At 40.3% G+C, this 72089-nt stretch overlaps 2 protein-coding genes across 8 annotated transcripts in view; both read right to left on the bottom strand.

Moving 5' to 3' along the window:
- The window catches only part of CSRNP2 (cysteine and serine rich nuclear protein 2), a 13759-nt gene extending 5286 nt beyond the window's left edge, over positions 1–8473 (bottom strand). Inside the window, exons 1-3 of one of the 3 annotated variants that reach the window (XM_070789097.1) lie at positions 8240–8473; positions 2223–2460; positions 677–936 (exon numbers count right to left, since the gene is read on the bottom strand). In XM_070789097.1, the coding sequence (XP_070645198.1) occupies positions 677–936; positions 2223–2373 (411 nt within the window). In that variant the 5' untranslated portion in view covers positions 2374–2460; positions 8240–8473. Of the gene's footprint in view, positions 1–676; positions 937–2222; positions 2461–2697; positions 2934–7852; positions 8132–8239 lie in introns of those variants that run through there. The other 2 variants (XM_019960564.2, XM_070789098.1) reach the window with 2 other exon arrangements.
- A 7094-nt stretch (positions 8474–15567) lies between these two features.
- Positions 15568–68736, bottom strand: TFCP2 (transcription factor CP2). Of its 5 annotated transcripts, none has more exons than XM_019960554.2 (15): positions 67897–68735; positions 32795–32946; positions 32159–32235; positions 31164–31269; positions 29232–29338; positions 28020–28172; positions 27199–27309; positions 25425–25513; positions 23488–23536; positions 23031–23124; positions 22082–22172; positions 20111–20220; positions 19517–19659; positions 17835–17886; positions 15568–17010 (listed from the first exon to the last, which is right to left on the bottom strand). In XM_019960554.2, the coding sequence occupies exons 1-15, from the start codon at positions 68016–68018 to the stop codon at positions 16973–16975; spliced, it is 1494 nt and encodes a 497-aa protein (XP_019816113.1). In that variant the 5' UTR covers positions 68019–68735; the 3' UTR covers positions 15568–16972. The 5 variants fall into 5 exon arrangements, with proteins under 5 accessions (XP_019816113.1, XP_019816111.1, XP_019816112.1 ...); XM_019960552.2 differs by having other exon boundaries at positions 20099–20220; positions 67897–68734; XM_019960553.2 differs by having other exon boundaries at positions 15568–17007; positions 20099–20220; positions 67897–68734.
- Positions 68737–72089: the final 3353 nt, after the last annotated feature.

Raw genomic sequence — 72089 nt, 5'->3', positions numbered from 1 at the left:
CAGAATTAGGAACTCTAGGGGCAATATTTTGCAGACTGGTAGAAACCACAGCTGTCGCGTGCCAGATGGTGCAGAGAGCAAATGTGGAGCTATTGAAGAGAAATCTGAGGTGGGTCTTCCAGCCCTACTCTCCTCCTAAACTCGAAGAGCAGCATCAGACTGCAGGCCCAGTACTATACAAATCAAAAATAACTATTTGGTAAGGCTATTGTTTATACCTGAAAACCTATCATCTAGAAGCAACGGGAGGTACAGAATTGGCAGCATCCTTTCAAAGGATCCAAAAGATCCAACACCTGTTCTGTGCATCAAGCCAATGGACAATCATTTGATGAGAAATGGAAACACTGTGCTTCCTAAGGGTCCAGGGGTGGCAGACCGGAACGCCTTCAGGTAGGCATTCAAATCTTAAGCACTGATAGATGGGGGAGGGGAGGGAAGTCTAGGGAGTCTCTGCTAGACTCCCCACCACAGACAAGAATAGCGTCTCAGACTGAGATTTGATTCCAAATCTGAGATTCTTCATTAGAAAGATGTGGAATCTCTACATACCAAAGGCAACAGTCCCAAACCAAACCAAACCAAACAAACAAACAAGAAAAACACAATAGACCTAGATGGTTTTCTGCCTTTTCTTGACACAGGGCAAGTATCAGACCCCAGACCCCTTAGGCACCTTCATCTTCTTGGCATGGAGTTTCTCCTCCTTCAAGTGTTCACGAAGAATCTCCCGATGGTTCACCTCCTGCTCCTGAGCAAACTCACAGAGCGTGTAGCTGCGTACAGAGTTATGGCGCTGGGCCATGCCCAGAGAGCTGCCGCCCTGGCTGGGCACGCTGGTAAAACCCTGGCGCCGAGCAAAGTAGTACACAGTCACCTGGTCAAATCGCACATTTTTCCTCCGCAGCTGCTTCTGCCGCTTCAAGATGGATGTGGCTGAGAAGGGAGCACAGAAAGTTTTATTAACCCAGAGAGGGCCTGTTGGAGGACCTCATTCTTTCTCATCCATCTAGGCTCTCAACTCTTCTCCAAAGGTGCTCCTTGTACCTTGAGACCTTCCACATCTTCAAACCTTAAATGCACAGTTGGAAAGGACCTTGACCATCACCAGGTCCATACCACTGTCTCCTGGCTGACTTCTGCCCAACAGATGACCACAAAATCTATTTTTAGAGATCAGTTAGGAAGAGAACTGTAGGTAATCTTTTCAGGATTTAACAATCTACACAACTTCACTGTCCAATACAGCAGCTGCTAGCCACATGTGACAATGTAATTAAAATGAAATAAAAACTTAAAATTCAGGTCCTCAGGTAAACACTAATCACACTTTAAGCACTCAATAGCCACATATGGCTAATGCCTACCATACTGGACAATACAGATACAGAACACTCTGTCATAGCAGAAAATTCTTTTGGACCGCATTGTTTTGTTTTGGCCATACCACACAGGTTATGTAGTATGTTTGGCCTACACGGGTTGTAGGTCAGTTTCCTGACCAGGGATTGAGTCTGGGTCACAGCAATCAAAGTGCCAAATCCTAACCACCAGATCAGCAGGGAATCCTCCCTGGACAGTGCTGATCTATAGCAGTAAATGGCAAACTTCTTCTGTAAAGGTCCAGGTAATAAATATTTTAGGTTTTGTGGGCCACAAGGTCTCTGTTGTAACTACTCAACTCTGCTGTTATAGCATGAAAGCCACTGTAGACACTGGGTATTGTGGCTGTGTTCCAATAAAACTTTATTTACAAAAATGGGCAGTGGGCCAGATTTACCCCACAGATAAGCCCTGATTTACAGAATCAGAAGTTCCTTCCAAGAAACTAACTGAGCTGTAAGAATTAAGAAGCCTTGAGATGCCCCAGTTGCCTTATCAGGCAGTAAGCATTTACTTCTTGCTAGAACTACAATTTTGTGGAACTATATGGGATTCTGGTGGGAAAGGGTAAACTCCTGGACTCTTCCTTCTTCAGTTTAATTCGACCCATTCTGGGGACCCAAAAACCACAGCCCAAGTAAAATCAGCTAGAATAAATCCCACTTAAGTCTATGATATTAGAGCAATGAGGTCCTCCAAAGAGCACGATGGAGCTAAGAGTGGGAGAGATTACAACTAAGGACAAAACCCCAAGCTGGACAGAAGCTGTGGTGAGAGCTGCAAAGGGCTCCAATGCCTGGGGGACTTGGGTGCAGGCTGGGAGGGAGTGGCTCACTCACGTGTGAAGCTGGCAGCTGTAGGAGGATTGAGGCTGTCGCAGCTGTCGGCACTGTCACTGCTGGAGATCTCATCATCGGAGTTGGAAACTGATGAGCCCACATCCACATCATCAAACTTCCTCTTGAGACCCGAGCCCGTGAATGCATCCATTGGTTTCAAAGGGGTTTCCTTGGGGGAGCCCACCACGTCGGCCCCAAAGCCCCTGCTCACCAGCAGGTAGCCAGGTGCATTAGGATTCTGCCCAAGGGAGAAGAGGAATCAGCGCTCCAGTCCTGAGACAGACCACTCCCAAGTCTATGCACACAGCTCTCCAAGTGCAGAAAGCAGGCCCCTGAGTCACTAGCACGGACATCTGCTCTCTTGAGACAAGGTCATATCTTTACTTATTCCAGTCAGCACCCTCCTCCTTCTGTTTCTCCCTAGCCCCTCCAGCCTCAATCACTCTTCGAATAATGAGATGAGTAACGGCAGCACCTTTCCCAGTGGAGTGAAGGCCTTTGGTTCCAAGCCAGCTGGGCTCAAGGCTTCATTAGCCCTGGGTTAACAGTAGTGCTCTTCTGCTCGCCCAGGAGAGCTCTCCACGGGGCCCGCAGGAGGGACTGGGGATCAAAGGCAGAATTAGGCTATGCCTCAACCTATACTAGACCCAATTATTTTTCTGGAAATATAGCCTGGCATTTCCCAAACTGTATCCACTAAATAAACTAGTTCCACAGATATTAATTAACAGAGGCCTGGGGTGTTGGGGGGGTGGGGGGGTGGGCAGGGGGCGTGTGTCAGTGTGCCTCAGTTTCCTCCTACAACAACTGAATTTTTATTGTATCTGAAAATTGGAGACAGGGGTGGGGTGGGGGGCTTCCCTGATGCCCCCAGGTAAAGAATTTCAGATGGTAAAGAATTCGCTTGTAATGTCCAGGTTCAGTTCCTGGGTCAGAAAGATCCTCTGGAGAAGGGAATGGCAACCCACTCCAGTACTCTTGCTGGGAGAATTCCGTGGACATAGAAGCCCCTGGTGGGCTACAGTCCATCACAACTGAGCGACTAACACACACACACACACACACACACACCCCACCCCCCACACGATATTAACATATTAATAGCTTTTACATGGAAATAAGACTGCTGTGTCAAAATACTTAAGAAAACTGCTTTTACGAAGACCTTTTAGAGACTTTTAATATGTTAAAAGAACCTGGTGAAGGGTAAGAGGAAACAGAAGGCAGGGCTTCCGCACATCTGTAATCCTCTGTTTCTAGAGTATCTTACAGGGCAAAGGATTCGGAACACACTTTGGGAAACACTGCTGTAGGCTTTCAATTTCAAAGTACACTGACAGGGAAATGCTTTACTCAGATCTTCACAAATGTAAAGTGTCTCACCAGGCTCCTGAAAAGGACAAATTAGATTCTAAAGAATGGACTGAAGGGGGGGTTGGGTTGGTATGGGGGGAAGGAATGGACTGAAGATTAGAAACCCAGACTCTTTCCCAATTGCCTACTGCTCCATAAACCTGGGCTCGCTTGACCTACCATCATCCTCTCTGCAAGGCTTCCCTTTACAAACCTTGCCCTCTATAAAGAAACTGGCAAGGGCATGACAAATAGCAAAGAAGTGACGATTTACTCTGGTTACATTATTACAGCAGGCAGTGTTTTCAACATGCTGCCACACAACCAAGGAGTCTGGGATAGTCCATTTCCCAAGGACAGATCTTTCTCCTCCATCTTTGGACTTGAGTTCCCGAGGATATGAATCTGCTCAACAGAAACGCTGTCAGAGCCGGGGCCACATATGATGATGCGAAAGCTCCCTGCTCTGCCTCAGTAATGCCAGAATCTCCCCAGACTATGATCTCACTAGTGCTAATTATGCAGCAGGAATAACAACACTGCCCAGAAAGCCAGGGCTGCACGACTGCAGAGCAACTCCCCAGAATACACTGTGGTGGTAAGAGGTGCCTGCTACAGTGCTGATTTTCTAGCCTGTGTTTTGGAAGCAATTTGCCTGCTCTTGGTTCAGCTCCACAGTCAACCAGACCTAATAAGTAGGTATTTCTTAATTTACCTAGCCAGAGCTCATAAAAATTCAAGTCACAAGATGCACCTAAGAAACCTGTCTTCATAGGTCTCAGACCAGCACACTCCTGAAATAAACTGGCCAGAAAGATAAAAAAATCAAGTCCTAGATACAAATTGTAATTAAATTTAAAAATGAGCCCAAAGTATCAATTTTGTTCTTCAGGTTACCCATCTTAGGAGATCACATTCTTAGGACATGATCTTGGGTCACGACATTCCTAGGACGAGGATAAGAATGGAGACAGCCATGACTTTTATTTAAGGTTAAGATTTCAGCTGGGCTTAAAGATGCTTATTAACTAACAAATCTCATTTCATTCTATTATTGGAGGTGAGACCCTTGCTATGGAGTACTTATGGGGGAGAAATAAAAAAAGAAAAACAATGTTGACCACTGAACTCAACATTTCCTCCCCACCAAAAAATCTTATTGACCATATAAAAAAGCTGACTTGAGCTCAAAATCCTTCTTAGAAAGGACTGAAGTCCAGCTTCAGTTTTAACTGAGAACCAGTTAATACTGCCACTAGGGAAGTGCCTTGTTCCTAAGCCTGAAGGTACTCATCAGTTCAGTTCAGTCGCTCAGTCATGTCCAACTCTTTGCAACCCCATGGACTTGCAGCAGGCCAGGCCTCCCTGTCCATCACCAACTCCCAGAGTTTACTCAAACTCATGTCCATTGAGTAATAGATTCGTTTTTAAATCAAGTTTTTAAACAAGTCTTACTTATTTATATTTTTTTGGCGGCATCCTGTGGCATGTGGGATCTTAGTTCCCCAACCAGGGATTGAACCAATGCCCCCTGCGTTGGAAGGCAGTCTTAGCCACCGGACCACCAGGGAAGCAAATGTGCTTCCTTGTCCTTTCTTGTCCTCTGTTCTGGTGTCCCTTTGCTTCCAGTAGTGTGGGTTCCTTCTGAATGTTTCTCCTTAAGCCCTGCATGTGATTGAGTCTGGTCCAAGATGGTGTTTTAATATAATCCTCCACTGTCTTAACCCAGGTGCCCCCAGGCTATCTTTTCTCTTCAGGTCACTTTTTGTGCACTCTGGGCGGCCAGAATTGCTGGCTGCTTTCTCTATTCTTTTTTTTCCTATGTCTTCCTCACTCCCATTTCTGGAAAAGAGGTTTCTGGGCAATGATAGGAGGAGGCTAGTAAGAAAGAAGAAAAAAAGATGCAAAACCTGGGAGAAAAATATTTTCCTTAAAATGTCTGAGAATCATCTGAATAGCTATATATCTAAGTAATGTGCATACTGACTGAGCTCTTTTCACCCTATCCAGGATGTTAGCATCACTTTTTCTGCCATTAACCCATTCTTATCAAAAAATAAATAAAAAGAAAGAAAAAAAACCAAAATTCTGTCCTGAGAACCAGTATAACTTAAAATTTCAACCCAGCTTTCCGGAGTGAACTTGACTTGTGAGATAAAGATGTCCACCGAGCACCAAGAAACCTCCCATCCACTTCCACTGTGACCTGAAGAAATCCTTCTCTGAAACAGCAATAACAACAATGGGTTCCACTTTTCAATTTATCAATTCAACTTCCTTTCCAACCACAGTTAGAAATCAGTCATCCCCACCTCTCTCAACTATTTATTCTTTGGCAGAGGATCAATGCCTAGGTTCAAGAAAAACACTTTTAACTTATACTCCAAGCACTTAACCCATACCGAAATAAGATGAGATTGGAAATGCAGGTCATAACTGACAGTTCACTGTCAAAATGACCAACTCAAAGAATAAATGCTTTTGGAGAAAATAATGCAAACCTCTATAAAAGCTTTTGTGCTATTAAAATGAAAGGTCAGCTGACACTTTCTAGCTGCATGCCTTACTGCCTTTTCTTAAGTATTTCTGCTAGTTGAACATTTCCCAAAGGTATACAAAATAATTCAGATCCATAGTATATAGAAAAGATTAGGCTAGCATCAAATAAAACAGATTTACAGCATGTATGTATTTTAGTACTAAGCTTAAGCCTTTTCAGGCCTATGAGGATTCCTATAACCGCCCTCAAACCCCAAAACCCAGCATATGTGAGACTACCAAGAAAGGAACTGCCCCTCCCCTAATTCTGTGGATGCAGAATGTATTGACAGAGTTTAGGTAATGAAATCTCTCTCCTAAATGAGTCCAAAATAAGACGAGGTACCTCTCACAGTCCACTTCTACTCTACTGGAACCCAACCTTCTGCTAAAGGTCAAGGGCCGAAAATCTCTAGTAAGATGTCAGTGCTACCATGTGTAGCTGGATTAGAGGAAGGAAAGCTTGTTGCTAAGTGTTAAGATCAACCTAAATAAGATGACCAGTCCTGCTTCTCCTTTTACAAAACAATGTGAGCTGCTCCTCAAATACTATGAATTTTGTGGCTCCATGTGTCCTTGTGATAACCAGGATCATGAACTCACAAGGTGCTCAAGTGAAAACATTTTGTTTAAACTAGGAATTTCAAGGAAGCTTTTGCCCGCCAACCCTCCCTCTCTGGTTTCATCCGGTCACTGACACAAGGTTAGGTTCTGGCTTTCCGTGTCTAAACTCCCATCCTATGAAGGGCATGAGATCTTTGTGGGAGACCTGGAACATGGTGCTGCAGGACCCATGAATTCTCAAGGATCTCCAGTCGTTTATAACTCTGGCACACATCAACATCCTCCTGGCTCTGGACATTGGCAAATTGGAAAGTCGGTAAAAGAAAAGGAAAATCTGAATTAACGATGGATTTACCTTGAACTGAAAACTGCAAGACATGGGGGCACTGTGTCTCTCGGGGATAACTTCTAACGTTTCATACTTAAGAACCGTGTATGTGTCACATTGCCACTCTAGCTCCCTTTAAAAGGATGAATCAAGACCGTACTAAAAGGAATGGATGGCAGTCGGCTGCGTGTTTGGGCCTGTGAAAAAAGATCCAACTAACAACTAGGGCAACTGATGCTTTCGTTTTCCCACACAACGCCGCAAAAAAATGGGAGACCTCAGGAACCTGGGTTGAAAGGACGTGTCCAGTCACCAGTTCCCCTTCATAAGACACCCCCGCTGAACCCTTCAGCGCTGGGGTACCTTTTCACTCTGACTCCTGCGAACCTTCCTGCTCACTCCAAGCGTCTGCAGCCCGTACCCAGCTTCCCATCCTTTCCTGCCTGCTTCCCACAAATTCCCAACCACTCCTCCCACATTTTCTTCTATTTCCCCCCTCCCCTTCCTTGACTTCCCTCCATCCTACATCATCTCAACTCCATTCCGAACTCAACCCGCAATCCGAATTCCTGCCGGCTTCTAAGCCGCTGGTCGGTCTCCCTTAAGCTGCCCCCGCAGTCCGGGCCCGCGTCCTCCGTGCCCCTGGCTCCCACGCCTCTCCCGACTCTTTCCCTTCCCGGCGGCGCTCTAGCTCCCCGCCCCCCGACCGCTGCCGTCCGTGCCTCCCTCATTTCTGACCCCTCCATCCGCGCGGCTCTGGGTTGACCACTCCTCCACAGTCGCCCGGGGGCCGATCCCGAGAAAGGACGAGGAGGCACCCTCCGCCCCCCACCCCTAGGCCCATTACCGGCTCCGCCGCAGCTGCCTCCTCCCGTGATGGTCTCGGCCGCCCCCGCTGCCGCCGCCCTAGCCCAAGTGGAAGGAGGGAGGAGAAAGCGAGTCCCGGGGCCGCACAGACGGTCTGGGAGTTCCCAGGGCGGCAGGGCGGGGAGGGACGATGGGTGGGCAGGTCGGCCGGCAGGCGGCAGAGGGCGGGCGGCTCCGACAACTCGGGCGCCCCCCGGCAGCAGCCGCCCAGAACCGCCCCGGCTCCGGCTAACAATAGGCTCCGGCCGCAGCGCTCTGGCTCTTATAGGCGCCGGCACGTCCGGACTGAGCCCCGGGGCAGGCTGGGAAATGGAGTCTACGTGCTAGCCCTACGCCCAGCGGCATGCCGGGAGTTGGAGGCGGCTACCTGCGCAGAGCCGAAACTCTCCGGCAAACAGACTCAGGAGGTGGTGATTCCGCTGCAGCCTGGGAAAGCGAGTTTGACGTCGCTGCAGCCTTTTGAAAAGGATGAGAGGAGACCCTCAGCTCCAGATCTTCGATGACTAAACAGATTCTTGTCTAAAACTCCCTTTTTCCTTTCATCAGGCCCGCACTTCCAGGTCTAAGGAACGTAATCCCCCTTATCCTCGCTCAGGGGATCTAAGTCTTAAGCAGCGCGACGTGCTGCAGCCTGCCCAGAGTATAAAGAAAATAGAAGCAATGCAGAGTAATCTTCAGTGTGTATTGATGGATTATTTTCTTTCCAAATTTTCTTACGTGATTTCTGATCTTCACAATTTTGCAACTCATTTTTAAAACCGAGAACGAAGACTCAGAAATCGAAATGTTGTACGTCATTTGCCAAGGACACCAGTCTTGGTCTTGTCTCACTCAGAATGGAAGAACAGGTCTCTCCTTTGACCTGTAAGGCCCTGTAAGATATAGGTGAGTCCTCTCGCCTCACCAGCCACCATCCTGTATGTCAGCTTGTCTCTTACATTTCCCCTCCCTTTCTCTGTTTTAACTGCCCTGGCCCACTAGATTCTTTGCAACAGGACAATCATGCTCTCATCTCAGGGCCTTTTCCCTTGGAACACTCTTTCACCAGCTAGACCCATACTTACTTCTTCACTTAATATTTGCTCAAACGTCCCCTTATCAGAGACCCTTCCTTAACCATATTTCTAAAATGGGGCTTCCCCTAAGTATCTAGCCCCTTGCCCTATATTTCTTAAGCATTTACCATTTGACATATATTTATCCTTCAGTCTTTTATCAACTGAGTAAATTTCATGAGAGTAAGAAGTTGTTTTGTTTACTGAATCCTCAGCACCAAGTACAAAGCATGGTATTTGGCATTTAGGAGCTTTTTATTTATCAAACGGATGGATGGCAGGATTTAAACTCTGGTTAGGCTGGTTCCACAGCATGGTGCACTTACATTGCCACCAAGAACTATGAGCCAGATCTACTGGGTACCAAGCCATCTCAGTTTTAGAATTGAGAGGTTAAGTGACTTGGAAAAATGCCAAGAATTCCAGTTCTCTCCCCTAGGTGATATAAGAGACTCAGAGAGACCAAGATACAATACTGCAAAATGAAAAAAAGCAGATCACAAAAAAACAATCCGCTGGATCATAAAAAAAGCAACAGAGTTCCAGAAAAACATATATTTCTGCTTTATTGACTATGCCAAAGCCTTTGACTGTGTGGATCACAGTAAACTGTGGAAAATTCTGAAAGAGATGGGAATACCAGACCACCTGATCTGCCTCTTGAGAAATCTGTATGCAGGTCAGGAAGCAACAGTTAGAACTGGACATGGAACAACAGACTGGTTCCAAATAGGAAAAGGAGTTCATCAAGACTGTATATTGTCACCCTGCTTATTTAACTTATATGCAGAGTCATGAGAAACACTGGACTGGAAGAAACACAAGCTGGAATCAAGATTGCCGGGGTAAATATCAATAACCTCAGATATGCAGATGACACCACCCTTATGGCAGAAAGTGAAGAGGAACTCAAAAGCCTCTTGATGAAAGTGAAAGAGGAGAGTGAAAAAGTTGGCTTAAAGCTCAACATTCAGAAAACGAAGATCATGGCATCCGGTCCCACCACTTCATGGGAAATAGATGGAGAAACAGTGGAAACAGTGTCAGACTTTATTTTTATGGGCTCCAAAATCACTGCAGATGGTGACTGCAGCCATGAAATTAAAAGACGCTTACTCCTTGGAAGGAAAGTTATTACCAACCTAGATAGCATATTCAAAAGCAAAGACATTACATTGCCAACAAAGGTTCGTCTAGTCAAGGCCATGGTTTTTCCTGTGGTCATGTATGATGTGAGAGTTGGACTGTGAAGAAGGCTGAGTGCCAAAGAATTGATGCTCTTGAACTGTAGTGTTGGAGAAGACTCTTGAGAGTCCCTTGGACTGCAAGGAGATCCAACCAGTCCATTCTGAAGGAGATCAGCCCTGGAATTTCTTTGGAAGGAATGATGCTAAAGCTGAAACTCCAGTGCTTTGGCCACCTCATGCGAAGAGTTGACTCATTGGAAAACACTCTGATGCTGGGAGGGATTGGGGGCAGGAGGAGAAGGGGATGACAGAGGATGAGATGGCTGGATGGCATCACTGACTCGATGGACGTGAGTCTGGGTGAACTCTGGGAGTTGGTGATGGACAGGGAGGCCTGGCGTGCTGCGATTCATGGGGTTGCAAAGAGTCGGACACGACTGAGCGACTGATCTGATCTGATCTGATGATTCTGTTTTTCCTGGACAGACAGGAATCAAAAAGGAAGAGAAGACCCCAGAATGTTTAGAGTCAGTGGGATGAGTAACAAAAAGTAGCCCGAAGGCCATGTTGGGTAGGCTAAAAGTGTTTCATATACCAACACATCTAGAATCTGAGCAGTCAGTCAGGGAAATTTGTCAGAGTACCATCAGCCTCAATACCCAAGCTTTCTTGGTTAATGACACCAAATTAGAAGACAGTCAAAGCAAAGTTAGCACATCCTTTGAGAAGACAGCAGAATCCAGTTTGCCAGTAAGCTATAGATCAGTCAAAAAGATCATCTGGATTGTTAGAACAAACATCACAACCACTTCTCACAGAGCCACTTATTCACCATATTTCATTGTCTTGATAGAATCACTAGGTAAGTTATTACAATGGTGCCAGTTCACTCATAATAATTGTGATTCTGCTTATAGCCCAAGCAGGACCAGTGGAGGTCAAATGACTAGGAGTGCAGTAGAGTAGAAGTTATAAGGAAAAGTAAAAAAGAAATGCTAATATTAATATGTAAATTATAGCAACGGACATGACATCTAATTCTAAGTGTGACTGTTTTGTTCCAGACCATGCATAATTCATGGCTAGGTGAGTTTTAGGGGCAAAAAACTCAAGTAGGAAGGAAAGACAGATGATCAAGAACAACAAAGACAAAAACCAAAGGTCAAATTTTATATCCTGGTCAGTGTTTACACGTCTGTCTTTCAGTTGTAGAGGTGATCTTGCCTTCAATAGTATCCTAAATTTATTAAGCAAGGGAATAAAACTGCAACAAGACATAACTGTTTTATACTTATTATCCTTTGTAATCTCCTTAACAACCCTATGAATTAAGAATTATCTCCTTTTTAAGATGAGAAAGTTGGGGTTTAAGAGATTGTTTTGTCCAAGGACACATCCAGGAAGCCCAAGATTTGAGATTTAAACAAGGGTTCATCTGACACCAAAGTATACATTTTATCAACCACTCTTTACCAAACAAAAGATAAAAGAGTACACTCTCCTGGGAGGCTGAAAATGAATAGATCAGAGGATACTCTGTGCTGAGATGCTTAGAGAAAGAGTTAAGATAAAAATCCAAGCCACTGTTACTTGTTTTTCAATAGGGAATCTGTAGATTTAGCCCTGAGGCTGTATGTTACTTTACTAATTTACATTTAATTAGAATCCAGATCTAGAGAGACAGGCACCTTTGTGACTAATTCCACACTAACCAAAAGAGATCAGTAGAGCAAATCTGGGAGAAAGACAGGGCCATAGCAATTGAAAAGCACAAACAAGAAGCAGCTGTATGTTTTATCAAGGAAAGTTTCAAAAAAGACACTCACAAATTGATGTACATAAGTGTGTAAGACACACAAAAATCTATTAATAAAGCAAAATAACCATTTTTGAGGAGCTAGAGTGCAAGGATGAATTTAGAGAAGTCAAGCTTAATAAACCTAAAAAAGGTGAATGAAAGGCTCAAGCAAAGTTATACAGATGTCTAAGGAAAGATATTAATTAAACCCTTAAATGAAAAACTAGACATTAGAATTCAGAAAGAGAGAATTCACTGGCGATTCAGTGATTAAAAAAAAAAGAACTCAAAGAAAACAGCAGTCTGCAGTGATTAAAATGAGGAATGTGTACCTCACCTTACACAAATACACAAAAACACAGATCCACAGAACAGAATAAACCTAGGTTATTACTCATGTCCCCACAGATTCCACATAATACAAAATAGTACTGTTTGGGTGAGGTACACATTCCTCATTTTAATCACTGCAGATTGCTGTTTACCTCCTGAGGGCTTCCTTGGTGGCTCAGACGGTACAGAATCTGCCTGCAATGCAGGAGACCTGGATTTGATCCCTAGGTTGGGAAGAGCCCCTAGAGGGCATATGGCAACCCGCTCCAGTATTCTTGCCTGGAGAATCCCATGGACAGAGGAGCCTGGCAGGCTATAGTCCATGGGGTTGCAAAGAGTTGGACATGACTGAGCAACTAAGCACAGCATAGCACATAGTAAGTAACACATTAGTATTTTTTAAATACCAAGTTCTCTTATAATTGATATTAATCCAGCTGAAAATTGTAATTCATATGCAACTTTTTTTTTAAGTTGGCTGTGTTGGGTCTTCAGCGTTGCTCTGGCTTTTCTCTAATTGTGGTGAGGGGAGGTTCCTCTCTAGTTGCAGTGCACAGGCCGCTCGTCGTGGCTTCTCGTGCTATGGAGCACAAGCTCTAGGGCGAGTGGGCTCAGCAGTTGCGTCTCCCCAGCTCTGGAGCACAGGCTTTAGTTGTGGTGCAAGGACTTAGTTGCTCCACAGCATGTGGGATCTTCCCAGATCAGGGATTGAACCCACATCTCCTACATTGGTAGGCAGATTCTATACCACTGGGCCACCAGGGAAGCCCATAAACAACTTTTACATCTCTGAATTTGAGAATGCAAATGCTATATTTAGTTGTAATTTCCAAATTAATTTGTTGAACAGGCCAGTATTCATAAAGAAAAATATAGAAGAAATCTGGAAGTGAAGAGGAAAGATGAGGAAAAAGGGAGGAAGTAGAAATAGATGGGAGTTTAAGGTCAAAGGTAAAATAAAAGGTCATTAAAAGAAGCAAGGAGGAGAAATAAAGTATTAATAGAACAGAAAACAAGTACTGATGCCATTAACTTCACATCACGTAGAGCATCTTTCTTCCTCATTTAAGTCTTGGAGTTTGTATAATGAAACAAAAATTAAATCACAAATAAAAATAAATATATTTTAGCGGGAAAAACCTTAGCTCACAACTGAGAAAATATGAGCAGTTTTTAGGAGAAGCAGAAGAATGAAATAGGACTGTTTTACATATCAGTAAAAAGATACAGCTAGATGGGAGCATTTGTGCCATTCCTGGTGAGGCTGGAGTTTTCAAAACAGACCAGCAGAGGCCATAACAGATCAGATTGCCATAGAGGAATCATCCGTAGCCAAGAAAGCCAACTAAAAATCCAGAAAAATGATACAAAGGTTCAGTTTGAGCTCTTGGGTCCCAAGTTACCTGGAATTATTAGGTATTGGCCAGAGAAAAAAGCTTTAGTGGAGAAGGAAAAACTCAGTCCTGACTTAAAATATCTGCATCTGAAATTTGTGTTACTTTCAAAACTAAATGCTGAAGCTTCAGCCAGTACTTCATGGAAGTTTGAAGACAGCCCAAATCTCTGCAGCAACCCTATACAAAAGACTTTCTCAGAACACTTGGGGATACAAAGGGTTTTCAGAACATTCTTTCATTAAGCCTAAGACATTATGCCAAGCCTTCTCCACTTGCCAAGCTTCCCCTTGCTCCTCCAACTCACAGTGGTCAGATCGTGCTCTGCCCCTCATAGCGTACCCAGTGCCTGACGGTGCCAGACTTCCAGGAATCACGTCCACCCCGTCATGAGGACCTCACTTTCTCAGGTCTCTCAGACTCTAGTTGTCTTGTATTTGTCATATTGTAATCTCTCTCCAGACAAAATGACAACCTCCATTTCCGCTCCCTTTAAATGGCTTCTTAAATCATTTATGTGGGCAAATGTTCTTATCCTTGGGGCATAATATGGGACCTCATTACTTAGTAATCACATTTTATGTCGTGACTGGTATTCAATCCATAAGAATTCTGCAATGATCCTTTTACTTTCCAATGTCTCCCTTTTAACTATCAAAGTCTTTATACTATAGATTCTTCTGGATGGAACCTATTACACTTCAAGGGGACGGTACAGACAATGCTAAGTCAAATAGGATGCTATTACAGTTCTCAGGAGGGTCTAAAGTCTAACCCTTCTCCTTCTTATATAGCCTCACTCTACTGGAAATATTAAACCATCTTCTTTATTTTAAATACCAACTATCACATGGTTAAAGAGGTAAAATCCAGCCAACTTTATTCCTTGGAAAGTATCTTAGAAATAAATGCAAAAAATTATTAGAATATATGCTTAAATGGACTTAGCCTAAATGCCATTCATAGGGAATGGCCATTTTTCAAAAGAATGATGTCAAACTATAAATTTTAATATAGAAAGATGTTCAAGACATGTTAAACACAAAAAAGAAAACTGCAGACCATTAATACTACATGAGCCCATCTGCATATGTGTGTGTGTTTGTGTGTTTGAGAGAGGAACTTTTTGCAATGACTACCTCTATAGAGTGGGACTAGGACATAAGTAGAAAAAGTTATACTTTATCATAAGTTATAATAGTTATTATAAGTAGAATTTCTTTATTGTTGAATTTATCAATTTGTGTATTACTTTCATTATGAAAAAGCTAGTTTAAATTTTTTATTTAATTGAAAAGATCGATAGTGAACAAATGAAAGTTTTTAAAGGAAACTGAATAATTACAATGTTCTATCACTGTACCAATTCTTACCAATTATACAGCACTGGCACTACAAATATTTTTTTTGGAGCTAAAGAAAGCCTAAGAGATGTCCTAGTTAATTTGAAGACCTATGATTACAAACATATAAATTCATCTCTATATAAATCTGAGAACTACTCTTAAAAAATCCTCTAACTCCAAGTAAAAATTAACAAGTATAAAATTTATAGTAAATATATTAATAGAATTCTGTGTATCATTTACAGTAAACAAGAGTCACAGATTCAGATTTAGAAAGGACCTTAAAAGTCCAATCCTCCCAGCCTAACATTCAGAGGACTGGAATAAATAAATAAATAAAAATAAAAATTAGCCTGCTGGGGAGACAGCTGACTCCCTTGAGGCTGAGAACCAGTCTTAGGAACATAATACAATTAGAAATGTCCCCCTCCAAAGAAAAATACAGACATCCAGTAATCAGTCACTAAAAAAGTATTTCGGCCTAATATGTCAAGCTGTCCAGGTCAATTTTAAATAAGGTCATTTGACTTTAATTTTCCAATTTAAAAATTTTCAATTTCTTTCAAATCAAAAGAAATCAAGACCATTTGGCAGGTTGATTTTAATGAACAACAACAAAAATCTCTGTATAAAAACATTTAAACTTTATCAAATGCTTAAAAATACACACACACACACACACACACACACAGATCCAAATCCAATACAGAATCTTTTGAACATTATTGTTTATCAACTCAGCATAACATGTAGAGGGATTTCTGGATAAAACTTTACATGTGAAAAAAGGACCCACAGTCTTACACATGCACACACACAAGCGCACACAATTACAATCAGAAGAACTAAAGTTTATGGGAAAAATGTGAATGGGGTGGGGATGAATTGTAAAGCTTATATAAAAGAACGCTACATGAGTAAGAGAACTTCCTATCCCAAGACAAGAGGCAGAGGGGAAAGAGAAAGCAGAGGTTAGTCTAACTCATTAATAAATAGTTTGAGGTCATTCAAGAATAGTGAATGTGGGGAATAACAGATAGTCCCTGGTTTTCACTGCCTTAAATTCTGTGAATCTGACAACTAATGATGCTTTGAAAGTGTCTGTGTTTTCATTTTTTGTAGCTCTTGATTGGTTCGTCGTTATTTAGGTGTGGTTTGTCCCTTTGGGTGTTACTCTGTCAATTCTTGCTCACTGTTACGTGTGATTCACCAGGGGAGCCACAGTAAGAAATGATGGCACGCACAGAGGACTGTGAGGGGGCAGTCACAGCAGTGAACACGAGCCAGCCCGCCTGGGTCTGCGCTTCATGTCACTATCTACCAGCTGCCTGTTACTCAGCAAGCTCTTCAGCCGCTCTGTGTCTCCATTTCCTTACCTTCAATTAGGGATCATCATTACCTACTTCATATGGGGTTATTAAGAGGATTTAAACAAGATAATCCATTTAAAGAACTTATCACACTGCCTGGCACAACTAAATGTGCAATAAATGTTAGCCAAAATTACTATTCGGCATTGAATTAGGGGGGAATTAAAAGAAGAATTTTGTTCTTTCTCCACATTTCTCTTCTTTGATAAAGTTTTCACAGGCAAAAAAGATTGAGGATCTAGTCTTATGGAATATAGATGTTTGCTTTTATGTTAGAAAAAAAATTACATGGGCTGCATACCACAAAATTTAACATCTTTCCATTAAACATCACACAATTCTCATCATCATTATGCCCTACACACACACCCTAAATGATGTGGAGTTTCTATTGATATTCAACAACAATAGAATCCAGAAATGTTAACTAAGAAACAGTTGCAGAAATGCATGTCAGGCAGAAATCCATGTGTGCCCCAACATAGATGGCTGGGGTTCTGCCTATGCCTCTGACTCCCCCACTTAGACAGGTCAGGTTGCTACAGCCGTTCAAATCTCCATTTGTGATCCCCTCCAAGAGGAGAATTTCCCATAGGTGAACGAAGCAGCAGCCACATCTACTTCAGTATGATATGATAGCTATCATTGGTTTCTGCTGTAAGAAAAAGAAAAAAGAATCATCTTTAGTCACCTCCAAAACACTATGGTTTTTCCAGTGGTCATGTATGGATGTGAGAGTTGGACTGTGAAGAAGGCTGAGTGCCGAAGAATTGATGCTTTTGAACTGTGGTGTTGGAGAAGACTCTTGAGAGTCCCTTGGACTGCAAGGAGATCCAACCAGTCCATTCTGAAGGAGATCAGCCCTGGGATTTCTTTGGAAGGAATGATGCTAAAGCTGAAACTCCAGTACTTTGGCCACCTCATGCGAAGAGTTGACTCATTGGAAAACACTCTGATGCTGGGAGGGATTGGGGGCAGGAGGAGAAGGGGATGACAGAGGATGAGATGGCTGGATGGCATCACTGACTCGATGGATGTGAGTCTGAGTGAACTCCGGGAGTTGGTGATGGACAGGGAGGCCTGGTGTGCTGCGATTCTTGGGGTTGCAAAGAGTCGGACACGACTGAGTGACTGAACTGACTGAACTGAACTGAAGGTTCTTTAGAGAAAGAAAAAACAGGAGGACAAAGTGTAGTATACTTATTAATTATCACAGAATACATGTAACAAATATACACTAGAAAAACAACATTTTGCCTCAATTTCATCACTTGTCCATGGAAGGTAAAAGTTGATGGCAGAAAGTCACACTTTGTCTACTCTGACAATGGCAATTCATATAAAGAAATAATCTCCAATAATGTCACATTCTTTATCTCAAATATGGTGGTTCATATTTTCCCTCTCTCCTCAAAGAATTACTATTTTAAAAAACACTCAGACTCCTTCGAAAAAGGCATTTATCTTACTTTTTATTACCTTTCATTGTGTCCAGAATAAAACAGGCTTCTTCCTGAAAGTTCTGTATCATCTGAAAAAACAAGGAAATATTGCTGGTTATTAAAAACCTTGGTTTGCTGTATTTATTTTGCCTATGTGGATTTTCATTATACTAGATATAAATGAAAAACAATCCTTTGCTTTGTTTTCTCTCCTGTTTAGTTTTCAAAAGCTTTAAAAGCTAAACACTCTGAAACAGCTTTCTTAAAGTTCGAGAATGCATTTTCCTGGGTTAACCCCGGGACTTTCCAAGGGGCACATAGATCCAGACAGGCCCATATGGGAGGAATTAAACATCTATGTCTGTTCTCTCCTAAAACCACCTGAGAACCTCTTGTTTTCCTTTCTCACTTCCCTTTTCAAACGCCTTTTCCCCATTTTATAAAGTAAAGGCAAGAGTTTCACCCTCCTGAGATCTTATGGAGATGTACTACCCTAGGCTATAAAAGCCTTCAGCATGCAAAAGTGTAATTGCAAATGAGAACTAGAATGACTGGGTGATATAGTCCTGGAGCCATGAAGTTTTCAATTCTTTCACCAGACTTGAAGAGTGACATAACCACAAATTGTCAAGTGACAGATGATTCAAAAAAATTTTTGATACCATCACTATGTAATTTTTGGCACATAACCCAGAAGTTAAAAAAAAAAATCCAGCAATGCTATTATAGCAAACTTCATCCATTCCTATCTATCAATTTATGTGAATCAGATTCCACAGTATTTCTTATCTAGGGGAAAAAAAACAGGATGGAATTGATGTTGAACTCTATTCCATTCTAGCAATCAATAGGCAGTATTTATCTATGAATTAATTGTGTCTGGGAGAATGGGTAAGGAATCAGTTAATCTCATCCATCTCATTAATATATGCACTTTCATTGTGTTTATTTATTTTTGGCCAAGTTACATGACTTGTGGTCCCTGGACCAGGGATTGAACCAGGCCTTGGCAGTGAAAGCCTGGAATCCTAACCATGAGGTCACCAGGGAACTACCTAGATGTACTTTTAATAAGTTTTTTCTTAATGTTTAACAATTACTTATCAAAATATATAATACATTTATGTTGTTTTAATCAATTGTACAATTATGGCGATAATTCTATCCAGAACAGATAATTTTAAATTTTCACTGAAACAAGTTTTTGTTTCAAAGAAATATAGTAGGAAAAACTAATAAAAGATATTCAAGCATAAAAGTAGACTATGGTAAGATGAAATTCTATGGGGAAAGTGAATGAAAATATCAGCTTAAGAAAACAAAGAAATGATATAAATATTCTGTTAAAAAAGTATATTCATGTATTTTTTTAAACAGATGACAGTGGTATTAAATTACTCTTGCATTCAGGTTACATGAAACATAGTTAGAAAAATGAAGCAATCATTTCATTTTTATATGTCCTATAATACTCCCCAAAATGGGCACTTTTTTTGCCACTATTTAAATTTAAAACAAAAACTATTAAGTCAATCTAAAAATGTACAAGGGGATACGCAGTTTTTAAAAAATTATCTTAGGAGGTAAACAAACAAAAATGTTTGAAAACGTCTTGTCTTGGAAAACAGAGCATGCTGCCCCCATGGAACAGCTCCTGCTCCCATCATATGCGCAGACAGATCACTGTCATCTGGTGATTCAGCTGTGCTAGCAATCTACCTCATCGCTAATGAGCACATGGATGCCTGTTGGCCCCTGCTTGTAGATCTGGCTGATCTGGCAAGGGGAAATGCTGAAAAGCTGAGCAATTTTTTCTGTCAGTTCAACAGCTGTCAGTTCTTCTAGGTAGATGGCGTGGTAAACTGCAAGAGGGAGAAAGCAAAGACAGTCAGCACAGAGTTTCTCTGCTCTTAAAGGCAATCTGATCACTACAAAGGCCCACTTTTTCTAAAGGATGCAGAAGCAGACTGCCTGAATGGAAATCCCAGCTCAATCACTTGCTAGCTGTGCGACCTGGGGCAAATTACTTAACATCCCTAAGCCTCATTTTCCTCACCTAAATGTTGGGGAAGAACAATAAAATCTATTGCAACGAGGAGACACCAGTCGTAAAAATTAAATCCTGTAAAAGTGCTGAGAATAGTGCCTGGTGTACATTAGGAACTCAATAAACATTAGAGCAATTACCATTACTTTTAGCAAATACTGACTCTGCTGCCTGATAAATTCCCATCACACACGTTCGTAAGTCATCTCTTCGTTTTTCTTCATATCTGTCCTGGCCTGTCCAGAACAACCTACCGAAGAAAGTACCATTTGAGTCTCCATCCTCATGCTTCTGCTGATTCTGCTGCTGTTGCTGCTGCTCCCTTAGCTGCAAGGATTCCTGACAAACATAAATGGTTAGCCTTGGGCGCACCATCCTAAGGAGGAGAAAAAAAAAAACTATTAGTGACATTTCTCATGGTGAGCACATTTTACAGAAGAACCTTTGTGTCTACATTAATACTATACAGCACAGGTTGAAAACTGGCAGCCCTTGGACCAGTGTAGCTCATTTGCTATGAATTATTACTCCTCACTGGGGTGTGTGTGTGTGTCTAACTGAATTCATTCCGACAGAAGGCATCATCAACCTCTGAATCTTTGGTTTTCCTTGAAAAATCCAAGGTCCTCATTCTTCAAAACAAAATCCAATCAGCTGTCCCACAGGCATGGTTCACATGCATTCTTCAGTACATCCTAGGGTTGACTGTCACTCATTTACACGTGGCCTCTGTAGTCATTGAGTTTGTAACCTCTGATGTAAAGGTTAGAAGGATTCAGTATGTGTGAGCCACTGTTTTTTAAGGTTCAAAGATATACCTTTTACTTAAGAGCACCAATGCCACAGACTGCTGCTGCTGCTAAGTCGCTTCAGTCGTGTCGGACTCTGTGCGACCCCATAGACAGCAGCCCACCAGGCTCCACCGTCCCTGGGATTCTCCAGGCACAGACTAGAAAATCTCATTTCCCTCATGACTGTCTCCTAGTCAGCTTTAGCCTTTCTGTTCTTTCTTCATAGGCAACCATACTGAATCACCTCTTGCTCTGATCACCTTATTCCTTCCTACTTCTAAATGCTCTGAAAATAATACATTTAAAAACGAATGATCCATTCTTTTTTGCCTAGTAATCAACCCTTGAATTTCACCTCTTTGCTTAAAAGTTTCCAACTTGATTTAATATCTTTAATAATAAACAAAAATACTTCATAATCTTAGTTCATTATTTAGTCACTGATTTGGTTCTATGGCACTGACCTGTATTTTTTTCCCATCAATATTACTACTGCTGCTGCTAGGTAACTTCAGTCGTGTCTGACTCTGTGCGACCCTATAGACGGCAGCCCACCAGGCTCCCCTGTCCCTGGGATTCTCCAGGCAAGAACACTGGAGTGGGTTGCCATTTCCTTCTCCAATGCATGAAAGTGAAAAGTGAAAGTGAAGTCGCTCAGTCGTGTCTGACCCTTCGCGACCCCATGGACTGCAGCCTACCAGGCTCCTCCATCCATGGGATTTTCCAGGCAAAAGTGCTGGAGTGGGGTGCCAATATTACTACTACCTACTTAAATTGTAAATCCCAAACAGAGACTTGAAATTAAGCAGACATTAATCACTCTGCTTAATTACTCTCAGGCATTACTCTTACTCTGTATTAAGCAGACATTCCATGAATTCCTGCCAAAACCTAAGAATGATCTCTTCTCTAGTAAAACTGAGTTCAGGACCTTTGTACCTGCTGTTTCTTCTGCATAAAACCCTCTTCCCTTATGACTCCAAAGCTTCCATCCTTCTCATAACTCAGTTTAAATATCCCCTCTGAAGAAAGGTCTTCCCTGACTATATTCTGAGTACTCTACAAGCTACAACTTTGTTTTTATTTGTTTATTTTTCTTTAAAACACTTATTACTATTCAAAATACTTATTGTATATCATCTTTATCTCTCTCTCTCCAGAAAGCTCATCAATGTATCACTAAAGCCTAATGGCTCATAATAGGGACAATGAATATTTAATTAAATGAAAAAAACTACCTGGAAATGAAAAATGAAATATCGTGAGGAATTTCTTGGATCAAGTACAGGAAAAGATAATTTTCATCTTTATTTGGCACACAGCTGGAATTCAAATAGAATGTTTTGACAAGATGTATTTAGCTGCACAAAGAGTACTGTGAAGAGTCCCTGAATCCAAATCCATTTGGAATCCGACCCCACTGATATGTTAACACTAATTACATACCGGCCTTTTAATGCATTAAAAAGTCTGATTCCATCTGCAGGGCCACAGATTTGAATCACATCATCTCTAGTTAGTTTCAATAAATCTGCTCCTGGAATAAATATAAGCAAATGGGTGATAAAGGCAAAGATTCTCTTCATTAATGACTTTTAAAATGGACTCTTACAAGGATACCTCATTACCAGTAAGCTATAGTCATAATCTCTTGCATGGTATATAAAGCCTTCCATGACCTGGCCTCTGCATCCTCTCCCTTCTCAATTCAGACCCAATTAACTTACTCATTCAACCCTATGCTTTCATCATACTGACCATGCCTAATAAGTAAGTTGTTCCTCCTGCCTAAAATATTCTTCTGCTGTCTGACTAACAGACTCCTCCTCAGCCCTCAAAATTTACCTCACGCATCACACATGTTCCCTAACTCCAGACGCTTCTCCAAATGCTTCACTTTGTCTACATTTATCTAATGCATCACAACTATTTGTTTTCCTTATTTCGAGGTTTTATTTTGATTTGGATTTTCTTTGATACTAGATGGTGACTGAACAGGAACTATGCCTTATCTATTTATATATTCCTACCATACGTGGTACTACGGAGATGATGCTAAATAAAAGTGAAATGTGCAAAGAAAATATAGTAATATCAGGGGGGGAATTTCAGACTACCTGCAATGCTCCTTGATAAAATACTGTATGGATAATATATTTTAAAGGTATTGTATAGAATAAATATTTCTAAATGAGTTTAAGAGGGTTTTCTTTTTGAGTATTTCACAGCACAGTTGCAGCTGGTGAGAAAATCTGAAGAGTTCAATGGAATTCATTTAATCAGAAAAATGCATTAAGAGCCGCCTCTTCCTCCCCCAATAACACAGGAATATCAGGAATTCCTAAAGTATAAAAGAAATCCCATGCTGGCAAAACAAAGGACAAGCAAATTTAACCTGAGAAGTTTGTAAAAAGCCTCGTGAACGTGGAGAAACGGTTTCGATGCAACCACTGCTGAGCCTCCTGAGGTGTGGTTGTTGGCAAGAGGTTCTGAAAAAGGGAAAGTATTTTTTTTGGTTACTAAACAGACTCAACTTTAAAAAGGTAAACATTACAACAGCCAAATACACCCACATTCAGACGGAGTTTGCTCGGAAGCTGTTTATACGTCAGGTTTTCTTTCTCTAACCATGCAAGATACCCATGAAATTCCATCTTTATCCTCCCCACTAGACCGAAAGTTCCTTAAATACAGCACAGTATCTGGTTCTTAGTCAAAATTTAATGTTTGCTTAGTTTTCTTAGTCAAAGAATGAATAATACTCTCTAAAAGTTGGGAATTTCTACTGAATCACACAGTCACCAAAGTATTATTAGACATGGCCAGTAACTGACATTTAACTTTGGACTTACATCTGTGACTGGAGGGGGTGGCTCTGGCTGGTGGTTTGGTGAACCATTTCTAAAGAAACATTTAAAATGAAAGGATGAGTCCATGAAACGTAGTAGGGTTTGTCATCTCACTCTGCATCACTGTAAGTCTTAAAGGTAGAGATTTACAGGAATTTGTACTATCTCATAAAACATTCTTAACTCTTGGATCCAACATTTCTATCATCTATTATTTTAGCATAAAGACTTTGGGGTGGGGAGCAGTAGAAACTATGTCATTTTTTATTATTGAAGAAATTGAAAAAAAAAAATCCAGTAAGTTGGGACTGATTAAATTATGGCATAAACAATACTAACATAAGTTTATTAGACCATAAACTAAAAATATCAAAATATAAAAGTAATCAATATATTACTACTATGTGAAGCATATAAATATACACAAATAGATTCAAGAAAAATTAGAATAAAAAGTATACAATAAAATGTCATCATATACTTTTATACTTAATAATAAGTATATTTTTAAAGTATATATATTTTTTAAGTATATATTTTTAAGTAAGTTTATTAAGTAATAAACACTTAATAATTACTTTTTTAAAAGCTTCAAAAATTAGTGCTAATTTGTTATCCAAGGGCTATCTCCACACCCTTGAGTTTTCCCTACACTTCTTTTTCTCAGTAGTTTGTCCCTCTTCCCTAATGCTTACTTCTTTTATGGGAGAAAAATTAGAGCCTAATATTGAACTACATGACAAAGAGAAAATTTTAGAACTCTTAAGTTTTGCATAATATTTTAAATTCTCTATAAGTATAATCCATAGGGTGGTAACAGATTTTTCTTTCAAAAAATAACTTTCTCTATTTAAAAATGTTGGCCTTTGCTGCAAAATTCAAATTTAGTAATCAACTTATCTTAGGGCCTTAGTTATCTATCTACTCCTTCTGCAACTGCTATCTAGTTTTAATTGTTAGTTGCATTTTGAATATTTTAGCTAACTGTCCCCGCCTTTTTTTGGCTGTGCTGCACAGCCTGGGGATCCTAGTTCCCTGCCAGGGACTGAACCCGTGCCCCCTGCAGTGCAAGTGTGGAGTCCCGACCACTGGACCACCAGGGAATTCTCTAAGTTATCTTAATTAAATACTTTCAGAAGCAGCATGAACACAGAGCCTAAACAAACTCAAAAGCAAATATTACAATCAAGCTAGTCACACATTTCACAACCTATTTCAAATTTCAATATGGCCTATGTAGAAAATGTGTTGAATGCTGGGACTATAAGACAACTTTTTTTTAACTGGAGTAGGCATCTATGCCAACTTTCAATTATCTGTGATAATAAAGACAATAAGGCAAGACTAAATAAATCCCATAGATAATTCCAAAACTTCATTTGCGCTCTCACCTTTACCTTCTTCCCCCAATTATCAAAGATTTATAATAAATTAGGTGTTAGGACCATTTTTAAATAAGTAACCAAACAGATTTTAGTGTCTGTACAACTGTGTTTCAGTTCCCAATGACCATGCTATAATCAGGAAGTGAAATAACCTCAAGATAAACAGTAAGAGGAAGAAGGGAAAAGTCCAGAAAATCAGTCCGCAAATCACTAAACACTGACCATAATGCTATTTTCTAAGAGTGGAGAGAAGGGAATTCCCTGGAGGTCCAGAGGCCTGGGTTCAATCTCTGGTTGAGGAACTTAAATCCTGTAAGTCTTGTGGCATGACCAATAAATAAGTAAAATAATGGGGTGGGGTGGGGGAAGGCCACATAAAACTTAGTCTCTTTTGAATAATAATAATAATAATCCAAACCTCAGTTAATATATAATTCCATCAAAGACTGACCAAATAGAAGTTCTTACTGATTTGCAAAGATTTTGCTTATGGAGACATAATGAAATAATATATTTTTAGGACAAACACAAGCTAATTGCACTTTCTAGACTTACCCTTCACCAAGAGAAAAACTGCTATGGGAACTGTTGAAGCCAGGTGATGGGGAATTATTGACATATGTGATCTCAGGCCATGGAGAACACTAAAAACAAAGGCAATTTAGATGCAGAAAGTACATGACTCTAGAGTTCCACCAAAACACTGTTACTTAAATAGCCCATCTTTTTTTTTTTGGATTCCCAGGTGGTACAGTGGTAAAGAATACACCTATCAATGCAGGAGACGCAAGAGAGTGCAGGTTCAATTCCTGGGTTGGGAAGATACTCTGGAGGAGGAGACGGCAACCCACTCCAGTATTCTTTTTTTTTTTTTTTTAATTCAACTACATGTTTTTTTTTAATTTATTTATTTTAATTGGAGGCTAATTACTTTACAATATTGTATTGGTTTTGTCATACACTCCAGTATTCTTGCCTGGAAAATTCCATGGACAGAGGAGCCTGGCGGGCTACAGTCTATGGGGTTGAAAAGAGTTGGATGAGACTAAGCATGCTCACACACATGCGCACACACACAGAGTTGATTTACAATGTGATAATAGTTTCAGATGTACAGCAAAGTGAATCAGTTATACATATACCATATATCTACTCTTTTTTTAGATTCTTTTCCCATATAGGCCATTAAAGAGTATTGAGTAAGTTCTCTGTGCTATATAGTAGGTCCTTATCGGTTATCTATTTTATATATAGTAGTATGTATAAGTCTGGAGAAGGGCATGGCAACCCACTCTGGTGTTCTTGCCTGGAGAATCCCCATGGACTGGTGGGCTACAGTCCATGGGTCACAAAGAGTCAGACACGACTGAGCGACTAAGTACAGCACAGCACAGTGTGTATATGTCAATCCCAGTCTCCCAATTTATCCTTCCCTTCCTGATCCTGATCCCCTGGTAACATAAGTTTGTTTTCTATATCTGTAACTATTTCTGTTTTGTAGATAAATTCATTTGTCGAACAGCACACCTTTTTTTTTTGGCCATACTGTGCGGCATGTAGGATCTTAGTTCTCCAATCAGGTATTGAACCTGTCCCCCCGAATCAGGAGCATGGAGTCTTAACCACTGAACTGGCAGAGAAGTCCCTCAAAAGCACATCTTGATTAGTAAATCTTAATTCCTCATAAGTCCTCACAACTAAGAGGACAAATAAGTTTTGATCAGACTAGAAGTGATGTTTCTTCTATTTTTTTTAAATTGAAATATAACTGACATATCTATAATATTAGTTTAGGTATACAACGTAATGATAATATGTATACAGTTGACCCTTGAGCAATATAGGTGTTAGGGGCACCATCTCCTTTTCCACAGTCAAAAACCTGGGTATAACTTGATAGTCAGTCCTCTGCATCTGCACCCTGTATTCAACTGCAAACCATGTAGTACTGTAGCCCACAGCTGTGTGCTGTCACGTTTGACTCTTCACAACCCGATGGACTGTAGCCTGCCAGGCTCCTCTGTCCATGGAATTTTCTAGGCAAGAATACTGGAGTGGGTAGTCATTTCCTCCTCCAGGGGAATCTTCCCGACCCAGGGATCGAACCCAAGTCTCTTGCGTCAGCAGAGGGATTCTTTACTACTGTGCCACCAGAGAACCCTTAATATTAATACATATTTAGCAGGGAAAAAAAAACTATGTATAAATAGACCCATGCAGTTCAAACCTGTGTTATTCAAGGGTTAATAGTACATTACAAAATAATTGGCTATTTCTTTTAAGAGTAAAAAGTACTGATTGAAACTGTCACCCAAAGAAATCCTTTTACCTCTGTGAGTATAGTCGTCTCATAGGAAGGTTGGTATTTCTCCTTCTCATGAGGTGTTCGTTTCTCCATTTTCTCCCTATCTGTTTTTTGTTTTCGGTCTGCACCTTTGGGCTGAAAGGAGAAATACTCCATTTTAAATTCAAGTACTCACACTTCGATTCAACATTACTTCTACAAACTTAGAATAATCACTTGTGAGACAAAAAGGTATATACAATGAGGTAAAGACAAGATCCATCATTAAATCTAAGTCTGAAAATGGGATATTTAAATGTGTAATGGAATTGAAGGCAAGTACGAGATCTATAGCTTCGGACATGGAAAAATCTCTAAAGCACATAGTTATGAAAAAAGCAAGCTTCAAAACAATTCATACAATACAATTCTGTTTATGTTTCAAAGAAAGGAAAATACGTGTATATCTATGTACATGTGTACATAAGAGCACAGAAGTGAATTAGAATACATATGAAATTATTGACACTGGTTACCTCTGGGGAGAGGTTGGGGGGTCAGGGTAAGAGTGGTACAGGGGGACTTCATGTCATGCTCCAAATACTTTCATGTTAATGAATCTTGCAATGAGAAGGTATTTATCCATATGATATCCCTACAATCCCTTTTCCAAGTTCCCCTTCTCCCACCATCCCTATTTAAACTTCTTTACTGGGCAGCTCAGTACTTATTTCAGTAACTCCAATTTAGGCTGGGCTTTCATAGTTTTTGAAAAGAGACAAGCTGACTTTCTCACTTGGTGACTAATGTTGCAAATGAAAGACAAGGAAAAAAAGTCCAAGGACCAGCGCAAAGCCCAGGAATACCTTGAAGACTTTGATCTGGCAGCTGGCTGAGTGTAAGTGCTCAGTATACTCCCCGTTCTCATTCTCCTTGAAGGTATCAATTTGTACTCGAAATGGCACTCCCTTCTCACCACCATGTTTCCTCATGGTGAACTCTGTGCTAATACAATGCACCTGAAAAGAATATACCATCCAGCCAGGTTTCAGTACTATTAGGAGCCAAACCAGTCAGCAACATTTTAGGGCAACAGCAAAACCTTTAAACACCTACAAAAAAACCTTACACTCTCTTTCTGATCATGAAGAATTTATACTCTCATGAGGAAATGAGGAAAACTTCAATGATTTACAAATGCAAACAAAGTAATTGTACAGGTCTAATGTTAACAAAAAGCTGCTCTGAGGAATTCATTAATTATTTCAGAAAAGACAGAGTTAACATAGAAGAGAAATGGTTTCTGTTAATGAAACTTTCCTGAAATTTATGGTAGATTTTAGAAAACAGAGGCACCATCCATGCTGGGAGAATAGTAAATATGAAAGCTCATGAGCAATGTGAAGAAAACTGTTTGCTAGGCTACTGCATAAAGTCCAAGATCTTGACAAACCTTCATAGTGGAGCCCTGGTTGACCAAATACCTGCCTGGGTAAGTTATTAACTTATCTAAGACTCAAGGAATATTCTTACTCCACAGGATTCTTGTTGAAAGTCTTAAAATCATGGGTAAAAAGTGTTAACACAGTGACTATCTGATGAGAAGCACTCAATAAACTACTGGCTATCATTATTACAAATATGAGTTTTCAGGCAGTCTACCCAAAGGACATAATCAGATATGAAAATCAGATTCTAATTATGAAGATGTTCAAAATAACTTCTTTGGTAGTACTGAAAAATGAGGATAATCTCAATGCTAGACAACTGTTAGGTAAGTTTATCCCAAGAATAAAATATTATGCATGCATTAGCAAGTATTTTTGAGAGAAACAAATAAATAAATTGGGGAAATTAGAAGAGCAACTCAGAAACTCCTCTTTGCTTTCACATGTTGAGAAGTCTGCATTTGTTTAGGGGTTTACAGGTTGCAACCCTGGAAAGATTTCAAATTTAATACATTTTTATCCTTTAAGGACCAAACTGGTGGTAAGGTATCCTTTTCAAAACTGGAGCCCTGTCCACAGTGTCTTACCTGAATCCTTTGCAAAACTGGAGCCCTGTCCACAGCGTCTTACCTGAATAAACACAGACGTCCTTTTCGCAGGGTCCCACAGGAACTCCACTGTGTTTAGTTGGTTTGGGTTAGCCCTAGGATCGATTATACCCACAGACATTGGGATATCTGAGAAATAAATGGTGATCATTGAACAATTCTGGGTGCCACTGGGTTTAAATAAGAAAGCACCGATTCTTCTATCATTCGTCCTGAATTACCAAGACTTTTGTGTATACACCCTCAACTTTTTTTTTTGCCAAAAAAGAGTTCAATTAGAGCTAAAATTGACCTAAGTACTTTCCTTCTGAGCATCTTTTTTCCACTTTAAAAAGTTTTTAAAATAAGACAATTTATGAGTAGTTTCCTTTTAATTTGCCAGAATTCTACTTAAAGATAAATTTAGTTTACGCACTGGGTTTAGTGTCATGAAAAATTTAATTTACAATCTGCTTCACTTACAGTTTTAAGGGCAATGTTACTGCTAGAGAAAAACTAAGAGGATTGTTATAGAAGGATAAAGCAGAGTGTCCGAATAAAGACAGAAAACACTGCATCACAAATATAAGTGGGTAAATTTAACATAACAGCTGACTCATGAAGTCATCAAAGAATCCTATAATAGGATGACACAACTTATATTCAAGAGGGGAGGAAAATGAATGGCCTTTAGAACTTTCTGTTCCATATGGCATGTATTTAAATATTATTCCCTGACTGCTATTAATAATTCAAATTGAGGGATAAGGCCAGCTAATATTTGTTATTATAACTGTGCTATAACTTCTCTACTGTTTTAATATCAATGATTCAAACAAGAAAGCATTACGTGGGTCCCACTCCACACTATTAGCTGTGTTGGATTTATCCTAAAGTCAGTTTATCAAATGGATATCAAGATACCTGAAGGAGAACCAGTGTTTTCTCAGATAAAATTAGTAATACTTATGTCTGTTTAGCAACTATGTTTACCAATAGGAGATAATAACCAATAAGAGATCAAGGACAGATGCCAGAACTAAAAGTATATTCACGAAGAGAGGCTAACACTGTAGAGCTTGGATGTATATGTGTGTGTGTGTGTGTGTGTGTGTGTGTATCACATCTTCTTTATCCATTTAACTGCTGATGGACACTTAGGTTGTGCACACATCTTGGCAACTGTAAACAATGCTGCTATGAACGCTGTGGTGCATGTATCTTTTTGAATTGGTGTTTTTGGTTCTTTTGGATATACACCCAGGAGTGGAAATATTAGGTCATATGATAGTTCTGTTTTTAGCTTTCAGAGAAACCTCCATCCTGTTTTCCACAGTGGCTATACCAACTTAATTTCCACAACAGTGTATACAGTGTTCCCAAAGAGAAGGAAACTATAACACTTGCTACTGTATGTATGAACCTTGAGGGTTATGCTGACTGAAATAACCCAGGCACAAAAATACAAATAATGATTCCATTTATATGAGGCACCTACAGCAGTTAAATTCATACAGATAAAAAGTAGAATGGTGGTTGCCAGGGGCTGGGGAGAGGAAGGAATGAGAAATGGTTGTTTCATGGGTACAGAGTTTCAGTTTTGCGAGATGAAAAAAATTGTAGAGATGGATGGTAGTGATGGCTTGTGCAACAATGGGCATGTACTTCATGCAACTGAACTGTATACTTAAAAATGGTTAAAACGGTAAATTTTATGTTATGTATATTTTACCACAACTAAATTGAAAAACAAAAACAAAAAGCACTCTTTAGTAATGGATGCAGTTGTTACAGAACTGAAGTGTCTACACTTTCAACTTGAATTTTGAAATCTTTACACCAGTAATATTTTATGCTTAGTTCATGTTAATTGAGCCCCTGGAGCATTGTAAGTCAAGGCAAATATCAAGTAAAGAAAACCAATTCACAGACCATAGTTAAAGGCATTTCTAAGCAATGGATTCTCTTAACTTACCTATGTCAAGAATTCTATCTCCAGGTCGGTTCCACCTCCAGCCCTCCAGCTGCTGATGTTCGGTGTACTGTAGCCGTCTGTCGTGGAACACAACACGGAATATACTCTAAAAGGAAGCAACAAAATCAAATGATAACAGGATCCCTTAAAAATCAGTGCTGACAAAGAAAACTAGCAGGAGTCACCCCCAGCTGGCTTCCAGACACAACCTAAAATTATTTTTCTTGAGACCTGTTTTACTTTAAAACCCATACCATTCTATATTTCCAGGCAAACTTTATAATTGCTCAAATATAATCCTCATAGTTAACTAGTACCATAACTAAAACTTGGCTTAAACATCAGCCCTGATTGGTAACTAGGCATAAAGAACTCCCACTGGAAGCATTAATACATGTGTCCACTGTTACCATGCAATGTCTGGCTCAGTTCTTTAGATGTATATGAAATCCTCACCAAGTCCTCGCTTGCTAACCCACCACACAACCTGTAAACATTGAGGGTAGGCAGGGGCTGCTTCCATCAGCTTTCCTTTTGTTACTCTTACTCTGTGGACATGCCTGTTGACATCTCTCTTATATCATCTTCTACAGCAGCTGACCAGATTCCTCCATCTCAATTATACTGTGTTCATTACTATCAGTCCAGACTAAGAAAACTGCTATTCATCAACAGTAGCTCCTGGTTTCCTTGCTACTAGACCAAGTATCCAAAGACACACTGGAACTTCTCTAAAGATCTCAAGGAGGCTACTTTATTCCACCCAAAAAGAACGTCACTGAGTCATGAGACTCTCCAGGCCTGGTATGCTAAGTTTTCTCTTTCGGCAGCTCTGAAAAATCCAGGTGAATAGGTGGGTTCATTCTGGCCCCTAAGAAATAACACAGCAGTTTACCACTCTGCCAACAAACTATAGTAGGTGAGAGATTACCACCAAGCCCCTTAGGAAAGAAAAAATATTAATCCAAAAAGGGTCAGTACTTGTTTTCTTTTACCTTCACCAATTTGCCATTAATTTCTGGAAGTTCTCCAAGTTTCCTATTGTCTAGCATTCGGATTTCATAAGACTGTCCTAGAAGGAAAAAGTAACTATATATTATATTTATCATAGGTTAACTTCCCAAGATTCAAAAAGAATAAAATTCAGTTGTCTGAATACACAAGAGTGTAACATTATTAGTAATAACTATAATCCTTTACTATATGCTAAGCACAATGCTAAATGTTTTTCATAAATTATATCACTTAATTGATACAACTCTCTAAGGTATTATCAATTTCAGTTTCACATATAAGGAAACTGAAATGTAGAGTCTAATCAACTTGTCCAAGGTCACACAACTGGTAAATAGAAGAGCTGGATACAGTAAGACTTCTCAGACAGTAACAAACAGATGTTCAGGGAACAGGGATTAGAAAAGGGAAGGTTAGAACCAAACATGGGCAGGTAGAAGAAGGAAACCAGGAATATTTATCAAATACAACACTGAAACTCAAATTTCTAAAGTAAGTTTTTGACTTTCATAGGTCACACTAGAAAGGTATAGTTTTTTACACATAAGTGTACCTAATTAAATATCACAAATCCAGTAGGTCTATGAATAATACTAATGAGTAAGACCACATCTAACCTTGATTGAGATACGTCAGAGTTTCATCATGGAGTTTCACTGCTGGAGAGGTGGCAGCACAAAGCACATATTGAAAAGGGAGGATTTTATTCTCATTATCTGGAGGCAAACTTGATTCTTCTTGCTTAAAAATGGGCAGTGCAAGGACATCACTAAAATAAAACAAATGCCTTACTTTAACATCTGACAATGGTGTAAAAGCAGATTTATACTGAAACCTTTAACTGCAGTTTGCTTTCAAAAACCATAAACATTACTCACCGTGAAGTTTCTTTCTAACCATCCAGCTCAGGTGACCTGCTGGGATATCCCTCTGACCCCAACAATGTGGGCAGTGACAGACATTCACTGCTAAAAATCACTTAAGTGTCCAAAGAGCGTTTCTAGAAATCACAGACAGGGGTTCCTAAAACGGCTCTGAAAACTGTATGCAGGGTTCCAAAATGTCAAATTAGAACTCTCAGTGATGTATTTGTTCTCAGAAAGGCAAACTACAGTATTTTTATAAGCACATCAGCTCATCTACTGTAAGGATTTAAACAAGAATCAAAATTCCAAGAAACCAAATGAAAAGCACAAATCAATGACCAGTACATATTTCAAGGTCAGCTCACACTCCATGGAATACAACTAACATGGAGATATCCCTACCAGCAAACTCCTCCAAGAAAAAGCTTCTTATATGCAAACACACATATCTGATGAATTCTAGTATGTTACTCCTTTACTTTGCCAACAAAGGTCCGTCTAGTCAAGGCTATGGTTTTTCCAGTGGTCATGTATGGATGTGAGAGTTGGACTGTGAAGAAAGCTGAGCGCCGAAGAATTGATGCTTTTGAACTGTGGTGTTGGAGAAGACTCTTGAGAGTCCCTTGGACTGCAAGGAGATCCAACCAGTCCATCCTAAAGGAGATCAGTTCTGGGTGTTCACTGGAAGGACTGATATTGAAGCTGAAACTCCAATACTTTGGCCACCTCATGTGAAGAGCTGACTCATCGGAAAAGACCCTGATACTGGGAGGGATTGGGGGCAGGAGGAGAAGGGGACGACAGAGGATGAGATGGCTGGATGGCATCACCGACTCGATGGACATGAGTTTGGGTAGACTCTGGGAGTTGGTGATGGACAAGGAGGCCTGGCGTGCTGCGATTCACGGGGTGGCAAAGAGTTGGACGTGACTGAACTGAACTGAACTCCTTCTGATGTCCTAAACAGTAAGGGACCAAGTTAGAAGTCCTGGGTTTCAGTCTCTAAAACCCTTGGGCAAATCTTAGGCAAGTTCTTTTGAGTGTTCATCGCTTCATCTATAAAATGGGAACCACATCTGCTGTCAAGAATAAACATACAAGAAAGTATTTCGGAAATAATAAGGGGCTAAAATGGGTGTAAAAGATTACCAATAATTTTCCCTTAGAACCTCTAGCCATGGTTAGTGAGAAACAATATCCTGGGCCCTGGAGATCAACTGTTGTGATCAGCATTCAGTACAGATCAAACTTTAAAAGGATTTTAAGAGCTGAATCAAATTAAAGAACATTTTCTATTATCTCAAGACATGCCACAAAATTCTCAAAATAAAATGTATTTTAATTTAAAGACTATGTACATACACTCACTAGAACAGCTAAAATGAAGAGGAAGGAGAACCCAAGTATTGGCAAGGATGTGGAGCAACTAGAACTCTCATCCTTTGCCAGTAGGAATGTAAAATGATGAAACCACTTTAGAAAAATGGTAGGCAGTCTCTTACAAGAGTAAACATGCATTGGCCCCTTGATCCAGCAATTCTACCCATAGGTATTTATTCAAGAGAAATGAAAGTATAAGAACAGCCAAAGACTTACACATAGATATCCATAGCATACAAGCAAAATCTGGAAGGAATCCAAATGTTCATAACTAAGAAAATGGATATATTAATACAAACTGCAGTATACTCATATAATACTACTCAGCAAAACAAGGAATTCAACAACATGGTTCAATCTCACAGATGCGATATTCAACCAAAGAAATCAGAAAAAAGAATATATCAATATAATGGATGATATATGATGTTTTAAAACAAGCAAAATTTAAAAGTACAGTGACTTCCTACCAGGGTAGGGATCAACTGTGAAGGTATACCAGTGAACTTTCTAGACTATAAAAGTGTTCTATGTTATGTTCGGTATATGGATTACATAGTTGTAAAGTACAGCTGAAATTCATTTTAACGTATATAAATTTTACTAAAAAAAAAAAAAAAGAGTAAGTAGAGGATGAAATGGTAGGGGCTTCCCAGGTGGTGCTGGTAGTAAAGAATCTATAAAAGAGTCATAATACGAAATATTTAAAGCTGGGGGATGTGTACAAGAAGATATGTACAAAATCATTATTTTCTTAATATATGTTTGAAATTTTCTATAATAAAGTTTTCTTAATAGAAAAATATGTATAGGCCACAGTGTACTTGCACATATAAAAGAAAGGTAAAAGACACATAATGTAAACCCTTGAAACTAAAAGGTTAGAGGTCAGGGATGCAGTGACTTATCAACATTCTCCACATTCAAAATGAAATACACTCAAACTTTTACCTATAATTTAAATATTATGCTTATATTATAAAAAAGAGATCAATATCAACTTTACTAAGCACAGATGAAAAGGCAATTCCTTATGTGTACCTATATCCCTCAGCAGCCTCCATTATTCCCAAACATTAGATTATAAAATTATTACATTCAGGCAAAAATAATCATTTATAGAAAAATGACTATAATCATGCAAATCACATAAACATCATAAGTCTTACTGGAATATAAAACAAGCAAGATCCAAGAATACACATAGTATAATAGAAATTTGATGGTACAAATGCTAAAGAAGAAAAGGGAGGGTTAGAAAAGAAGGAAATTTCTCTTTCAACTGACATCTAATGTTTAGCAAGGCTATATGCATTATGAGTTGAATCCAGGAAGCCGAGATGCAAACCAGTATTCATGAAACACAGGTTTCTTACAGCTAAAAATAATTTCAAAGGCAAGAAAAACAAAGTGTGCTTTGCTTTTCCTCTGGTCTGGAGGTGTGTGTGCCTTGTTCACGCCATGGTGTTAAGGGTGGAGAAGGCAAGGAATCCTTTCTGTCCATATTAATTTGTCAGGTGAGATGTACTATGGTACCCTTGAGATGATAATATAAAACGTAGAAGCACTGGGGTTTCTAGAAAAGTACTCTGTCCCAGTTCTTCTTCTCGGGAAAATGAGGAAGCTCCCACAGCAAACAGTATGGAAAATAAAGCAAAATTAAGAAACATGACGTCAGTCTTCAGAAAACTTAGCTGCCTTATCATCCCCAAATGCATCATACCTGATGATTTCTTGAAAGATGACTGATGATTACCAAGAATCAAGGCCAATCAGATTTTGCAACATAGCAACAGCTGAAAAACTATGAACATAGGGTGGTTGTGTTGTTTTGTTCCTCTCAAGTTATCAGTGCCTAGTAAGGTTAATATATAACAATAGTTTCTAGTCTTCTCAGTATAATGCGGCATTACACATTATACATTACACATTAGCCCCTCGTGACTAAGCAAAGGGCTGTCAATGAGGCTAGAATTCGAAAACTGCTACCCCTAAAATCAACTCAAAACAGTACAGCCAAACCAAATACTCTCTCATTAGAGATTTTTAAATCTAAAATCCTTGAATACAATCACTCATGTTCTTGCCACACTGAGCTGCTTTTACTCTGCTGTGGGAGCAAGAATCCATTCAGCTCCACATTCTTAGAAGTGAAGGCTAAAGGTCACTGATAAACACAGCTCTAGGCCCCCACTTATCCCACAACAATAACAATTCAGCAGGAAACAATTTTGAAATACAGAAGTCTGTTCCTTCTCTGACTGAGTGCAGCTTTGGAAAACCAACTCTAGTGAACTCTAAGTGGTTGTTACCAATTTAGCATTTTATTGTCTTCTCTGCCTCATATACTTAATTCATTCCAATGAAACATGAGCTGTTTAAAGGGAATAACTTCTCCTTGGTGTGTTGAAATACTTGTTGACATGATTTATATCTTTGTTTATTTGCCTGCATTCTCCAGAATATTCCAGTCCTAATATATTCTGATCATTTTTGAATTCTCAACATTTCATAGTATCGCTGATTAAATGTAAGGATACAGAAACCTTACTTGCTAAAGTTGATTGCATGTTAAAAATGTGTGCCACTAAGTAAAAAACCACCCCTGAGTGTAGAGGCCTAGCAGAAAGCATCTGATTGGAAGTCACTGAGGAACAGAAACAGTATCAGGTATGATCTTTCCTGTTTGTAACTGGGATTCCATGAAGAGCTGCTTCATGGTCCCCTGAAGTATAAATTACCCTTTTGAGATAAGGCAGCCTCCGAATGGTCTCTACTAGTGCACACCTACAGTTTAACCTTCTCCCTCAGCCCTGCCAGTTCCTGAACCCTCTTCTAGAGAGCCTGGAGCAAAGAGAGGAAGAGGTTTGGTGAGCTCTACCTTGGGTAAGAAAGGTAAACAGAAAGGTGTCCATAGCAACTAAGGAAATTAGAAACTAACTTGGGACAATAAGATGCCATGAACGGCTAACTTCCCTATTTATAATACTTTAGACTCCATCATGATGAAAAGAAAATATGAAAGAAAACATGCCAGTATTCCTATGTTAGTTACAGCATGAAAGGACAAGAACTGAAAAGACTATACACCCTGAGGTCAGCTTCAAAAGAAAAAAAGTAAAAATAAATAAATAAATAAAAAGGAAAAAAGTATCCAGTAAATAACTGGCTGCTGCTGCTGCTAAGTCGCTTTAGTCGTGTCCGACTCTGTGTGACCCCATAGATGTCAGCCCACCAGGCTCCCCCGTCCCTGGGATTCTCCAGGCAAGAACACTGGAGTGGGTTGCCATTTCCTTCTCCAATGCATGAAAGTGAAAAGTGAAAGTGAAGTCTCTCAGCCGTGTCTGACTCTCAGCGACCCCAAAGACTGCAGCCCACCAGGCTCCTCCATCTATGGGATTTTCCAGGCAAGAGTACTGGAGTGGGGTGCCATTGCCTTCTCCAAAATAACTGGCTATGACACTTTTAAAGAGGAGAGGACAGCAGAATGATTTCCTTGGATGTATGGGAAGGATGGAAGGGCAGATAAGGGAGGACACCTTGCAAGGAGAGATGGCCCTGAAAGTTTTACTATGAAGCCAGTGAGATGCCCTAACTACTGAGTAATGGTGAAATCAGCTAACTTTCTTGTAAGAGCCCTCTGTCACAAGTGATAAAAGATGTTTGCTACCTGAACAACTGGTGAAAATTTTTCAACTAAAAAGTAGCATATGTGGTAAAAACAACAACAACAACAAAAAAACCTGCCTGGCTAGTTGTTTATCATCCAGACAGCAGAAGAGATAAGAACTATAATTCTGAATCTAAGTTGACCAAGAAAGAGAAACGGATTGCAAAAGAGGAAGTGCTGGGAGCCTCAAATGAAAGCAACCAAGCCAGGTAAGCTGGAAGAAGAATAAGGAACACAGTTAAGAGCAGGGTTCAAACAGTGAAGAAGACGGGATCCAAGCTCATGGTCTGAGATGAAAAAAAAGTCCTCAAAAATGAAATCTGCCAATCCCACGCTATCTGAGATGGAGGGGAAGAAGAAGGGCAGTATCTACACAGAGTGGGTGGAAAGCTCACCAATCAACACAGAATTAGAAGGACATGCACAAGAAAAAAAATATATATATAAAAGGGAAAAACTATTTTTTAAAAAGTGGCAACAATATATAAAAGGAACAAGCTTGAGTTCACAGACTGCTGAGACCTGCAGAAAAAGGTAAGGGAAAGCAGAGGTCCACTTTTTGTTGTATATGACACATAATTAATATAAAAAAGAGACAGGAGAACATCTCGATCCCTGGTTTTTCTTCTATCTTTTCTGTAAAGAAACACCACCTTAAGAATAGAAAAAGAAGACCAAGTATGGGATTAATGGATCACAATACATAAGGAGACTATCAAAAAGTGCCAGGAATGAAATTATATACCTGGATGAAACTGTATACCAGGAAAATTAGAGAATGAGAAGATGAGATCTGTAGGTGACACTCAGTATGTAAACTCAGACAAATCTCCTGGTTCTGATAATGCCAAACATCACATTAGCTTTTTATGTCTGTAGTAGCAATTTTCAACATGAAAAGAGAGTATACACCACACTTACACCACAGTGATCTGATATGAAATCCAAGGCAAGCCTACAGAAACAGTTATTAAAAGAATGCCCAACTGTTCAGTCGTGTCTGACTCTTCGAGACCCCAGGGACTGCAGCCTGCCAGGCTCCTCTATCCATGAGATTTGCCTGGCAAGAATACTGGAGTGGGTTACCATTTCCTTGTCCAGGAGATCTTTCAAACTCAGGAATTGAACCTGCGTCTCCTGCACTGCAAGTAGGATTGTTTGCCACTGAGCCACCAGGGAAGCCAGTTAAAAGTTTATGAGTATTCAGGCAAAGCATCAAGGATCGCTAGAAACCATAACCAAACTATCTCAGTTTCCTTTTCAAATGTGGTTGGACAAAGGAATGCTATAAACATAAATATTTCTGGATTTCAGCAATGTATAAAATAGTCTCTCTTGAGATCTTTGTTGAAGGTGAAAAATATGAATTCTGTAAGTTAAGTGGTTAAGATAACTACTATATGCAAACTGCACCTACAGTGAGAGTAAGTCTGGAAGAAGGTTTAGTGATACTCCACAGGACCTCAGGGAAACCTGTCCTCTGCAACAGTTTTTATAAAGAAATGACTTGGATGACGATCAAATATGCAAAAGACAGGAATCTGTGATGGGAAAGCAATATCATATATGATAAAATCAACTTTTAAAGTAATCCTAAGTGGCTGGAATAGAAGGCTAAATCTAACAGGATAAACTTGAATAAGGATAAATATAAAGTCATGCACTTAGAATTAACATCAACAAAATGGCCCAGTATATGTGAGAAAGACTAGGACTTAAAAAAATCTATTTCAGTGAGACAAAATGTGCTATGGCTGCCCAAAATGCTGATAATCATGTTTCATTAAAAGTAAAGGCTGAGGAGGGAAATGGCCTTCTGCTCTATGCAAACTGCCTACACTTGAAAACTGTGCTTAGCTCTGAATGTGGAACTTTAAAAAGACTTTAAAAATCTAAGGAAATAGATGAGAATAAATGAGGGGATCTAACATCATGTTGTTTGAAGAGTAAGTCAAGGCAATGATGTTTGAAGCAAAGAAATCTTGTTAGGTCTACCAAGAGATTCAATGATCAGTTTAGGACTGATCAGTTCAGAGTTGGCCTGATTTTAAACATCAAATTAAGCCAATCAAAGATAAATCACAAGATCAATTAAATGGTTTTATTATTCTAAAAGGATGAAATGTCTTGAGCCTGCTCAAGTTTTAGAAGCTGATTGGGTTAGGCCTAGAAAGGCTATGTGTTATTAGAAAAGGCTATACAGCATATAGTGCCCTCTAGAAGAAGAAATATCACAAGTTCACTGCTATTAGAGTCCAAAGCATATTACTCTGTATCATCTGCTACAGAAAGCAATGACCAAATAACTATAAAGCCTGTATACTGGCTAGACCAACTGGCTTATAAACCATCCTACATATTTTTACAATTTCCCATTTTTACCTTTGCGTATTTTTCATTTTTACCTCTGTGTACTTGCCATGACAAAACAAGTACTACACAAACCATAATAAAGAGATACCATCAAGGCACGCTAAATTTTCTTTATAGCAAATCCAAAAACTCATCAGTATAGTTTTCCCTAACATAGATGATTCCTAAAAATTATATTCTTCATAAAAGACATAAAAAGAGTTTCAGTTCTTAAACAAAATCTACACTTTCTTTTGGCCAAAGATGATTCTAATGAATTCTACTTGGAACACACTCTTCTACTGCTAAACTATGTATGAACTAGCTAGCAAGTAGAACATGTTTCCTGAAGTATTGATAACTCCCTCTTTAAAAAGAAAACTTCAGTCATTCATTCAAATGTTTATTAAGTATCTACTAGTGTCAATGGCACCTCACTCCTGTACTCTTCCTGGAAAATCCCATGGACAGAGGAGCCTGGTAGGCTGCAGTCCATGGGGTCGCTAGAGTCAGACACGACTGAGCAACTTCACTTTCACTTTTCACTTTCATGCATTGGAGAAGGAAATGGCAACCCACTCCAGTGTTCTTGCCTGGAGAATCCCAGGGACGGGGAGCCTGGTGGGCTGCCGCCTATGGGGTCGCAGAGTCGGACACGACTGAAGCGACTTAGCAGCAGCAGTGTCAGACAGACTATTCTAAGTACTAAAAACTACATATCAACTTTTAAAATAAAATAATTTTTCTTCTTTCCTATATTTTTCTTTCTTTTGGACTTTTATGTTTCAGTGCTAAGTCGCTTCAGTCTGACTCTGCAACCCTGTGGAGTGTAGCCCGCCAGGCTCCTCTGTCCATGGGATTCTCCAGGCAAGCAAACTGGAGTGGGTTGCCATGCCCTCCTCTGGGGGATCTTCCCGACCCAGGGGTCAAACATATTTCTCTTTTGTCTCTTGCATTGACAGGTGGGCTCTTTACCACTAGTGCCACCTGGGAAGCCCAAGAGCAGTCAATAAATGGTATCTCTTTTGCTGTTGTACAGACGTTAAGTCATGTTCAATTCTTTGCCACCCCATGAACTACAGCATGCCAGGCTTCCTTGTCCTTCACTATCTCCCTGAGTTTGCACAAACTCATGTCCATGCCATCCAACCATCTCATCCTCTGTTGCCTCCTCTCTCCTCTTGCCCTCAATCTTTCCCATAATCAGGGTCTTTTCCAATGAGCTGGTTCTTCACATCAGGTGGCCAAAGTATTGGAGCTTCAGCTTTAGCATCAGTCCTTCCAATGAATATTCAAGACTGACTTCCTTTAGGACTGACTGATTTGATCTCCTTGCAGTCCAAGGGACTCTCAAGAGTCCTCCAGCACCACAGTTCAAAAGCAGCAATTCTTCAGCACTCAGCCTTGTTTATGGTACAACTCTCACATCCATACATCACTAATGGAAAAACTATAGTTTTGACTATATGGACCTTTCTCGATAAAGTGATATCTCTGCTTTTTAATATGCTATCTAGGTTTGTCATCGCTTTTCTTCCCAGGAAGAAAGAGAAAACGAAAGTGTTAGTTGCTCAGTCGTGTCCAAGTCTTTGTGACCCCATGGACTGTAGCCTGCCAGGCTCATCTGTCCATGGGATTTTCCAGGCAAGCATACTGGAGTGGGCTGCCATTCCCTTCTCCAGGGGATCTTCCCGACCCAAGGATCAAACCTGGGTCTCCCACACTACAGGCAGATTCTTTACCATCTGAGCCACCAGGGAAGCTCAGGAGGAAGGGCCTTTCAATTTGCCTGACTGCAGTCACCATCTGCAGTGATTTTGGAGCCCAGGAAAATGAACTCTTACAGTTTCCATTTTTCCCACCTCTTTGCCATGAAGTGACAGGACCGGATGCCATGATCTTAGTTTTTTCAATGTTGAGTTTTAAACCAGCTTTTTCACTCTCCTCTTTCACCTTCATCAAGAGGCTTAGTTCCTCTGCACTTTCTGCCATTAAAGTGGTATCTGCTTATCTGAGGTTGTTGATATTTCCCCTGGCAACATTGATTCCAGCTTGTGAGTCATCCAGCCCAGCATTTTGTATGATGTACTCTGCAAATAAGTTAAATACACAGGATGACAACATACAACCTTGACGAGTAATACTCCTTTCCCAATTTTGAACCAGTCTGTTGTTCCATGTCCAGTTCTAACATTACTTCTAGTCCTGCATACAGGTTTCTCAGGAGGCAGGTAAGGTGGTCTGGCATTCCCATCTCTTCAAGAATATTCCACAGTTTGTTGTGATCCACACAGTCAAAATCTTCAGCGTAGTCAATGAAGCAGAAGCAGATTTTTTTTTGGAATTGCTTTGCTTTTTCTATGATCCAGTAGATGTTGGCAATTTGATCTCTGGTTCCTCTACCTTTTCTAAATCCAGCTTGTACATTTGGAAGTTCTCAGTTCAAGTACTGCTGAAGCCTAACTTGAAGGATTTTGAGCTAAATCTTGCTAGCATGTGAAATAAGTGCAATTGTACAGTAATTTGAACTTTCTTTGGGATTGGAATGAAAACTGACCTCTTCCAGTGCCATGGCCACTGCTGAGTTTTCCAAATTTGCTGGAAAACTATTAATTTTTCTAATATAAAATTTGACATTATTCCCCATTCTGTACTCACTTTCCCCTAATCAGTCTACAACTTACTAAGCTCTTTTCATTTATATCTCACTTTTAGCTAAACAGTGGCTAGACAGTTCTTATCTAACTGTAACAAGGCAATTCCTGAAACAGTTTGGTGAAAAAAATGAAAATAAGTAAAATCTAAATAACCCAAGTATAGCCTTAAGTTTTATCAGATCAGATCAGTTGCTCAGTCGTGTCCAACTCTTTGCGACTCCATGAATCACAGCACGCCAGGCCTCCCTGTCCATCACCAACTCCCAGAGTTCACTGAGACTCACGTCCATCAAGTCAGTGATGCCATCCAGCCATCTCATCCTCTGTTGTCCCCTTCTCCTCCTGCCCCCAATCCCTCCCAGCATCAGAGTCTTTTCCAATTCTTTAATTTAATTTTTAATTTTACAATTTTTAATTTTAAAAGTCTTTTCCAATAAGTTTTATAAACCAGTAAAATTGCATGAGATCTCTTAATTAGGCTGCTAAATGTCCCTTTAGTAACTAATCTCCTGAAATGGTCTCTGATGATGGGTATCTCCTGGTATTCACACCCTTCAATGGCTTCCTTACACCTTGAATCCGAGCTAGTAATTTGCTCTAACATAGGCAATATATCGGAGAAGGCAATGGCACCCCACTCCAGTACTCTTGCCTGGAAAATCCCATGGATGGAGGAGCCTGGTAGGCTGCAGTCCATGGGGTCGAGAAGAGTCGGACACGACTGAGCGACTTCACTTTCACTTTTCACTTTCAGGCATTGGAGAAGGAAATGGCAACCCACTCCAGTATTCTTGCCTGGAGAATCCCAGGGACGGGGGAGACTGATGGGCTGCCGTCTATGGGGTCGCACAGAGTTGGACACGACTGAAGCGACAGCAGCAGCAGCAGCAGCAGGCAACGTATAGGAAATAGCTGTGTGCCAGCTCTGGCTTAGGAGCCAATCTTTAAGACTGTCAGCTTTCATTTTTCTACTGTGGGGAACCCTGAATCGCCAGGTAAGAAGTCTACCAGATTTCCCTGGTGGTACAGTGGGTAAGAATCCGCCTGCCAATGGAGGAGACACAGGTTCAATCCCTGGTCCAGGAATTCCACACGCCATGGAACAACTATTAATAAGCCCACGTGCCACAACTACGGAGCCCGTGCTCTAGAGCCCTGGAGCCTCAACTACTGAGCACACCTGCCCGAGAGCCCGTGCTGCCACACAGAAGCCCGTTTATGACAACGGAGAGTGGCCCCCATTCACCACGACTAAAGAAAGCCCGCAGCAAGGTAGACCTAGCACAATCAATAAATAAATCAGAAGTCTGCCTTCCCTGCTTTTATTTATTGGTTATACTTGGTCTATATAAGAAGTCTGCCTACCCTGCTGGACTTCCCTTGTAGCTCAGTGAGTAAAGAATCTACCTCCAATGCAGGAGACCCAGGTTCAATTCCTGGGTCAGGAAGATCCCCTGGAAGAGGAAATGGCAACCTACTCCAGTATTCTTGCCTGGAGAATCCAACGGACAGAGGTACCTGGCTGGCTATAGTCCACTGGGTCGCAAGAATCGGACACAACTTAATGACTAAACCATCACCACCATCCTGCTGGAGAGATCACAGGGAGTGGCTAGTGGAGAGAGAGACCCTGAGGCTATGGGGCAGGGTGTAGGGGTGGGGATGTAGGATGTGGTAGTGGTGGTGCTAATGCAGCCATCCCAGGGTCCCGAAGAACCTAGCATTAGACTGTGATGTTCCAGCCCAGGCCCCTACATGACCACAGAACCTCAGCTGACACCACACGAGGCAGATCTGCACAATCAATCCTCAGATCCATGAGAAATCTGGTGGCTCAGAGGTTAAAGCATCTGCCTGCGTCTGCCTGCAAGATCGGGAAGATCCCCTGGAGAAGGAAATGGCAACCCACTCCAGTATTCTTGCCTGGAGAATCCCATGGACAGAGGAGCCTGGTGGGCTGCAGTCCCCAGGGTCGCAAAGAGTTGGACACGACTGAGCGACTTCACTTTCACTTTCTTTTTTCTTTTGTTAAGCCAATAAGATAAAGAAAGGAAAATGCCCTTGTTCCAATGTTTCTAAAGAATTCTTTACAATAAAACTTAATAGTAGTGGTGTTTATATACAGGAAGATATTAAATCAACCTTTCTTAGAATAGCTCTATTTAAAAAACAACTCTCGTCTAACTGCTTGGGAGTAAACCAAAAATACTATATTATCTACTTTAATAAACAAATTAAATTAAATTTGTTTAAACAAATACCCACAGAGAGTAAACAGATCGTACTCAACAGAAAAATCATTCTTCTTTCAACTCATCCTTATTGGGTCACTTTTGGCTCTTTCACTCTCTCTCATTTTTTAACTCAGATAATACATAACTCTCCCATATAAAGCAACTAAGGATGCTGCTAAATCTAACAGCCAACATATTCACACTGAAGATATCTTAAAAATTGTAGTCCAAATCTTGCTTTGTAAGTCAGAAAAAAATATTGGAAATATAAGATAGTTTTCAAGTCATCTTCTGTCACATTTGTAGACTGCATTACTAAATCAAAGGTCTGTACGGAAGGCATATGAACATCACTAGCTCTCAACCTTAGCTGAATATTAAGAATCTCCTGGGGAGCTTTTAAAACTCCCTTCCAGGCCCTATCCCACGCCAGCTAAATCTGAACTGGTGGGGAGAGTTTGGTGAGTTTAACTACTTAGTGCCCAGTCTAAGCCAAAGTAAAGGGTTTGATCTCAGTGTCATCTAGCATGACCAACTTTCTGCACCAAGACTCGACTTTACAGAGGACCTCAGCAAGCCATCTTGAAACATCAGCACTAAGGGTAAGGGAGTCTGTTCAGACCTGTGCAACTCCATCACCACTACTGGAGAGAAACCACTCACCTTGACACTGAATTAGTAAATTTCTTTAAAACTTTTTTTTCCCCTTCATTTATTCATCCAATAGTCTTTGACTCAGCTGGTAAAGAATCTGCCTGCAATGCGGGAGACCTTGGTTTGATCCCTGGGTTGAGAAGATCCCCTGGAGAAGGGAAAGGCTACTCACTCCTGTATTCTGGCCAGGAGAATCCCACGGACTGTATAGTCCATGGGGTCACAAAAAGTAGGACACAACTGAGCAACTTTCACTAGTCTTTGAGCACCTACTATGTTCTGGGCCCTCTTTCAGGTGGAAGAGATAGTAATAAACACGGTATAGATAAGATTCTCTTAGAGCAAAAAGCATCATTATCATCTAAATTTCTCTTTCTGCACATCAACAAATCTTACTATTCTACAAACACCTACTGTTTTTCTACATTCCAGTTCATTGCCCTTAAAGTATGACTAATACTTGAGGAAGCATAAATGAATTATTTAAAAATAAAGATTATGTAACTCAAAAGGGCCTAGTACGTTTACAGTAGGTGTTCTATATACAACTCTGCCCTCAGTAGCTTAACTCTACGCCTCTGGAACTTCAAATCTGAACTTCAAACCTGGAACAGAGACTGTTGACTGACCTCAAAACAGAAGTGAGCTAGATAAATCCACCACAAGTGGATTTTATGCTGATGCTGTCTGTGAAAGAGAGGCTGATCATCCAACAGTCTTTCCTTAGGAATAGTGTTTCTAGAACTTTTTTCCCAGATCTCAGTACTGGGCTTAAGTTTCTTTAAGCCCTTTAAGAATTGCTTCTGGGAATAAACCATTCTTCAGCACAGTTAGGAGAGATCAGAGGTTTGAATTGTTGTCATTTATCAAGTACATCTCAAAGTTTCCCCCCAAATGAAGCTAATTTCTTTTCTCCCTCCAAATCTTTGAATTTCCCTCATTTCTACTTTGCTGAATAATTTGCCAGTTACCACTTATTTCCTTCTATAAGCAATGTGTTATCTTCCTTTAACTTGGTCACTAAAAACTTTTTATTTCAAAATCTGTCTAGAAGCTTTACTTATTTTTAGAAGCTGAAAAGAATCTGACCAATATCAGAATCAAATTTACTTCCAGGGAGCTTGTAAGATATTAAAAGTTTAATCAAAGAAATCAGAATCAGCAAAGCCCTACCTCAGGAGATTTGCCAGATATAGCCCTGCTTTCTCAGTTTTTTTCCTACATTACAGGATTAGCTCTTACAGCCTACAAATCTCATTAAAACACTGCTAATTGAAAACATCACCTGTGGCATCATTAGTACCAGGCTCTTTTATTAAATTTCTGAAATCACTGACTCTTCCCATTTAGAAGATGAATGACAACCATGGGTTATATATTCCAGAGAATCTGGCAGTTTTGACATAAAAAACAGAGCTCCACTTTCAGTACTCAAAGATCTGATATCTAGCATTACATTATGACCTATCTGTGAAGACATTTTTGTTTGTTTTCCTGTGACTAAGGGAAACCACACTGAGCCCCTTATATTGCCAAACTTCAAAGCTTCTTTTCAGGTCCCAAATGTCTCCCAGTTCTTTTGATTTTCTTTGTTTGTTTGTAGTTAGACTTCCCTCCCTTTTCATTAGCAAGCATCACTCACCACTTCTGGGGTTCTTATTCCTTGCCCATTCCGTTCCCACTACCAAGCCTAGCTAGTCCCCCATTCCTCTCTGCGGTGAAAGACAGACATTTTCCTGTTTGTTAACGCTTTAACCACTAATAACTTTTGGGGAAATCCTAAAAGTATCAGAATACTTATCCTACGAAATGGCCAAAAGACTTTAGCTACCTCTCTCCCCTTTATGCTTACAGTGGCAAGGCTTATGAAAAATTTCTGCCTTCTCCTTCAGACCACACCTTTGATGAAGGTCTTTTCTACTAAAAGGGCCACATATTCCCTGGAAATGTCCCAAGTTAGGCCTGATGATGCAATCAAGGCAGAACTGCTTTTGCTCCCTTTCTTTTATAGACAGACAGTAGATAGGTAGGTATGTAGATAGATGGATACACACTATGGATAGAGAGAGAATTAAATTGCAGTTCTAAGGATATGCAGAAGACACCCAGTTCACTAAGCCTCAATCCTTTTCAGGAACGATACCTAGCTTTTTATCATTATCCCCCAATCTACAGTCAAGAGTAACCTTTAAAAATGTAGATCTAAAATGTCACTACTCTGTTTACAATGCTTCAGAGGCTTCCCACTGAAATGTTGATAAAACACTAGCTCCTCAACAGGACACTCAAGGCCCTTCCAAACTGGATCCAGCTTACTTGTTCAGTTTCATCTCTCATTATACTTCTCATCTCTCTTCTCCCTCTTCTAACAATTCCAGCTGACAAAATAAAGCTCCTTTCCCTTGCTCTAACTCCACTACCACCACTGATTTTTTACATGTCAATTAGCATTTAATCCACACAAGGAGCAACTGTGTCCCTCTCCTTATTTGCCAGTGGAAGAAACTGATCAAGTAATTTGAAATGTTAAAAACATTTGCCCATGGTTAAATGGCTAGAAAATAGCAAATATAAATCTAAGTCTATTCATCCATTCTTTCAATATTTTGTGAGCATTTTAGGCCTGGCACCATTTCAGGCAGCAAAGAAACAGTAAACAAATTTTATCCAAGTTTTATCCTTCTTTATTATTACTCAATGCCTGGCATAAAGTTGCATTTGTTTAAAACAGTCCTGAGGAAAATGTAATCAAGAGCTCCTATTCAGTGCTCCAAAGATATTTCTTAAGGTGATGCACACCAGCTCTCTACACATGGCTATTTGTGCAAGTCCTACTAACAGAATGATAGTATCAATGAACTGATTTCACTAAAAGGACTCAGGGCTTTTGCAACAGTTGATTCCTCTGTCCACAAACCAAACTTCCAGATTGTTTTGCACCATTCAGATCTCTGCTATAATGTCACGTCTACAGAGAAACATTCCTGTCACTCTACCTAGATTCTATGCATTTTCATCAAGACACTACCTTGTCTGTCTGTCTACCTATCTATTTACCTACTATATACCTACCTATTTACTACTCCTCCCATAAGAATGCAAGCTCCAAGAGTGCAAAGACCTCATTTGTTTTGTCACCCTAGTGTTAACAAGGCCTGGCCATAGTAGGTACTCAATAAATATTGTTTAAATGAGTCCCACAACAATAATAATAGGAAGAGTAATAATCCCATTAGAAAATCCAGGCTACTCAGCAAACACAACTGGGTTATACTTGTGGATGAATAGTCCAGAAAATGCTTCTATCACTTATTATCAAATCTCTATTGACAGGCTTCCCTGGTGGCTCAGCAGTAAGAATCCTGCTGCCAATGCAGAAGACACAGGTTTGATCCCAGGTCCAGGAAGATCCCTCATGCTGCAGAGTAAACTAAACCACAACTATCGAGTCTGTGCTCTAGAGCTCTGGAACTGCAACTACCGAGCCCTCGAGCCGCAACCACTAAAGCCCGTGTGTCCTGGGGCCTGTGCTCGGCAACAAGAGAAGCAGCCACGGGAATGAGAAGCCCGTGCACTGCGACCAGAGAGCAGTGCCCACTCTCGGCAACTAGAGAAAAGCCCGCACAACAACGAAGACCCAGTACAGCCGATAAATACATACAAATTAAAAAAAAAATCTATCGAGCACTTGGCTATCTATACTCCTGCAAAGAGTTTCTGAGTATTTCCATGTTACTTACAATTGCCTCTCCACACACAATTTTACTAATTAAATCTTTCATGCAATATTTCTAAGCATCTTTAACAACCAAACCTACAAACCTACTTACTCTTGAAACCATCTTTTTTCCTCCTGATACAATGAAGGCAAAATTCTTTCCACTGGGAAAGGCTAATCCTTACCCATGGAGTTAGAATCCATGTATTCTTAATTCCTAAAAACGTTATTCCCTTGACTGTCCCCATGCATGTACCATCAATCGCCTTTTATTGGATTATAACCATTAGCATATATTCATGTTTTTTTTTTAATTTTATTTTTTTTTTAAACTTTACATAATTGTATTAGTTTTGCAAATATCAAAATGAATCCATCACAGGTTTACATGTGCTCCCCATCCTGAACCCTCCTCCCTCCTTCTTCCCCATACCATCCCTCTGGGTCGTCCCAGTGCACTAGCCCAAGCATCCAGTATCGTGCATTGAACCTGGACTGGCATCTCATTTCATACATGATATTTTACATGTTTCAATGCCATTCTCCCAAATCTTCCCACCCTCTCCCTCTCCCACAGAGTCCATAAGACTGTTCCATATATTCATGTTTGACTAGCTCTCATTCATAAAAAAAAATTTACCCACATCGCCCTTCAACTACTACTACACTTCTCAGTACCTTTCACAACTAAAATTATCTATATATATTGTGTCCATTTTCTCATCTCTGATTCTTTCCTCAAACAACGACAGTTACGCTTTCACTCCTAATAAAAAGTGATTGTCGTGGCCACCAATGACTTCCATGTAGCCAAACTCAATTGTCACTTCTCTGGGCTCATTTTACTTCAACTTTCAGCAGCATTTCAACAGAGCTCTAACTCCTATAGTAGCTACTCTCCTCTCTGGCCTCCTAAATCCTCTCCTAATTTTCTTCCTACCTCACCAGCAATGCCTCCTCAACTGCCTTGTAGCAACCCCTCTTCCTCCATAAAACTTCAGGATGTGATTTTGGCTCTTTTCTTTCTACACTCCCAGATGATCTCTTTAATTCCCATATATTTAAATATCACAGTAATCTGATGACTCCCGAACACACCTAGGTCCAGACTTCTGTTTTGAACTCCAGATCCCATATTTAAATACGTATCTAATATTGCCTCTTTGATGTCTCTCTGGGATATCAAATGAACCAGGTCCAAATGCAAACTTTCGATCTTCCTCCAAACCTTCCCACCCTACCACTCCACCCTCTATTCCTCCTTGTCCCAGATGGCAAATGATTCATCAAAATGCTCAAACTAGAACACTTGAAGGCATCCTAGATTGATACTTTCTCCCTTATCTTCATGCCCATTAACAAGTCCTATGAATTTTTCTCTGTAAAACGTATCTTACGTTCATCTTCTCTTCAGTAGAGTACAAGAAGTAAGAAGACAGGCTCTGAAGTTAGACACTAGAATTTAAATCAAAGCAATAAGTTAGCATTTATTGAGCATTTACTGCTTGTCTAACATTGTCTTAATTATTTTATATGTATTAATTCTTTTAATGTTCATAAGAACCTCATGAGGTAGGTACTATTATTATTATTATTTTTATTTTAAATCATAGCAACAGAGGTTAAGTAACTTGTCCAATCCTGAGAGACCCAGAATTCAAACTCCTAAATCTAGTTCCAGATCTCACTGTGGTAGACTGTCTCTTGGTAAAAAGAGACTAGAAATAAGGAGATCAGGAGGACTTCCCTGGAGGTCCAGTGGTTAAGACTCCGAGCTTCTGCTACAAGTGGCTTAGGTTTGCTCCCTGGTTGGGTAACTAAGATCCTGCATGCCACGCAGCATGGCGCAAAAAAAAAAAAAAAAGATAGGGAGATCAGTTCAAAGCTAAGGCAACAGTCTGGGTAAAAATAATGAAAGTCTAAACCAGTAATGAAAGTAGAAACATTTCAAATTTATGCAATCTTCAAGACCTAAACAGAGAGTTACAGCATGTTCAAGGACTGAAAGACTGAATATTTCAAAGATGTCAATTTTTCCCAAACTGATCTACAGATTCAATCCCAGTCAATATCCCAACAGATTCAACTTGACAAACTGATTCTAAAATTTGTATCAATTAGCAAAACCAAGAATAGCCAAGATACTCCTTAAGAAGAAAAAACATAAAAGAGATTTACCCTGTCAGATATCAAATATTATTTCAAAGCTTTAGTCATTAAGATAGCATGGTGTTGCTTCAGATGGACAAATTAACCTAACAGAATACAGAACCCATTAACTGACTCCACATATACAAAAATCTACTTTATGACAGAGCTGGTATCACTGATCAGTGAAGAAAGGATGAACTTTTTAATAATTGTTGGAAAAATTGGATATCTACATGGGAAAAAATGAAATTGAATCAACACCCAATACAAAATTCAATTTTTAAAAAACCAATTCTGGGAGGTCCCTGGCAGTGCAGTGGTTAGGAGTTGGCATTTTCACTATTATGGCCTGCGTTCAATCCCTGGTTGGGGAACTAAGATCCTGCAAGCCACATGGTGTGGCAAAAAAAAAAAAAATTATCTAAATGGATTAAAGGTTTAAGTGTAAAAAGCAAAAATGTAAAACGTTTAGAAGACAATAAAAAAGAATAACACTATGGCTCAGTGGTAGAGAATCTGCCTGCCAGTTCAGGAGACATGGGTTTGATTCCTGGTCCAGGAAGATCCCACATGCCTTGGGACAATTAAGCTCATGTGCCTCAACTACTGAGCCTGTGCTTTCAAGCCATGGAACTGCAACTACTAAAGCCCGCATCCCCAAGAGAGTGTGCTCCACAATAAGAGAAGCCCAGCCAATGAGAAGCCCGTGCACTGCAACCAGAGTAGCCACTGCTTTCCAAAACTAGAGAAAAGTTCACGTAGCAACGAAGACCCAGCACAGCCAGAAAAAACCAATAACTCCATGGCCTTAGACTAGGGAAGAATTTCTTAGACATTAAAATCATACACCATAAAGGAAAGGATTGATAAACTATAATACACCAAATTAAAAACTTTGGAACCAGTGACACATAAAATGAAATTACAAGCCATAAATTGGGAGACGATACCAGCTATACAAATAAAGACAAAAGATGATGATCAAAATATATTTTAAATTACTATAAAGACTAGTGATGAAAGGAAAGTCAGAACACCAATTTGTGTATCCAAAGTCCCAAGTGAGGATTTCCCTGGTGGTCCAGTGGTTAAGATCCACCTGCCAACACAGGGGACACGGGTTTGATCCCTGGTCTGGGCAGATTCCACATGCTGCGGGGTAACTGCCCACATGCTGCAACTACTGAAGCCCGCTCTCCTCGAGTCCGTGCTCCACAGCAAAAGAAGCCACCACAGCGAGAAGTCGGCGCACCGCAACGCAGAGTAGCCACCGCTAGCTACAACCAGAGAAAGCCTGCTGCACCAACCAGAGCAGCCAAAATTAAAATTAAATAAATAAAATTATTTTTAAAAATAACTTTTAAAAGTCCCAAAAGGGGACTTCCCTGGTGGTCAGTGGTTAAGACTTTGCCTTCCACTACAAAGGATGCAGGTTCATCTCTGGTCAGGGCACTAAGATCCCACATACCTCAACATCAAAAAACCAAAATATAAAACAGAAACAATATTGTAACAAATTCAATAAAGATTAAAAAAAAAAAAGTCCAAAATGAATTTTTCTCCCAGATTCTAGCCCGATGATGCACAGTAGGAGTCAACCTCTGGCTACAGTTGGAAACTACTGCCAACAAGGTAGATAAAGGCAGGAGATAAGAGGAGGTGGAAGAAAGAAAAGGAATGCAACAAGTGGGATAAGTGAGGAATGGCAACATTATTGGGTTGTAGGTCAACTTCCATTAGAATTATAAGAGGGCAAGAAAAGAAACATCTACAGACCTTTAGGAACAAAACCAACAAATGGGATAGGACAATTTTAAAAGATGTGGGAAGTTAGCCAGCAACGGATTATGCAGTAGAGACTTCCCCCCCCCAATTATGCAGTACTTCAGACATATAAAAAGGTTAAAAAAAAAAAAGTACAACCAATACCTGTGTATACACCACTTAGCTTCAGAAATAGAGTATTTATAGTTAAAGCCCTCTGATTATTCCTCAGTTATATCCCTCAGTCAACTCCCAGAGGCAAGAGTATCCCGAACTTGAAGATAAACATGCTCAGTCATTTCTTTGTATTTTTACAGTGAGGTCATTTTTTAAAAAGTAGTGGATAAATTTTGTGACAAATAGAGGGATTTCATTGAAATACACTGTCCATCATAAGAGACTCAGAATGAAGGGGAAAGGAAAGGAGCGGGATCAACTCTTAAAACAAAGAGATGAAGATTCAGAAGACAGCTGAAGGGGGAAAAAGTGAAAGTAAACAGTACTGGAAAAGCAGCACAACAAAAAAGAACAAAAATTAGTGTCAATGGAGAGAAACAGTGGCCTCAGATAATATCAATAACCTCAGATATGCAGATGACACCACCCTTATGGCAGAAAGTAAAGAACTAAAGAGCCTCTTGATGAAAGTGAAACAGGAGAGTGAAAAAGTTGGCTTAAAGCTAAACATTCAGAAAACTAAGATCATGGCATCCAGTCCCATCACTTCATGGCAAATAGATGGGGAAACAGTGGCTGACTTTATTTTTTGGGGCTCCAAAATCACTGCAGATGGTGACTGCAGCCATGAAATTTGAAGACGCTTGCTCCTTGGAAGGAAAGTTATGACCAACCTAGATAGCATATAAAAAGCAGAGACATTACTTTGCCAACAAAGGACCGTCTAGTCAAGGCTATGGTTTTTCCAGTGGTCGTGTATGGATGTGAGAGTTGGACTGTGAAGAAAGCTGAGCGCCAAAGAATTGATGCTTTTGAACTGTGGTGTTGGAGAAGACTCTTGAGAGTCCCTTGGACTGCAAGGAGATCCAACCAGTCCATCCTAAAGGAGATCAGTCCTGGGTTTTCATTGGAAGGACTGATGTTGAAGCTGAAACTCCAATACTTTGGCCACCTGATGCAAAAAGCTGAGTCATTTGAAAAGACCCTGATGCTGGGAAAGATTGAAGGAGGGAAGAGAAGGGGATGACAGAGGATGAAATGGTTGGATGGCATCACCGACTCAATGGACGTGAGTTTGAGTAAACTCCGGGAGTTGGTGATGGACAGGGAGGCCTGGCGTGCTGTAGTTCACGGGGTCGCAAAGAGTCAGACACACCTGAGCAACTGAACTGAACTTGCCTTTGAAACAAAAAAGAGTGAGAGTGCGTTCAGTACATTCACTCAATAGATCAGCAATTTTTTAGACACTCTTCTAAGGTACTCCACTCCAGTGTTCCAGTGTTCTTGCCTTGAGAATCCTAGGGACCAGGGAGCCTGGTGGGCTGCTGTCTGTGGGGTTGCACAGAGTCGGACACGACTTAAGTGACTTAGCGGCTAAGGTACTAGGGATACAGCAGAAATCAGAACAAAGTCTCTGCCTTCAAGGAGCATTTATTCTAGTTGGAGAAAGAGGTAAGCAAATAATAACTCATCAGGTATTGGGGAAAAGACAAAAACGACTAGTGAAGGCAGAGTGCTGGTGAGAGGAAGGAGGTGGCTGCTATGTTCTTTGAAGGTAGTGAGAGATGGCCTCTCTGATAAAGTGACATGTAGGCAGAAACCTAAAGGAAGTGAGGAATGTATAAGTCTTATCTCAGGAGGAGTTACAGCAGATACAAAAGGCCCAGAGGTGGGAGTGTGCATAGCATTTGAGGGACTGTAAGATGGCTAGATGTGGCTGGGCTCAGCAGCAAGGGGAAGAGTCCATATGGACAAGGTACTGAGGCACCACATGTGGAACAATGCCAGAACTGAACCTTCTATTCAAAGTGAGATGCAGAATCACTGGAGAGTTTTTAGGAGAAAAGTAGCACAATCTGATCTACATTTCAAGGAAGCCAATCATATAATTTACCATTCACACAGGGACACCTGGGTGAGTGAAGGAGGATGCTATCAATAGTTACATCAGGACAAAAGGCTTGTTACAAGACTTTCATTTTAAAAGGCTGCTATGTGGAGCCAATTTGAAGGGGTTCCTCCAGCCAAATCTGGAACTGATCAAAATATATTGTGATAGTATTAATAAACGATTACAATCTACTAAGTAACGAGGCTACATTGATAAAAATAAGAAGTAAAAGGTTATTTTTTTTTAAAGTGAGACAGATATATATTTCATATTCTTTTCTATTCTGGTTTATCACAGGATACTGACTACAGCTCCCTGTGCTATATATACTGTAGGACCTTGCTGCTTACCCATCATATAGAACAGTTTGCATCTGCTAATCCCAAACTCCTAACACTCCCCTCCCCCTGCCTCTTTCCCCTTGGCAACCACAAGTCTGCTCACTGTGAGTCTGCCTCTGTTTTGTAGCTACGGTCACCTGTGTCATATTTTGGATTCTACATATAAATGGTATCCTGTGGTATTTGTCTCTCTCCGACTCACGTTGCTTAGTATGATAATCTCTAGGTCCATCCACGTTGCCACAAATGACATTATTTCATTTTTATGGCTGAGTAATATTCCACTGTGCACACACATACCATATCTTCTTTATCTGTTCACCTGTCAGACATTCTTAAGTTGTGTCCATGTCTTGGCTATTGTAAATACTGCTTCTATGAACACAGGGGTACGTGTATGTGGAAAAGCTCTTTCATACAAAACCAATGAACATATTTAGAAGGAAAGGCACAGTTAGAAAATCATCTATTAGCAACCATCATAACGATAGCTGATTAAGGCAAGAATAAACATGGCAACCCACTCCAGTGTTCTTGCCTGGAGAAGCCCAGGGATGGGGGAGCCTGGTGGGCTGCTGTCTATGGGGTCGCAGAGTCGGACACGACTTTAGTGACTTAGCAGCAAACACTAAAATTGATAGATAAAAGTTTGAAAAGTAATAGGATATTTACATAGTCTCAATGAATCTCCCCACAAGATATTTATCAATTACAAAAGACAATAAATTTCCAAAAAAGAAAATTGGTATACGTCACCTTCACGAGATGGCCAAAGTTGACACTGCCAGGAATAGAATCAATCAAGCATGTGCTATGTAATATGATGGGGCTTCCCAGGTGGGGAAGAATCCGCCTGCCAATGCAGGAGATACGGACTTGATCCCTGGGAAGATCCCCTGGAGAAGGAAATGACAACCCACTCTAGTATTCTTGCCTGGGAAATTCCATACACAGAGAAGCCTGGAAGGCTATAGCCCACGGGGTCATAAAAGAGTCAAACACAACTTAGCAACTAAAAAACAACAATGTAACATGATACACAGAGAACTCAGCATCACTACTTAGGTTCAGTTCAGTTCAGTTCAGTAGCTCAGTCACCGACTCTTTGCGACCCCAGGCCTCCCTGTCCATCACCAACTCCCGGAGTTCATCCAAACTCTTGTGCATCAAGTCGGTGATGCCATCCAGCCATCTCATCCTCTGTCGTCCCCTTCTCCTCCTGTCCCCAATCCCTCCCAGCATCAGGGTCTTTTACCATGAGTCAACTCTTCTTAGGTATTACTACCCAAAGTGCATAAACTGAGGGCTTCCCTGGTGGCTCAGTGGTAAAGAATCTGCTTGCCAATGCAGGAGACTCAGGTTCGAACCCTGGATCGAGAAGATCCCCTGGAGGAGGAAAGGGCAACTCACTCCAGTATTCTTGCCTGTAAAATCCTATGGACAGAGTAGCCTGGCGGGCTACAGTCCACAGGCTTACAGAAGAGTCAGACATGACTCAGCACCTAAACAACAAAGTGTATAAACTGAATTTAAGCATAAGGAAACAACAAACCTAAATCGAGGAATATTCTACAAAATAATTGGCTTGTACTAATCAAATTGTCAGTGCCATGAAAATACAATGAAAGACTCTGGAGCCATTCTAGATTAAACAAGACAAGAAAGACAAGTCAACTGAATCAACACATAATCTTGGATATTGCTCTGTTATAAAGGACATTACTGAGACAATTGGCAAAAGTGAAAAAGTTTCATAGGTAGATAATAGCACTGTGTCAGAGTCAGGTTCCTGATTTTGATCATTGTACTGTGGTTATGTAAGAGAATTTCTTGTTTCAAAAGATGACACATTGAAGTATTTTGGTTGTTAAGGGGCATCATATCTGCAACTTAAACAGTTCAAGAAGAGGTGGCAAGAATACACAGAAGAACTGTACAAAAAAGATCTTCATGTCCCAGATAACCACGATGGTGTGATCACTGACCTAGAGCCAGACATCCTGGAATGTGAAGTCAAGTGGGCCTTAGAAAGCATCACTACGAACAAAGCTAGTAGAAGTGATGGAATTCCAGTTGAGCTATTTCAAATCCTGAAAGATGATGCTGTGAAAGTGCTGCACTCAATATGTCAGCAAATTTGGAAAACTCAGCAGTGGCCACAGGACTGGAAAAGGTCAGTTTTCATTCCGATCCCAAAGAAAGGCAATGCCAAAGAATGCTCAAACTACCGCACAATTGCACTCATCTCACATGCTAGTAAAGTAATGCTCAAAATTCTCCAAGCCAGGCTTCAGCAATACGTGAACCATGAACTTCCTGATGTTCAAGCTGGTTTTAGAAAAGGCAGAGGAACCAGAGATCAAATTGCCAACATCCGCTGGATCATGGAAAAAGCAAGAGACTTTCAGAAAAACATCTATTTCTGCTTTATTGACTATGTCAAAGCCTTTGACTGTGTGGATCACAATAAACTGTGGACAATTCTGAAAGAGATGGGAATACCAGACCACCTGACCTGCCTCTTGAGAAATCTGTATGCAGGTCAGGAAGCAACAGTTAGAACTGGACATGGAACAACAGACTGGTTCCAAATAGGAAAAGGAGTACGTCAAGGCTGTATATTGTCAACCTGCTTATTTAACTTCTATGCAGAGTACATCATGAGAAATGCTGGACTGGAAGAAACACAAGCGGGAATCAAGATTGCCAGGAGAAATATCAATAACCTCAGATATGCAGATGACACCACCCTTATGGCAGAAAGTGAAGAGGAACTCAAAAGCCTCTTGATGAAAGTGAAAGTGGAGAGTGAAAAAGTTGGCTTAAAGCTCAACATTCAGAAAACATGGATCATGGCATCCGGTCCCATCACTTCATGGGAAATAGATGGGGAAACAGTGGAAACAGTGTCAGACTTTATTTTGGGGGGCTCCAAAATCACTGCAGATGGTGACTGCAGCCATGAAATTAAAAGACACTTACTCCTTGGAAGGAAAGTTATGTCCAACCTAGATAGCATATTAAAAAGCAGAGACATTACTTTACCAACAAAGGTTCATCTAGTCAAGGCTATGGTTTTTCCAGTGGTCATGTATGGATGTGAGAGTTGGACTGTGAAGAAAGCTGAAGAATTGATGCTTTTGAACTGTGGTGTTGGAGAAGACTCTTGAGAGTCCCTTGGACTGCAAGGAGATCCAACCAGTCCATTCTGAAGGAGATCAGCCCTGGGATTTCTTTGGAAGGAATGATGCTAAAGCTGAAACTCCAGTAGTTTGGCCACCTCATGCGAAGAGTTGACTCATTGGAAAAGACTCTGATGCTGGGAGGGATTGGGGGCAGGAGGAGAAGGGGACGACAGAGGATGAGATGGCTGGATGGCATCACTGACTCCATGGGTGTGAGTCTGAGTGAACTCCGGGAGTTGGTGATGGACAGGGAGGCCTGGCGTGCTGCAATTCATGGGGTCAGGAAGAGTCGGACACGACTGAGCGACTGAACTGAACTGAACTGAAACAGTTCAGAAAAAAATAACTGCAGGTGTGTGAAGAGAGATGGGGAAAGACAAAAGCAAATTTAGTAAATATTAACATTTAAGAAATCTGGGTGAAGGCTATGTACAAATTCTTGGCCTGTTTTTGCAAATCTTTCACAAGTCTGAAATTATTTTTTATTTAAATGAACAAAATACCCACACACTTACAAAAGTTTCAGTGTAGAGAACAGATTAGGTTGGGGGATGGTGGTGAGTGCAGAGTCAGAAACAGAGTTGAACCAATTAAAAGGCTATTGTAGATTAAGGACAGGGGTCATGGAAGATAGCAGAGTAGGAAGCTCTAGGAATTGGTCTTTCACCAAAAGAACTGAGCTGGCAAGAAATGCCTGAGGCAATTATTTTGAAACTCTGGAATCTAGTCAACACTTTCAGCATCCAAGGGAGGCTTGATGAAGAAAGAGGCTGCTAAGTTTTAGTTAATTTCAGCACTTGGCATGGCACCTATCATTTTTTAGCTCCCAGTCCCATGGCAGGAAGCAGTGGGAACAATAAATAGCCCAAGATCCTACTGTAGCTTGCTGGTGCTAGGATGTGCGATACGGATCTTGTCTCCAAAAATCAAGGTTATGTGTCTTTTTTTTCCTTTTTGCCACCCTGCTCAGCTTGTAAGATCTTATTTCACCAGTCAGGGATTGAACCTGGGCCATGGCAGAGAAGCCTCAGAATCCTAACTACTAGGCCACGAGGGAACTCCCAGAGTTTTGTGTCTTGATCACTGGTTTTGATTGCTGAGGAGCTGGCAAAGAGGCTCACCACTGTCTCAGCCCCCACGGCTGAAGTAGCTTCCCTAGCAAAATGAGACAACGAGATTTAAAGAAAGAACACTCTTTTCCCCCCCTTTTCTCTTCTTATTGGATCCAGGCATTTAAGGAAATCTTTGTCAAGTCACTGACAGGGTGGACATAATGACATAACAGAAGAGACTTCACTGACTATATAGAGCAATGAATATACTCTCTACAAAAAAAGTTTAGAAAAGTCACTAAACAAATAGACAATTTCAGCTTTCATTCAGTAACAACAGTAATCTCTAGGGAGGGAGCAGAATCTGACTTCCAGAGTTACCATATTATAATACTCAAAATGTCCAGTTCTCAACAAAAAATTACAAAGCATATAAGCACATAGGCACATGAAAAAAATGTTCAACATTGCTAGTTATGAGAATATGAAAATTAAAACTACAATGAGGCATCACCACACACCAGTCAGAATGGCTGTCATCAAAAAGTCTATAAACAATAAATGCTGGAGAGGGTACGGAGAAAAAGGAACCCTCCTATACTGTTGGTGGGAATATAAATTGGTGCAGCCACTATGGAAAAGAGGATGGAGGTTTCTCAAAAAACTAAAAACAGAACTATCATAAGACCCAGCAATCCCACTCCTGGACATATATCCAGAAAAGAAAAAAACTTCAATTCAAAAAAGCACATGTACCTCAATTTTCATAGCAGCACTGTTTACAAAAGCCAAGACATGGTAAGAACTCAGGTACCAATCAACAGATGATTGATTGGTTTGAGAGGATGTGATATATATATATCACACACATATATATATCAAAAAATATATAAAATAATGGAATATTATATATATACATATATATTATAATGGAATATTACCCAGTCATAAAAGAATGAAATACTGCCATTTGCAGCAACATGGATGAACCTGTGGGATATTATACTAAGTGAAATAAGTCAAAGACAAATATTATATGACATCACTTATATGTGGAATCTAAAAAATAATACAAATAAATCTATATACAAAATAGACTCACTAAGAAAACAAACTTTAGGTAGCAAAGGGGAAAGGGAGGAAGGAGGGGTAAATCAGGAGTATGCAATTAACAGATACAAACTATACTTAAAATAGATAAGCAACAAAGATTTACTGAATTACACAGGGAACTATATTCAACATATTATAATAACCTATAATAGAAAATAATCTGAAATATATATATATATATATATAACTGAATCATTTTGATGCACACCAGAAACAAACACAATATTATAAATCAACTGCACTTCCACTGTTTTAAATTATAAAGCACACAAAGACACAGTTGCAGTGAGTAGGGGCTGCTCTTTCTAGAGACGAATAGCCTCCTCACTGCAGTGGCTTCTCTTGCTGTGCAGCACAGACTCTAGGTGTGCAGGCTTCAGGACTGATGGGTGCAGCTTGTGAGCTCTAGAACATGGGCTCAGTAGCTGTGGCGCATGGGTTTAGTTGCTCCATGGTTTGTGAAACCTTCCCAGACCAGGGATCGAACCCATGTCCCCTGCATTGTCAGGCGATTTTTATCCACTGTACCAACAGGAAAGTCTGTAACACTATTCTAACTCAAACTCTTCCCAAAAGGGGGGAGGAACACTTCCTAACAGTGTATGATACCAAAAGCCAGAAAAGGATACAAGAACAGTACAGACCAATATCCCTTATGAATAAAGACACAAAAATCCCCAACAAAATACTACCAAACTGAATCCAATAGTACATTAAAATGATTCTAAACTATGACTAAGTGAGGTTTATCTCAGAAGTGTAAGGATAGTTCAGGTAAGGAAATCACAATGTAATACCCCATATGATCATTTTGATAGAAAAGGCACAGGACAAAATTCAACATCCTTTCATGAAACATTGAAAACAACCTTGAAGTCACTATGCTAAGTGAAAAAATAGCAGTCCCAATAACCTCCAGGGCTTCCCAGGTGGCACTAGAGGTAAAGAATCTGCCTGCCATTTGTAGGAGATGCAAGGGATGCGGGTTCAATTCCCTGAGTCAGGGAGATCCCCCAGAGTAGGGAATGCTCCAGTATTCTTGCCTGGAAAATTCCATGGACAGAGGAGTCTGGTGGGCTACAGTCCATAGGGCCACAGAGAGTCAGACACAGCTGAGCAACTAAGCACATAATAACCTCTAAAAGAGTAAAATATGTAGGAATAAATTTAACCAAGGATGTGAAAGACTTGTACACTAAAAACCACAAAACACTGCTTAAAGAAATTAAAGATGACCTAAATAAATGGAAAGACACCCCATGTTCATGAACTGATAAACCTGGTATTAAGATGGAAATACTCCCAAAGCTATCTATAGATTTAATGAAATCCCTATCAAAATTCCAATGGCCTGTTTTGCAGAAACAGAAAGGCTTACCTTCAAATTTGTATAGCACTACAAGGCGCCCTGAAGAGCAAAAAAACAATAACGGAAAAGAAAAACAAAATAAGAGGAATCACACTTCCCAATTTCAGAGCTTTTTTACAAAGCTACAGTAATCAAAATAGTGTGGTACTGGCAAAAAGACATATCAACCAATGGAACAGAATAGAGTCCACAAATAAATCCTTACAAGAATGGCCACTTGATTTTCAATGGGACTACAAAGAACATTCCATGGAAACGAACAAATAGCTGGGACAACTGGCTATCCAAATACAAACAAATGAAGCTGGACCCCTATCTCACTATAATAGCCAGGACATGGAAGCAACCTAGATGTCCATCAGCAGATGAATGGATAAGAAAGCTGGGGTACATATACACAATGGAGTATTACTCAACCATTAAAAAGAATACATTTGAATCAGTTCTAATGAGGTGGATGAAACTGGAGCTTATTATACAGAGTGAAGTAAGCCAGAAGGAAAAACACCAATACAGTATACTAACGCATATATATGGAATTTAGAAAGATGGTAACGATAACCCTGTATACGAGACAGCAAAAGAGACACTGATGTATAGAACAGTCTTATGGACTCTGTGGGAGAGGGAGAGGGTGGGAAGATTTGGGAGAATGGCATTGAAACATGTGAAACGTCATGTATGAAACGAGATGCCAGTCCAGGTTCAATGCACGATGCTGGATGCTTGGGGCTGGTGCACTGGGACGACCCAGAGGGATGGTGTGGGGAGGGAGGAGGGAGGAGGGTTCAGGATGGGGAACACATATATACTAATTAAATAATTTTCTATTAAAAAAATAAAAATAAATAAAACCTTTAAAAAAAAATTAAAAGATTAACTCGAAATAGATCAACAACCTAAACATAAGAGCATAAACTATAAACTCTTAGAAGAAACCACAGGGTAATTGGCCATAACTTGAATTTAGCAACAGATTCTTAAGAGCTGACATCAAAAGCATAAAGCAACAAAGTGAATAAATTGGACTTCATAAAAAGTAAACACAGCTGGGGACGTTCCTGGTGGTCCAATGACTAAGAATCTGGATTTCCAATGCAGGGTTCTGGGTTCAATCCCTGGTCAGGGAACTAGATCCCACTTCCTACAACTAACAGTTTACATACTGCAGGTAAGACCAAGCACAGTCAAATAAAATAATAAATAAAAATAAATATTTTTTAAAAATTAAACACTTTTGTGAATCAAAGAACACTGTCAAGAATGTGAAAGACAGCATGCAGAATTAGAGAAAGTACCTACAAACCACACACCTGATAATAATCTTGTTGTAGCTGCTGTTTAGTCCATAAGTCATGCCCGACTCTCCTGTGACCCCTTCGAGTGTAACCTGCAAGGTTCTTCTGCCCACGGGATTTTCCAGACAAGAATACTGGACTGGGTTGCCATTTCCTTCTCCCAGGCATCTATCTTCTCCACCCAGGGATCAAATCCACATTTCCTGCAACAGGAGGTGGATTCTTTACCACTGAGCCACCTGGGAAGCCTAATGATCTAGTAATCAGAATACACAAAGAACTCTTCAACCCAACAATGTGAAAACAACCCAATTTAAAATTGGGCAAAGGACTCAAATGGGCTTCCCTTGTGACTCAGTTGGTAAAGAATCTGCCTGCAATGCGGGAGACCTGGGTTTGATCCCTGAGTTGAGAAGATTCCCTGCAGAAGGGAAAGGCTACCCACTCCAGTATTCTGGCCTGGAGAATTTCATAGACTGTATAGCACATGGGGTTGCAAAGAGTCAGACACGACTAAGCAACTTTCACTTTCACAAAGGACCCTCTTCCAAAGAAGACATATGAATGGCCAACAAGCACATGAAAAGATGTTCAACATCATGGTCATCAAGGGAACACAAAACAAATATCAGATCCTAGTTCACACTGACTAGGATGACTTTCATTTAAAACGCAGAAAACAAGTATTGATGAGGATGCAGAGAAATATGATCCCTTGTACATTGCAGGTGAGAATGCAGAATGGTTCAGCTGTTGTGTAAAACAGCTTGGCAGATCTTGAAAAAGTTAAGTATACACTACACACCTTTTAGGATAGCCAAAATCCAGAACAATGACACCACCAAATTCTGACAAGGTGTGGAGTAATACCAGAACTCTCTCATGGCTGGTAGGAATCGAAATGGTACAGCCACTTTGGAGGATGGTTTGGCAGTTTTTTACGAAACTAAACATACTCATACCATATGATCCAGTAATGGCATTCCTTGGTATCTGCTCAAAGATGAAAACCATCTGCACACAAAAATCTGCACACAGATGTTTATAACAGCTTTATTTATAATGCCTAAGCTTGGAAGCAACCAAGATGCCCTTCAGTAGTTGAATGGATAAGTAAACTGATACAAAGATCTATTATTCAGTGTGACCCCCTGGACACCAGGCTTCCCTGTCCTTAACTATCTAGTCAACCACTAATCTACCTTCTGTCCCTACAGATTTGCCAATTCTGGACATTCCCAAGAAAGAGAATCATATGTAGTCTTCTGTGACTGGCTTCTTTTATTCAGCATGTTTTCAGGGAACTTCCTTTATTTTAATTATAAAGTGTGTGCCATGTATTAAGATGTAAGGAAAAAATATGGAGACTATTAAAGGACCACTTACGAAAATAACAGAGTTAATGAATGCAATGGCAGATGAAGAATCAAAACATCCAACTAAGGTAAATCATTTATAAAGTATAAACCAACAGCTGTATAAATGAAACCATTTTAAGATGCAGTAGAAATAAGCAAGTCAGAGGAAAACAAATATGTTAGGAAAATATTTTATAAAACAAACTGCTGTTGGGGCTTCCCTGGTGGTCCAGTGGTTGGCAGTCCGCCTGGCAGTGCAGGGGACACAGATTCGATCCTGGTCCGGGAGAATCCCACATGCCGTGGGGTAGCAGGGACCGTGGGCCACAACTGCTCGGGCCTGCCCTCTAAACTACTGAGGCCTGCAGTGCCCTAGGGCCCAAGCTCTGCATCAGGAGAAGCCACGGTAAACAGATGCCAGCACACTGCTACTAGAGAGTAGGCCCCGCTCACCCCAACTGTAATACAAAAAGCCCTCACACAGCAACAAAGACCCAGAGCAGTAAAAATAAATAAACACATAAAAATTCTTTTAAAAATTGCTGTCAGCGAGAACATTTCCCTAACAAAGATTTAGGAAAAGTAACCTCAGGTTTACTTAAAAGAAGAAAAAGGGAGAGCAAAGAATCATTGTCTTTGAGAATAAAACCTCCTCCAATCAGTGTTTCTCAAAATGTGGTCCATGGACTATGTGAATCAAAATCACCAAAGAACTTGCTTTTACAAAATCAGATTTTTAGTCTGTGCCCCAAAGATGGGATGCTGGAAACTATTTTTTATAAGTTTCCAGATGACTCTAATACTACAGTTTGAGAACTAATATCTATTTAACACAAATTAATGCAAATGATTAAATGTGTGTAAGAGACAAGAGAATCATGACAATAGCAAAGTGCATGAAAAAGAGGAAGGTGAAAGAGGACAAAGAAAAAATACTTGAAAAACATTTTTTACACATTGTGCTATTGAGAAAAAATAGTGATGTTTGAAAACTATTGTGGATTTAATGTTGGAAAAAATTCCAAACATGTAAATATACAAGGCATTCTACTAATATATGTGAGGAGCACTCAGGGTATGAATAGGAAAGCATTCATAAATGTAAGGTAAGGTCACATGGTAGAGAGAGCACATAGTTGATACCCAAATGTTTGCTAATGATGTTAAACTATTTTTATACCAAGTACAGCTATATTCAATTATCTCCATCCTTAACTGTGATAACCTAGACAAAACTTAACTTTTCGTGGTAGTAATCTTTATACAAACACCACCATAAATTGTCAAATATTATGTCAGTACTGACGCACAAGCTCAGGGTCAGGACATTTAACTTTCATAACCAGGTTAATTTCTCTTTTTATGGTAAGACTTATTTTAACAAGAACAGACAAAATTAAATTTCTCAAGGCTAAGAGCATTGCATGATAGAACTCAAATTTCCATGAAAATTACTAAAATATGTATTCAAGGATGGCCTTTATTATTCTAACTGTAACCAAAGATTTCTGAAAATGAAGTATTAAGTTCTAACTCATAATTTTACTTCAATGAGTAAAGTTCACTTTGACTTAGCAGGGTTAAAGAAAGGAAGTTCACTTTTATAACTTTCAAAGATGCTCACTAACAGAATACAAAATTTGCCCACTTTCACCATAAAAGGCATCCTCTCATTATAAACTCATAAACCTAATTAAAAGTGCTAAATTCTAAAGTTTCTTTGACTCACTTATTTAGATTAAGCTTATTATCCATTTGGAAACCCAGTTATATTCCATCAAACATTAAGATGCAGATGTTTCAACATTTCCAGACATGGCTCTTGCACATCTTTTAAATGAAACAAACTATATTGGGGGAACGAAGTTGCTAAAGCATGCAAATAAATTACATGGCAGGTTATGTTGCTTTCACAGGAGATTTTTATTTATTATAAACATTTGGCTTGATACACGAAGGTCTAGAAGCATCTAAAAGTTCTTGTTGACACTTTTTCATTTCACAGCTTATGTTTCAAAAGTCAGAAACCCCAGAATTGAGTAAAGCCTGAAAGTTGGTTAAGATACAAACGTGTGGACTTAGGATCTCACATTTCTTCCCCAAAAGCAGTCAACCAATATTTATCATTTAAGTCCCAACTCCCTAAACACCTCACATGTTCAATGTGGCCTCTTACTCACACAAGTCCAGTGCAACCTACCCACACGTACGTACACACACACACACACCAACAGTCTCCAAATCACCCACACTGGCACAACAGCCTCTCAATATTCACTTGGTTGCTAATCAAGAGCCATTCTTCTTGACACTGTCCATAATCTCTTTTTCCATTTCTACCACAATGCTCACCACTCAAAAAAGAAACAAGTTCCTTTTCTCTAACCGCGGAGAGCTTCTCTAACTCAACACACCTCTTTCCTCCCCCGTTATTCTCTATCCTGCCTTTGTTACTCAGAAGGTGCAGGGTCTGGGAAAATCTCACTCACCTCATGCTATAGGCACCAGCACCCAGTTCCTGGCCGATCCCGGATAGACTAGCATCAAAGTCCTGCACCAGCCCGGATTCAATCACCTCATCGGCCAGAGGCAGCTTCAGAGCCCAGGCCATTCTGGCTCCTTCCTTGCCCCAGGAGACAGTTTCTTGTACAAAGGCGAGTAGCGTGATTCTACCCAACCGGGGCAAGACTGCAAGACTGTAGAAAACTCCAAACCAAGATCTCCCACGCAGCACCCACCAAGCCACCCCCAAGCCCCACCCACACTGCCCACACAACTAACCTCCCGTACCCTTGGCTCCTGGCTCTCGGCTGCCCCTACTTCCAAAATCCCTCCCCCGCACCCAGGTCTCTAGAGCACGAGGGCCCTTTGGCTTAACTCTTCCAGACTGTCCAGAGGTAACCCTGGACTCCTTGCACTCTTTTTGAGATCTCCCCTTGAGCTCGCGGTGGTCACTCGCTGTTTTCCAAACAAACCAGCAGCAGCGACCCGCTGCCTAGCCGGCACTCCCACGCCGCTTTAGCACCTTTCCCCCGCCCCTTTCCGCTGGAAATCCCCTCCCTCCCGGGAACCACTCTCCCTTTCCTCTCCAGGCCTCGCTTCCGGTCAGTCCCAAGATCACTTCCGGTCACTTCTTCTCAATTCCACGGCTCTTAGAACCAAAGCCAGGTTTCCACTGAGCCGACTTCCCGCCCTCCGCAGCCCCCAACGGCCTCAAAACATGGATGGAGACAGCCCAGCACCGGTTTGAAACCCAGACTAGCCAGGCTCCTCCACCGCCCGCCGTGCCAGCGCCAACCAATCATGGCGTCCTCTTCCTTCGCCGGAGCGGCTAGTGTGACGTCACCCTAACACTGGCCAATTAAGAATCGACTCCGCTGAGCTTGGCAATGATGATAGGCTAGCGACGCCACGACTCTCCGCCTCCTGAGATGGACTGGGCGATCTGGGAGAGGACTGGGGTGCGTCGGGTGGCCGGGTTTAAACGTCTTTCCTAGTTGTTCTCAGGCTTCTGGCGTCCGCTCAGTAGCTAGTCAAAACCCTAAGACGTGGGTGGAGCTCTAACTCTAGTCTTGCTGAACCTACACCCATCCCTGGCTGACTCTTGGTTGTTATCCTAACAAGTGTTTGTATGCTTCTAAATACTCTCTCCTTAAACTCACCTCTCCTGGGGTCAAGAACCTACTTAAGTTCCACTTACCTGGATAGTCTTTTTATCTTCCGAATTCTCCTTTAATGCTTTTCAACAGGAAAGCATGAGATAGGTAAGAGTGTTGTGGTTTTTAAAAGGTGGTGATCTGAAAATGAGGGTTTGTGCTGGCGTCTTCATTTACTGGCTTGGTGACCAGAATAGTCAGTCGTTTAATCTTACCGAGATACAGCTTTTTTATATTTGAAAAATGGGGATAAAACCATACGTGCTCCACCTTCTTCCACGTACTCCATCTTCCTCCTTTGAGGTTTTAATAATGTCCATTCTTTATTGAGCATCAACTATATACAAGGAACTTTTTTACATTATTAATAATCCTGAAAACAATTGTAGCTAGATTTGCAATTCTAAATATAAGTATTAATGACCTTCATTTTTCCAATAAGGAGAGGAGGCTGAAGCCTTAATTTCGCCAGAACTAAATTGAGGTGCCAATCTCAGAGTGGATTATAGAATTATGTGATAATTTTATTATAAAGTTATAAGGGTAATTTCACTCAAGACATTGCCTGTATGAAAGTATTGGTTCATTACTGTATTCAGTTATTTAATTTGTACAATGTCTTAAGATAGATACAAGTAGATAGATGCCTTTATCACTAGACTATGACCTCCTAAAGAAAAGAGAATACATATTTTTCAGGTTTCTGTTCTAAATATCTCCTAATATAGTTCCTACATTCATAGTTTTTTTTTTTAATGCTTATTGAATTTAAAAAAGGAAAGATAGAAAGAAAAGAGGTTGACATGAAGTTAACAGCATGCTCCCAGTTTCACCTAGAGTCTTCTATCTTTGAGGGCTCTGTCTTATCCATCTTCTTACTTTAGTAAGCCTGGCATCCAAGTCTTGGTTCATTCTCAAGACATTTAATACCTCTTCAAGACATTTTTTTTCTTCCCTTGAGCCAGTTGTATGTGTTTGTGTGTAAAGGAAGGGGTCTTGAACTCAGAGACCAAAAGAGAGGTGTCATAGTCAAAATCCTTTATAAACAGGTCTTTGTAATTTTTTTGGCCGTGTGGTGTGTGGGGTCTTAGTTTCCCCACTAGGGATGGAACCTGTGTTCTCTGCAGACTACAACCTCTTTAGAAATTGTCCTGAAAATTATTCTGTGCTTCAGCAACTCCACTCTTCATATATATACTAGAGAACTCTTACACACACACACTAGGAATCTTGTATGAGAATGTTCATGGCAGCACTATTTACAGCAGCAAAACAGAACAAATGTCTGCCAACAAGAGAAAGGGTGAGTTGGAGTGTTATAGATTATTATACAGCAGTGAACATGAATACAGCTATATGCAAATACAGGAACAAATTAGTCTTAGAATGGTGGGGGAAATGCAGAAATGCTCATACAGTATAACATCACTTTATAAAGCTCAAAACCCAGCAAAATTAAATAATATATCATTTAGGGGATTATATATACATACATGTTCATTTTAAAAGGAATGAAATTATAAACACAACTCTATTATTGAACTCAGAGACCAAAAGAGAGGTGTCATAGTCAAAATCCTTTATAAACAGGGCTTTATAATTTTTTTGGCTGCGTGGTGTGTGGGATCTTAGTTTCCCCACTAGGGGTGGAACCTGTGTTCTCTGAGATTGGCACCCCAATTTAGTTCTGGCGAAATTAAGGCTTCAGCCTCCTCTCCTTATTGGAAAAATGAAGGTCATTAATACTTATATTTAGAATTGCAAATCTAGTTACAATTGTTTTCAGGATTATTGATAATGTAAAAAAGTTCCTTGTATATAGTTGATGCTCAATAAAGAATGGGCATTATTTAAACCTCAAAGGAGGAAGATGGAGTACGTGGAAGAAGGTGGAGCACGTATGGTTTTATCCCCATTTTTCAAATATAAAAAAGCTGTATCTCGGTAAGATTAAACGACTGACTATTCTGGTCACCAAGCCAGTAAATGAAGACGCCAGCACAAACCCTCATTTTCAGACCACCAGTTGAGTCCTTCAGTCATGTCTGACTCTTTGCCACCTCATGGGCTGCAGCACACCAGGCTTCTCTGTCCATTACCAACTCCCAGAGCCTACTCAAATTCATGTCCATTATGTGGGTGATACCATCCAACCATCTCATCCTCTGTTGTCCCCTTCACCTCCCACCTTCAGTCTTTCCCTGCATCAGGGTTTTTCCAGTGAGTCAGTTCTTCCCATCAGGTGGCCAGTGTATTGGAGTTTCAGCTTCAGCATCAGTCCTTCCAATGAATATTCAGGACTGATTTCCTTTAGGATGGACTGGTTGGATCTCCTTGTAGTCCAAGGGACTCTCAAGAGTCTTCTCCAACACCAGAGTTCAAAAGCATCAATTCTTCAGTGCTCAGCTTTCTTTCTATTAATAGATGGTCACATCTAAGAAAAGGCAATGAGGTGGGCTGGGGAGGAACTCAAAAGTAGCTTTAACCCATGGTAGTAGTTTACTCTGGAGAAGGCAATGGCACCCCATTCCAGTACTCTTGCCTGGAAAACCCCATGGACAGAGGAGCCTGGTAGGCTCCATGGGATCGCTAAGAGTCAGACACAACTGAGCAACTTCACTTTCACTTTTCACTTTCACTTTTCACTTTTCACATTTCACTTCTCCATTTCATGGAGACGGAAATGGCAACCCACTCCAGTGTTCTTGCCTGGAGAATCCCAGGGATGGGGGAGCCTGGTGGGCTGCCGTCTATGGGGTCGCACAGAGTTGGACACGACTGAAGTGACTTAGCAGCAGCAGCAGCAGTAGTTTACTCAAGTTGAATGGTAGATCCATGGGTTATTGTTTCATCATTATTTTTCATAACTTACAAAAAAATGTATTCTTGAATATGTAACAAATATTACATAAATTAGCATCTGAGCCAGGAACTACAGTCCAGTCCCTAGTTCTCTTAGCTGGCCTTTGCCTAATAGCTGGTGGTACAGTGCTGGGGACTGTACAGATACAGAGCAAATAATAGCT

Source organism: Bos indicus, chromosome 5, assembly GCF_029378745.1.
Source record: "Bos indicus isolate NIAB-ARS_2022 breed Sahiwal x Tharparkar chromosome 5, NIAB-ARS_B.indTharparkar_mat_pri_1.0, whole genome shotgun sequence".
NCBI lineage: Eukaryota > Metazoa > Chordata > Mammalia > Artiodactyla > Bovidae > Bos > Bos indicus.
Note: the sequence above shows the minus strand (reverse complement) of the source record. Positions and strands in the feature narration are given on the sequence as shown.

Coding starts and splice junctions, on each gene's coding strand:
- TFCP2 (XM_019960552.2), bottom strand. CDS start 68,018: ATGGCCTGGGCTCTGAAGCTGCCTCTGGCCGATGAGGTGATTGAATCC. Junction 25,514..27,198: donor AGACGACTATACTCACAGAG/GTAAAAGGATTT, acceptor CTTTGTTTTTAG/TGTTCTCCATGGCCTGAGAT. Junction 23,125..23,487: donor CACCCCCTCCAGTCACAGAT/GTAAGTCCAAAG, acceptor TCCCTTTTTCAG/AACCTCTTGCCAACAACCAC.